Here is a 67,162-nt window from a genome sequence, read left to right as displayed (position 1 = left end):
ATATATATATATATATATATATATATATAGAGAGAGAGAGAGAGAGAGAGAGGTGAACTTATATCAACTTAAGTGGACAAGAGGCCTTTGTCCACCAAACTTTCTATCCACTCATATATATATAAAGTCTCTTTATATCTTGCATGGATCACTAGGTACACTAGTAGTCATTGGCGACAGATTTGAAATCCATCGCCAATACAAACATTGGCGACGAAAATCAACCCGTTGCTAATGTTTACATTGGCGATGGGTGTTGGCCATCGCTAATGATTTTCCGTCACCAATGACCATTAGCGACGGGAAACATTGGCGACGGACACGATCAGTCGCTAATACTTATTAGCAACGGACATGACCCATCGCCAATGTTTTCTGTCGCTAATGATTATTAGCAACGGAAAACAATAGCGACGAATTGTGTCTGTCGCCAATACTTATTGGCGACGGATCATGTCCGTCGCCAATAAGTATTGACGACGGATCGTATCCATCACCAATAAGTATTGGCGGCGGATGCGTTCTGTCGTCGATAATAATGTGCCCATCGTAAAAATTTTAATTTATTAATTAATTATCCTATTGTTAATGAGTGGCCCCTAAAAATTTTAAGAATTATTTTAATATTAGTCCCTCAAATCTATAATATTTTAAAAGTAGTTCACTAAATTATGTAAATTGCATGCTAACACATCTAGGGATGTAATTGAACCAAATAATTAACAAATAGTTTGATAATTGTTCAAATAACTTTTCAGTCATATTCGACATGGTAGTTCATTTAACACATTCAAGTTTCCTAACGATTAGAATTTGACCAGATGTATGTATATTTGATTCGTTTGTTTATTAAATATTCGTATAAAATTTATCACATGTTATTATTTGTATTATTACATATATGATGTCATATTTGTGTGTTTTTAGCTTCATCTTTGATTAGTTTAGAGAAAATGATGAGAAAAGTGAAAATAATGAGAAATGGTGAGAGATCAATGAGGAGATCATTTTTAGTTATACACGTTACGAATATGTAACCATATTGATTTTTCTTATGATATATCAGAACTTATCATAGCTTTTTTTAATTAATTAGGAGTTCTATGTTAGTTTTAAAATTTATTTTTTATTATTTATTTTTAAAATTTATTTTTTTGTATTCGAATTTGCTAACGATTAGAATTTGATCAGATGTGTATACGATTTATTTGTCTATTAAATATTCATTTAAAATTGATCACAAGTTATTGTTTCTATTTTGCATATATGATGTCGCATTTTTAACCACTTACCATTTCTACTTAAGTTTTATATACCGATTTTAAGACTCAAATAATCTTAAATCTATTTTCTAATTAAATTTTGATTTAAATATATACACATCATATATATAGTAACTCAAATAATCTTAAATCTATTTTCTAATTAAATTTTGATTTAAATATATACACATCATATATATAGTAAAAAGGAATAATTTTTATTTATGAATGTAGGCTGTCTAAAAATTATTACAGATAGCGTATCTCCATCAAACACCAAAGATGGAAGTTATAATTTGACAGCTTCCAGAAGACTACAATTTGAAGATTTTTACGTAGATCGATAAAAGTTATAATCCGATGACCTTCACAACAACTGATAAAAGCTCTAATTCAACAGCCTTCACAATCAATATCGGGAGTTACAATCTGACGACTCTCACATTTTTAAGGAGCCAAGACGAAGATATAAGATGACGATCTTTGCAATACTCTAACAAAAGAGACTACAAATTGACGGTTTCTTCAAATAAAAACACAGGGCTCATGCCCGCGTTTCAGAGTTAAAACATAGAGGTCATCCCCAGCGTTCAAGTTCAAAACGCAGGGTTCGTGTACTCAAAACGCAGAGTTCATCTCTACGTCCTAACTCTACATTTCAGATTTACAACGTTGTGCGAACATGGCGTTTTTAGATTAAAATAGGCCCAACTCTGTGTTTCAAGTCTAAAATGCAGAGTTCGGGCCCAGAAAGCTATTTTCAGCGTTTGACTCGTTCAAAGCACAAACTGAACGGTTCCAGAAACCGTTTTCTCCCTACAATTTGAGGGATTTCTTTTCTCCCCGTGATTTGAGGGATTTTTGCCTCACTTAGAAGCAGATTAATGTGAGCGGTTATACCCCATTCATTCCCATTATTGAGAGAATTAAGAGGGCGATTATAACCCTTAATCCTCTATAAATAGCTGGGAAATCATCTTAGTTCGGATCCTTCAGCTTGGCAGCAAAGAAGAGATATTTGGCTGGCTTTTTGAGATCTTCGATATGGAGCTTTGGAGCAGTCCTTGGAGCTTTCATCCTTGGCTTATTAACCGATTTTCAATTCAAATCAACTATTTTTCAAGAGTTTAAACTCGCTCTGAGTTATCAACTCGTCAAGAGTTTCAAACTTTCCATACAAGTTCTCCTTAACGTCAATCAAGAGGAATCAACCACATTCCAATGAAACAAGACGTTCGAATCATTAACGAAAAGCAAACTCGATACGAGCATTCGAGTGAGGTATTCCATCACCACCGTGAAGAACCCAGAATTAAACAAAGGGGAATATCTCCGCCGATCTTCTTCTCTTTTGTAATCGGGAATTTAAATTGTAATCAGTTAGAGATTGAGAGGGTTGTAAACATTCTTTTTCTAAACAGTTAGAAAGAATAAATCAAATTAAATTCTTTCATTTTCTTATTACAAATTTTCCAACAAACAATGAATTTTAATAATACTTAAAAATTTATTTCTTTAGTGGAATAAATATACTTTGATATTCGATTAGTATTGGTGAGTTTTTGACTTTGACTTTGATTAGTTTAGAGAAAATGATGCAAAAAAGTAAAAATGATGAGAAAATGGTCAGATACCAATGAGAAGATTATTTTTAGTTATACATGGTACGAATATGTAACCATATTGATCTTGCTAATGATATACCAGAACTTATCATAGCCCTTTTTAATTAATTAGGAATTCTATGTTAATTTTAAAATTTATTTATTTTTATTCTTTATGCTAGTAGATTCGATGACCTCCACTACTCTTGGCTTTATTTATGGATGAACTTGAGCATGTAAACATCATTAATGAATCTGAGAGGAGCTAAATTACATTTATTCACTAAAAACCCAGATGAAAATAGTTTGGATAAAGTTCTCTTGGAGTTTTTATAAGGTTAAGAGGAGAAAGAGTCGTTGAAATTGAGTTAGAGCGAATATGATATATGTTAGAATAAAAAAGTTTTTTAATGGATACGGGTTTCCATGTTTAAAAGTTAAGAGAAATTGATAATAATAGTTAGATTTAAAGGAATATTTCTTTAAATTTAACCAATGTTAACCATGGGACCTAATTGTAAATATTGTGATGATTTGAGGATGTAATAGAAATTTTCATGATTTGAGTGAGTAATTTTGAAATATTGAAGATGTGAGAGAATAATTTGGAAATATTAAAGACTTGAGGGACTAATATTGAAATAAACCAATCATTGATTCTGAACTTAAGGATGTAAAAGGAAAATTGATAATAATAATTTGAGGGTTGCAATAGCAATTTTTATGATTTAGAGAACTAATTTGAAAATATTAAAACTTTGAGGGGCTAAAACTAAAATATTCAAAACAGTTTCCCAAACCAATCCCTCGCAACCGCCACCCAGTTTCTCATTCTCATCCTCTCCCTCTCTTTCTTTTTTTCCTCATTCTCCAAATCTCAGCCTTAACTCCGCCACTCATAGTTCCCGAACCCGTGTGCCCTAGCCGCCGCACGCTACCGCTCGCCTTCACGTACTCCCAAACTCCCTCAGCCTCGCCTCTCCCCTTTCATCTCCAACCTCCGAAGAAAATCCCATCGAAGAAACTCTCACCCTCCCTCAGCCTCGCCTCCCCCAAACCCTCACAATCCCTCTCCCCCTTCATCTCCAACCTCAAGATCCCCTCCCAAATCTCCTCCCTCTCCCTCTCATTGAACCCTACCCTAAAAGGACCAACCCCAAGAACCTGTGTGCCCCTTCATTCCCCGCCGCCCCTCTGACCCCTCTGCCATCGTCTGGTTTTGCTCTGACCTCCGCCTCTATGACAACGAGGCCCTCTCCTCCACCTCTAGCGACTCCCTCTCCCTAGCGACGACTGACCTCCAGTACCAGCGATGACACACTCCAAGCTCTAGTGACAATTTCCAGCGTCGACACCTCCAGTTCTAGCAACGACAACCTCCAACTTCCATCGACGTCCAACGGTCCAAGCTCCTCCTCCGACAACTTCCAGTTCCAATGTCGACATCTCTATCTCTGTTGCTAAGGCTTCGTCTGTAGTAGAGAAACAAGTAATTAACTCCCCTTAACTAATTATGATGCAAATACTTAATTGTACTAGCCACAAATGCTCATTATGAGGGGGATTCGAGACCACTCTCCATATGACTGTTGCTGAATATTGATTTGTTTTTGTGAATTAATGATCACAAATGCTCAATTAAATATGTGTGTTCTTGCATAATTACGTTGATGGGGGACTGGAGAAGGGCCGATTATGAGGGGGATTAGAGTAAAGTTGGAAGTTTTTTCCTCCCTTTGGTTTCTTTATTGGTGAACTACTCTTTAACAATTGTTTTTTCATTTTGTTAGTGTTCTTCAACTTTGGAATGCCTCTATAAATCATATTTGCTCTAACTCAATTGAGTTAAATCGCAGACTCATTATTCGAATGCCTCCATCCTCAACTCCAACCATCGTCGACATCCTCCACCTCCTTGAAAGGTTTTTAGTCTTCACATATTTCTAGATTTTAGTTTTTTAATATTATAAACTTATTATGCAATTAATGCTATTGATTGATCATAACCATGCAAATGTAGTTATCCTAAACCTAAATGACCTATTTTTAACTCTTCTTACACAAAAATGTTACTCTAATGTCAATTATACTTAGTGTGATATATAACACAAAAATATGTTATATATCCATCATAGGTGAATAAAAAATTAGTTAACAGAAGCTGTAGATCCCCGTCCAATAATTACTATCAATTTTTTTGGAGTTATAAAATAAGATAGACAACTCAAATTTTGGTATGAAATTTAATTCTATACTGAAAATGATCGTTTACCTTATATTATAAGTAGAAATAATTGGTACGTAACTATTGGATCTATCCAGTTCGGATGGGTTAGGAATATAGTAGTGTGCACATCTAACTTTGTATACTTTGTACATTTTTATTTCTAGAAAATTTCGGTCGCACGTACTCGTTGTTCTCTGTGTACAATAAGCGTATGATCTTATGCGTTTCGGTCTATTATTTACCGATTTCAGTCTATTATCGATACGCATAATATTATCCGCACAATGTACTCAGAGGACAACGGGTAGGTGCTGCCAAAATTTTCTAAAAATAAAAAAACACAAAGTATTCAAAGTTAGATGTAAGTACTACTTGTGACGCCCCTAGGTTCACATAAGGCTGCAGTCCGAGGTGAAACCAGGAATGTCAAACCTGCCATGCACCACACCGTGTAATAACATGTTTCACCATCACAATCACTATCTTTCTAGTGGAGTCAACAACAGATGTAGGTACAAGGCAAGTAAAAGGTTTTATAGCAGAAACTTGGTACAATGATAGAACATCAATTTAACACATCTCATCAACACAATAAACTGAAATGCATAGACAAGTCTGAAGTGAAAAGAAATGACAATCTGGAGATCTCACATGCCTCAAAATACATAATGACTGATACAGGAAAATAAGGCACACAGCCTTTACAACTCTAGAGCATATACCTCTCTAGCCTAAAATATCTCAAGTGGAGAAAGAAAATAAAATACATCTAATGAGAGGATCAAAAGACACTAGCAAGGGTCATCCTCAACCTGCGGCCCTCCGGGCTCCTGGCTCGTTACCTGAAAGGGGGGAGGGACAACGAGCGTCAAAGCGCTAGCGAGCAGCATCACAACCAACCCCAAGGGATAGGGCTCGTTGTATATGAAAATACAGTTAATACAATGTAATATAAATTATTTATACAAACATTAACGGGTCTTAGTACTTAGGGAAATACAACACGAGCATAGGTACGTCGAGCGAAATAATCCAAACAAGGAAACCCTCATGTATATACCTTGTATCTCAAATTGTAGATCCCTAAGTACAAAACCCGAAGCTAGTTACAAGAAAAATAAGGAAAAGGAAAACATGCCCATCTCTACCAATAACATGTAAGTGAAACAAGGCTACAATAGGTGCCATGATCTACCTAGGTAGCTATCATGTCCCGGCCAAATACAATGTGTCGTATATCCAACTTTATTGAATAACGTGCTCAAGGTTTAGCAAAAATCTAATACATGATTGAAATGGATTATAGTCCAACACGAGGACTTCTATGGATTATAGTCCAACACGAGGACTGCGTACCAAAAAGTATACATGTCTATATTCCCATACATACTCTGTTGTACTGACTTAAACTCGTGTCCAAAGTATCATCTCACATGAACAGGTGAATTCATAATCACCGTATGCATAAATACTTATATACACCCAACATGTAATTTAAACAGAAGCATGAACGAAACAGAAAGAAAATACTATGATGAGTCGACTCGTACTCAAATATGAGTCGACTCAACAGAACACATTTGATATCAGAAAAGGACTCTGTGAGTCGACTCATGACAGTCATGGGTCGACTCATGGCTTATGGGTCGATTCATATACTGACGAGTCGACCCAGCAGAAACAATATGCAACACAACAAGACTTCGTGAGTCGACTCATGACAGTCATGAGTCGACTCAACCTGATGAGTCGACTCGTGATGAGTCGTGAGTCGACCTACGGGCTGAAATCTGCATATAATACAAGTTAAATTCACCAACACGATTCTTCCCTCTAATTCACTAATCTACATCTTTATAACCATCAATTCTAGACTATGATACAGAGATAAATTCACATATAGCATAAGGAACATTTACTTATGTGTTAAATCTAACAATTTACCCCTAAACATGAAAAAGGGCATTTGATCAAAAAGGAAGCTCATGTTTTTATTTCTTAGAAATATTTCCAGATCTGGGTTTTTCTTCAAAAATTCGTGGGTGGGGATTTAAAATCTGAAACACATTATTTCTAGCATCTACCCTAACAAGAACATTGTTTTATACTTGAAAATAAGTCTTGGGCTCAATAAAACTCATGGAAAACCATTGTAAACTATTAAAAACGTGGGAGAGGGGTTTGGCGAGATGTTACTCGCCTGAGAAATGATGAAGAACAGATCCCTTCTCTGAAATCCTCACAAAGCCGCTGAGAAAGCCTTCGAAACGCCCCAAAATCTCCAAGAACACCTAGGGTTTTAGAGAGGAGAGAGGGGGACTAGGGTTTCTGGGGAAACTGATGGAAATGAGGTGATTTCGGGTAGGGGAGTATATATATAAGTGGATAAAACCCGACCCGAAACCCAACAAACCCGAACTGAGAAAACTGGAAAATCCTCAATGAGTCGACTCATCACAGTCATGGGTCGACTCATGACTTCCTGGGTCGACTCGTAACATAATGAGTCGACTCAGCAGAAACAAAAGGCAACAGGACTCGATTTCGTGAGTCGACTCATGAAAATCATGGGTCGACTCATGGACTAAAAACTGCATATGATGGTTCTGCTGCATATAATGAAATTTGCACACTCAAACCCATTACTGATGCACATAAACATGATCAAAATCTACGGGGTCTTACACTACTATATTCTTAATGTGATAGAAGCCTTCCTATGACAGCCGAGAAAGTTTTAGACTAACCTATTGTTTGTTCAAATGTAGACAATGAAGTTTATTACGTAGAGAGTGTTTAGTCCAATTTAGTACAATAATTTAGTACAAACTATCAATCTTAAAACATTTTATGAGATATTAAGATAATTAATAAGTATACTTAATATACAGATGAGACAAGTTCCTGACGAGTTGTGGATTGATATTTCTATTATGAAAAGAAGAGCGGGAGGTGACACTCGATATCGTGAAAGATGAGAATCTTTCCTTAAGTATACGTATGCAAATCCGAGGAAGTTAGAGAATGATTTACTATTTTGCTCATGTAGCTTTTGCAAAAATAGCGGTTTGGTGGATAGAGTTACTATATGAAAATACTTAGAAATATAAGGATTGGATGAAAAGTACAAATATTGGAGATTTCACAGAGAAGACGACAATATTGAACCAGCTGATGGAAATATAAACCTAAGAATAGACGATACACATGCAATGTTCAATGATATTGTCATAGTTATAGAAGTTGCAGAAGTTCCCGAGGTTCTTGACGTTCCCGAAGATATAGAAGCTGTCGAAAATGTTGAAGATGTGTGTGATACTAATAGATTTAAAAGTTTAATGAAGTTATTAGAAGATAACGAGAAGGATCTGTATGCCGGTTGCTCAGAGTATAGTAGATTGTCATTTATTCTTTAACTGATGTGTATTAAGACCCTCAGCGGAATGGCAGATAAATATTTTCAAATACTTCTTAATTTACTACACAAGATAATTTTGGATGGAGAGAATAGCATACCAGAAAAGTGTTATGATACAAATAAGATCATTGGCGCTCTCGGTTTAGATTACACTAAACTCCATGTCTGTCCTAATAATTGTATCCTGTATTGTAAGGATAAAGAGAAGCTTGAGGAATGTCCAAAGTGTGGAGTGTCTCGTTGGAGAAAGAATACACGCACTTCAACATGAAAGGCAGATGAGTCAATTAAGCAGCCGAAGAAAATTCCAGTGAAGGTGCTCCGACATTTTCCCTTGGTCCCGCGTTTACAGAGGTTGTATATGACAAAAGACACAGCTAAAAACATACGGTGGCATAAGGAAGGACGCGTAGTTGATGGTAAACTCAGGCATCTAGCAGATGCAGATGCATGGGAGCATGTGAATCAATCTTTTCCTTAGTTTTCCACAGAGTGTAGGAATGTTAGACTCGATCTATCTAGTGACAGATTCAACCCGTTTGGCATTATGAGTTTAGGTTGGTCCACTTGGCTAATTGTGTTAATACCTTATAATTTGCCACCTAGACTTTGTATGAAGCAATTGTATATGATCCTTTCATTGCTGATACCAGGCAAACACTCACCCGGTAATGACATAGATGTGTTCATGGAACCGTTAATTGATGGGATAAGGTGGTCCAAACATATGATGCATTTTCCCATCAAACGTTTAATCTCCGTGCTATTCTTATGTGGACCATTAATGATTTTCCAGGTTATGCTAATCTTTTCGATTGGTCTACGAAAGGAACATTTGCTTGTCTCGTATGTGGTCAAAACTTTGAAGGCTTTTATTTACAACACAGTCGAAATATGTATTATTGGTTTTACAGAAGATGGTTACGAAAATGAATAAATACAGAGGTAAAAAGTGGGTGAATAAGTTTGATGGCCAATAAGAGAAAAGAGGGGAGCCGCATGTAATGACTGGAGATGAAATTGTAGAATTATTTGAGGGATATCCTAAAATTAAGTTTGGAAAGAGCCGATATACAAGAGAGGATATTCTAGCTCCAAGATGCATTTCCATTATGAAGAGAGCACCAAAATGAAAGAGAAAAGTGTACATCACGGATGAGATACATGACAAGGAATTGCCAAAAGGATGGAAAAAACTTAGTATACTTTTTTAGCTACCATACTGGCAAAAGCTCAAAATTTGGCATAACCTAGATGTAAAACATATTGAAAAAAATATATGTGATAACCTGTTGTCCACACTCTTACAAGATGGTAAGAAATCAAAGGACGATTTACGGGCTCAGTGAGACTTGAATGCATTGAATATCCGACATGATCTGCAAGCATGAGAAGTCACTGTCAACAAATTTGAGTTGACCTCATCTCGTATTACAATGACAAAGGTTGAGATGCAAAAATTCTGTGAGGTGCTCAAATCGGTAAAATAGATAGATGGTTACTGTTCTAATATTTCAAATAATGTTCAGGTGAAAGAGTGAAAATTTTTGAGAATTAAGACTCATGATTATCACATCCTTCTTCACCAATTGCTTCCCGTGGCACTTCGTAACAATATGGCTGATGATGAAGTAGCAAAGGTTATAATTGAATTCTGTGGATTTTTTAGAAAGTTATGCTCAAAAGTTATCAATGTTACAGAATTTAAGGCACTAAAAGGAGAAATGAATGAAACCCTCTGCAAAATGGAGTTATTCTTCCTCCCTTATTTTTTACTATTATGGTCCATCTTACACATCATCTTGTAGATGAGGTATTACTCGGAGGTCTAGTTAACTATCGTTGGATGTATCCTATGGAGAGGTTAGTTAAAATTCAATTAAGTCACTTTACCTAATATGTAATTATTTTATCTTAATAACTAATAGTTATTACTATTTTTTTAGGTATTTAGGTTTCTTAAAGCGCATAATACACAATCGAGCTCATCCGGAGGGTTCGATTGCTGACCATTATGCTGCAAATGAATGCATTTCTTTTGCCTCTCGATATATGCGAGGTGGAGATGCAAATAATAATACACAAATTAGTAAAAGATATGACACTTTTTATGGAAGTACCAAGATGAACAAGGATTACTCCAGATTAGACTTAGAACAAGCTCATGCATTCGTCTTGCACAATCTGGAAATCTTTGAAAATTATCGAAAGTAAGTATATTAACTTTAATAAAAGTGATAATTTTTTAATTTATATAATTATTAATCTCTTATGTTGTATCAATTGTTAATATTTGGAGGAGTTGCAGTTAGAAATAACTGGGCCTTCAGCACGGAATCAAATTACCAAAATACATGGAAATTTTTTTTTAAATGGGTTGCAGCTAAATTAAGTTTTGTGAAATTTAATCTTAATTAACTTTGAGAAAAATTTAGAATAACTTCTTAACGATCGTTTGTTATTATGTTTAACATTAGGTAGAGAGACAAATATTTATTGGTTTACCAATATCAGAAGAGATAAGAATTCACGCACACGGGCCACACTACACAGGTAAATAATGTAGCGGATATCGTGTGAATGTGTTTTTATTTCAAAAGTTAGGGATTGAGGAGGAGAGAGTTACCCAAAATAGTAGGGTCATGGTTGTCTTCTCTCAAGAATGTTATGCAAGCTCGACAGATCAGAATCCAATACTTAATGATGTAATTTATTATGGCCAACTAGAAGATATCTTGGAGATATTCTATGCATATGGTATAAAAGACGTATGTAGTTATGTGATGTTTAAGGTTCGATGGTGTCATGCTGAAATAACAAGAGATGCATATGGCTTTAATCTTGTAAATCTCGACAAGGAGATTTACCCCGATTTGAAGTTCATGTTTGCAAAGTAGGCTACTCAGTGCTTTTATGTCAAAGATCCTAGGCAGCCGAAGGTTTGGATCGCATTGTATAAGGAACCGAGAACTCTTGTTGAACTTTCTCTTGATGAAAACATAGACGGTTCTGATGATCCAAATGAGACTGAAGGAGAAGTTTTTCCTAATTACTCATACCCGTAAAATGTCAATTTTAATATGTATACTCCGCAAAATCGGCTTGATATCCGTAATGTAGGAGATTGAATGTCTAAATTTTAATACTTGTAAAATTTAAAGTATTAACTTTTTTTTAATGAATATTTTTTATTTTATCAATGCAATTTTCAACATTCACTTATTTTGCTTCCATAAATTGAATAATCATTTAAGTTGTAGATGAGCCGAAGGATAAAGCGCATAGGGGAAGTTTCCCATAATCAAGTAGGTTCATCATGAGGTATAAATATTAATTTTTTCAAATAAATTATGTTTGTGATATAAATATGCATATTTCGTATTTATAATTTTATTTTTTATGTGTAGGAATGTCCTCACGACCTTTTTGTAGTCCATTATCTGTACATAGATCCTCACCCGTTGAAGGTATTAATTTATTTAATTTTATTAAGTTAATTGAGAAACTTATTTACCTATATCATTTTTATTACTTTCATAGATATTGCGGGGACAGATACATATGCATCTCCTATGAGTCCACCTATGAGTCAACCTCATCATCGGGATTTATCGCCTAATCTAGGTATTAATTTTAAAGTCCATGAATATTTTATGTTCCATATAAATATTTATTTCACATTTTATATTATAAACAATACACATAATGGATCCGATGATGACGAGATCCAACACGAGTCTTTGGCGGGGTCTTCTCAGTCGGAGGTTGAATGTCTCTGTCCATGGACTAAAACAGTAAATTCCATCACCTTACCAGAAAAATCTATCACATTGCAAAAGAAATGCGATAGGAACTATAAAAGGAGGAGGGATGACATATTAAAGAAGGATCGTATAATAAAGCAGACATTAGAAAAGGCGATGTCAAATCAATTGAGGGAAATTGGTAAGAATATCATGTAAACTATTGAGATTTAGTCGTTATTTAATTATTGAAGTTTATAAAAAAAATTCCTCTCTTTGTCTTTGTATGGAACAAGGACTACGAGAAGGCCGGTAGGCATGGTAGTGATCTGCAAATGAAGATACCTCCTAAAGGTTATCGAGCCATTTTGGGCTGGATAGGCAACATTCCAGTTGGAGATTACGCTGTCAGATTTAATAATTTGATCGGTTGTTTAATCAGGGACCCACACCATATTAACATCACTCATAACTTTGATGAACAGCAATGGAATGGAATAAAGAAGATATGGGAGAGGCTCATGGTAATTGTTCATTATATTGTTTTTTTAATAAATATTTAATTAATTTTTAATAGTGCATGTTTTTTTCACACCTAATTTGTAGAATCACTATTGCCTTAAGGACAACCCGGACTCTTGGGATTACGTAATGAGTAGAGCAAGAAAGATACTTTGGAGGTGGAGGAGTAGACTTGAGAGTTTATACTTTACGGATATAACCATTGATTAGAAACGGATTCATCAGTTTGATAAGAGGGTTCATCCTTATAATTGGATAACTCTCATTATCGAGTGGGAGGATGAGAAGAATGTTAGTTATTTTTAATTCATTATATTACCACTGCATATACTAACAAATTACTTTATTTTGAAGGATAAATATTCGATAGCATCAGCTAATCGCAGTGCAAAGCTATATGATCACTTTCTGGGAGCTACTCCCTACGCTTGGTTTGAGCATAAATATTTGTGTGAAAATCCGGTTAGATTAAAATATTAAAACTCAACTCGTGTTACTAGTTTCATACTTTATTAGAACTAGCTTAAATTTTGATTATTCACAGGACGCCTTGACTATGCCACCAACTCTTCTTGCTAGAAGAGCATATACACCACCCGTGGGCTATGATAAGGAGGAAAAGATGATAAAAATTAAGTATATTCATGTAAGTATAAACTTAATTTTATATTTACACACATATATTTCTAATTAGAATTCCTAATTTATTTATTTCTACTGCTATATGTTATTCATGAGGCACTTAAAGCTTCACAAAACTTTGTCTTGTCCCAGTTTCAGAGCATAGAGAACACTCCTACCGATTCTAATCACATGACTAGAGAGCAATGGAGGAAAATTGTTGATGGAGTTTATGGCTCTAGACCAATCAAGAAAGGGAGGGTGCATTTATCAAGTACAAAAGTTAGGACATTCTCCACTAGCAGGAATATACAAAGCAACTCGTCTGTGACCTCAAAGCAACCATGTGAGACATCGTACACCGTGGGTAAAATTGGGCGGTATTTAATGGATAATGTTCAACCCTCCATGTTTATTCAATTTATTCCCATTATTACGCGTGACCTAAGGGGTGCACAATCGACTTGGGATGTTGTACAACGCCTCAGTGATTGTCCGTCGTTGAAGAGGATTCTTCCCGAGTTGATATACTTAGTTATCTTTAAGTTGGCGTTTGACGAGCATGAAGGTCATGGTGGAGGAGAGGTATATATTGTGACGCCCTAGGTTTCACGCAAGGCTACAGTCCAAGGCATACCCGGATTGTCAAACCTTTCAAGCACCAAATACCATGCTACGACCTGTTTCACCATCACAGTCACTATCTCTCTAGTGGAAACAACAAATAGTTGAAAGTACCGACAGGTAAATAAAAGAAATAGAATAAGCCAAGCATACACAGAAGCAATAAGAGAATACTCATCAATGAGCCTAACTGAAATAGAATAGAAATATCTCTGAGTCTGAAATAAACCTCAAATACAATGAGTTAAATAAAGTATCACTACGGCTCTAAGCCTCTACAAAATGTAATACAAATCTAGAGTCTAAACATAATCAACTAACTGTGGAGTTCTGAATAACTACTAAAATAGTAAATAGCTAGATGGAATCTCTGAAAAAGTCCCATCAGCCTGCGACTCTCCGTGTGCTGGACTCGCTACCTAAAAAGGGGGGAAAACAATGAGCGTCAAAGCGCTATAGCGAGAACATCTCCACCTCTCCCTAGGGGAAGAGGTAGGAGTGTATAGAAAATATAGAGAGTACATAAATATAGAATCATTCATATACATCTAACTAGATATTAGTATTTAGGAATCCACAACACGAGAGTTAGTACGTCGAGCGAAATAATCCAAACAAGGAAACCCTCATGTATATACCATGTCTCAAATTGTGACTCCCTAAATACTAATTCCAAACTCTATGAACCTCATGTATATACCATGTCTCAAATTGTGACTCCCTAAATACTAATTCCAAACTCTATGAATGATAAATAACAAACAAAAATATAATACTCTAAACCTCAAACCTGTAGAACAAATATCTCATCCTGATCTACACTCGGGTAGACGATTTTGACATAAAAGGAACTCATCCAAACAAAAACTAACCACATACCATGTCGTGTAAGACACGGTCTCAGAGAAAGCACCCTACTTACGATTATTCAATATGGAAGCAAAATTATACTTTATATTACTTACAAATGTGCATCTCTTATATATATTAGCGATACTCTTGTAATACTATTACTCAATCTCTCTGTGGCAATAGGTTTTATCTCCCTATCTCGGAAACATGATATGACGATACTTTTGTAATACTCTTACTCAATCGCTATGCGGAAATAGGTTTCATCTCCCTATCCCGGAAACATAATATGATGATACTTTTATAATACTTTTACTCAATCGCCCTGAGGAAATAGGTTTCATCTTCCTATCCCGGAAACATAATATTTGTATACTTTTCATATTTAGTATGTTAACACAACATATTTTAACCATATGTGTACATATCTCGGTGTACGTGTCCATATCTGGTGTTTACTAACATCTCAGATGTTAAACAACTTATAAACAGCGTATCATAACAGTGCAAGGTTGAGAGACTTGCTCGAAAACTCAACAGACGATTTTAAACATGCACAGGCCAAAAATACACTTGGCGGTCGACCGCAATTACACGGACCGCGACGGGTTCCAGGGCCTACGCAGGCCTCTGTCCTGCACGTGGTCGATCGCCACTAGGGCGCGGTCGACCGTGAACCGAAATTCTAGATTCTCAATATGGTTGTATGTGTTGTGTTCACGCCGTGTTTAGGTAATTCAAACATGATTAAAACGATATGAATCTTGTATGGAAACATGAAAACAGCAGTTAAAAACTTCTGGGAGCAACACAATGTATATAACATGATAAATTACATGAAATTTATATTTGAAACCCTAATCATACACATGAACTTGACACAAAGCACAAATCATCTTTCATCAGATTAAAAAACATTTAAATCATGTCCAGATCTTAAATATCTTCTGTAAATTTGTTCTTAAACCTTTTTACATGGAAAGACCTAGTCTTTATACATATAATACAAAAGAATTGACTTTTATTCATAAACTAGTCAATTTGGCTCTAATAAATATGTTAAAAACCCTTTAAAACGTTTTAAAAACTAGGAGGGGGATTAGCAGAGATGAACTCGCCTAAAACTTGTAGTAAAACGTTTAGGATGCTAAGCCAAAGCAGATCTCCAATTCAAAAGCCAAAAATCACCCGAAAATCCACTTGAAAGCCTCCAATATTCTTCAAGAATCAAAATAGCGTTTATAGGGGTTTGGTGGCTGTTAGGGTTCTTAGAGAAACTGAGAAATTCATGAAAATTTAATATATAAACTAGAAAAAATGAATATGGGCTTTAGAAATCCGAAACCAACTCAAAATAAGAGAAAAACTTTCTGCAGGTCTCGCGGTCGACCGTGACGGTCAACCGGACTGGGAATTTCTAGTTCTCATGATTTTGACTGTTGTGCATGTTTCGACTCTTTTCTTCCTCATGAAAGAACTTGCTTATACTCAAAACACATGGTATACTATTCACATACCATTTAACTGTATTTATCAAAATAAATATCCATATATCATGATCAATCATATATATATATATATATATATATCACAAATTTTTGGGGTTTTACATATATAACGTAACACATATGTATTTATTATGATTTTTTTGGTGTATATATATATCTTATGTGGAGTGATAATCTTTTCAGGTTAGAGGAGGTACTCCCGTAGGAAGCAGCAATACAATGTGATGTTTTAATGCAGACGACGCTGATAACAGGGATGCCGATAACGACGATGACGAGGGGTGAGTGAGACTTATTCTTATATTTATCTAGTTTTAGATTTGTTAAGACATATTATGACTTTTAATTTTACCTATATGTAATATACTTGTGGTTTTATTGCGTTGTGAATGAATATTGTTTGAATATTATGGTTGTAATTATAATGTGGAATGAGAGATGTATTGTGATTATATGATGAGTATTGTTCGATATTGTGGATTGATGGATGATGATGGATGAGTATTCATTTGGAATGTGAATGTATATCATGGTTGATTTTATGATATATTGTTAAATATTGTCATTGGATTGATATCGATACAGGCTATATGTGTATTCTCGTATGGGAGACTACCAGAAAATTTAAATTTTTTTGGCGTAAATATGTACATTGGCGATGGTATCCTGTCGCCAATGCACATTGGCGACGGGGAAATCAGTCACCAATGTTTAAAACGTTAGCGACGGATTGCCCCGTCGCCAATGTGTATTGGCGATGGGAACCGCTCATCGCCAAAGAAAAACTGTCACCAATAATTGTTCGCTGCCAATGAGCATTGAGGACGAAGAAACCCGTCGCTAATACTTATTGGTGACGGATTTACTGGTGACGGGTCCATTTTCGTCACCAATATGTATTGGTGACGAAACTTGGGGCATTGGTGACGGATTTTCCACATTGGCGACGGGGAAATCAGTCACCAATGTTTAAAACGTTAGCGACGGATTGCCCCGTCGCCAATGTGTATTGGCGATGGGAACTGCTCATCGCCAAAGAAAATCTGTCACCAATAATTGTTCGCTGCTAATGAGCATTGAGGACGAAGAAACCCGTCGCTAATACTTATTGGTGACGGATTTACTGGTGACGGATCCATTTTCGTCACCAATATGTATTGGTGACGAAACTTGGGGCATTGGTGACGGATTTTCCCGTCACCAATGCCCTGTTTTCTACTAGTGATATCATCAATGGATAGAAAGTTTGATGGATGGTCCACTTAAGTTAACATAAGAATTTTATATATATATATATATGGTTTTCATGATAGGAATAAGAGAGAAAAGGCTATAAACCTTCACAAAACTATCATTTCCTGCTCCGATCAAGTTCGTGCTTTATGCGATAGCTGCGGGGTGATATGCAGAGGCTTCTTGCCAGTTGCATGGTTTGGTCGCCCTCCGACCATTGATCAAGAAAGACATGACGATCTTACAAAAAAGATCCGAATCAGTAACCTTAAACTTATTGTTTATGTTCATAGATGCATGTTAGTATTTTTTTCGTTGTGCATTGTTTATGTAGTAGAACAGCCCTGTTGTAGGCGTGTAGTTATTTGGATCATACATAAACTTTACAATGTATATTTTTCTTTTTTTTCTTTTTTATTTTTTTCGGTGGATAGACTTTTACTATAGGAACTATGGTTCTACTCCCTCTTTTATATGGATTTTTGAAAAATTTTCTTTTTTATTTATTTCTTTTTTGCTTTTATGTTAATGAGTTGTTCTTGAATGGAGGGCTGAAGAGTCACGAGCTTTTTCATTTGTGAGGTACAAGACACATGAAGATTTGATGGTCAATTTTGATTTTATTATTATTATTTTGTGTTTTTCCTTGATATTTATTTCAGTTAGGTTTTGGAATGTAAATTGTCAATTTATCTATAGTAAGGGTGCATTCGGTCCGGATATAACTCAGATAGGATGCTTATCATATCCATATCCGCTTACCCATCTTGAATACGGATACAGATATGAATATATCTCGATAAGGAAAATTCATATCAATATCCGCTAAAATCGGATATCGTTACGGATATTGATGCGGATATATAAGTAAATATGTAAGCGGATATAAAATGGATATGAGAAAACTAAATAATATTGAGGAAAATATAGTTCATGTGATACAAAAGAGGCCGTTAATATGTTCATTGTAACTAAAAAGCTAAGATTAGACATCTAGATCATCAATATTAACCACAAATCCATAATTTAAGAATTGAAACTATCGTAAGAGTATGACTAATATATATTCGGATATTTCGGATACGGATACATATATTTCACTACAAAACCATAGCCGTAACTATATCCTATCGGTTATAAATTTGAGTAACAATATATGTATTCTAATGGATACAATTATGGATATTTCCTCAGATACAGATACAGTTTAGCACTCCTAATCTATACTATATAGTGAAGAGAACACCTAGAATCCACATAGCACAAATTTAGAGATTTGACTCTTGATATTCCATGTAACTAATTAGTAAATTATTAGATATTACTATTTTCCTCCTCTTTCAAATCCTTTACATACTCTTCCACCTCCTTTCCATATGTTTTGCACTCATGTTTACAAACGTTACATATTTTGGCGGCACCCGCAATTAATACAATTATCTATAATCATTAATTATAGCTTGACAACTATTTTTCATTCAAACTAGGGGTGCTAAACTCTATCCGTATTCGAAGAAATATTCGTAACTGTATCCATCGGGATACAGATATAGTTACTCAAATCTATAATCGATAGGATATGGTTACGGATATAGTTTTGTAGTGAAATATCTGTATATGTATCCAAAATATCTGAATATAGATTAGTCATACTCTTACAATAGTTTTGATTCTTAAATTATGGAGTTGTGGTTAATTTTGATGATCAAGTTGTCTAGTATTAGCTTTTTAGTTATAATAAACATATTAATGACCTCTTTTGTATCACATGAGCTATATTTTTTCAATACTATCCAGTTTTTTCATATTCTTTTGTATCTGCATGCATATTCGCTTATATATTCGCATCTATATCCGTAACTGCATCCGGTTTTAGCGAGTATGAATATAAATTTTCCTTACCGAGGTATATGTGTATTTATATTTGTATCCATACGAGATGGGTACGTGGATATGGATATGATAAGCAACTTATCCGAGCCGTATTCAGACCGAATGCACCCCTGATTCAAACCCTTAATATACCCCTCCCAGTTTATTTTTATTTGCAACAAATTATAAGATGTTATACTAGTCAACTCAGATCATGACAAGAATCATTTGCTCCTTCTTTAACTATTATTTTGCTATTTCGTAAAAAACAACACTAGAAAATACAATATGCTCATGGATGGAAATTATTTCAAATAAACTCTACAAGGTATTTTTCTGGTTTTTTATATATAGATGAACTTATATATATATATATATATATATATAAAGTCTCTTCATATCTTGCATGGATCCCTAGGTATCATCAATGGATAAAAGTTTAGTGAATGATCCACTTAAGTTGACATAAGAACTTCTCTATATATGTATCATACTCCTTTTAAAAGCACGAGTTCGAGAAAATCTTTCAGTGGACAAAAATACCTTTAAAATTCAAATACTAATCCATTAAGTAAAAATAAGTTAATAAATTGATGAATTCTTATTGGATATACATAGTATAAAGATAGGGATATAGTTTAAATTGAAATGTAAACCTTAATGAAATTATTAAATGCCAACTTGACAAATGTATACAAGATGAAGGGCGTACATGCAAAAAACCAAACAAATCAACGAGACAAATAATGTCGACTCTAAATGTCGAACCTAGGAATAGCGCAGACATACAAATGTACATAATATGGATGAGATATTACAAAATCTATCAAACAAATTAAAGAGATAAGAGTTGTTCTCAAAATTATAAAAAAGAAAAATTAAAATAAATGACTGCGATCTAAGGACACAACATGGCGATCTCTCACCGACTAAACTTCAAGTAGTTCTTGGTACTGCATAATTAGTTTCAAAGTTTAATTATACTATTATTATTTAAATAGAACTCTATTTATAATTGTTATTTTCTCACATGCAAAATCATGCCAATATATATAAGCTAAAAAATTATAATAATTTTCATAGCACTTTCATCTCCTTTTATAGATATATGCCTTTGTTATTTTCTTCTTATTAAATTAGATTAGATTATTTTAAAGTAATTAATTATATTACCTATTTAATCTTTTTTATATTAAGAAATAACAATAATTTTCATAACACTTTCATCTATTTTCTTCTTATTAGATTAGATTATTTTAAAGTAATTAATTAAATCGTATGTTTGACCTTTTTTATATCAAAAATTATAATAATTTTCATAATACTTTCACCTCCTTCAACAGGTATGTGCCTTTGTTATTTTCTTCTTATTAGATTAGAATATTTAAAATTTATGAATTATGAAATTGTAATAATTTTTACATCACTTTTATCTATTTTCTTCTTATTAGATTAGATTATATTATTTTAAAGCAATTAATTATATTGTATATTTGATTGTTTTTTAGATCACAAAGTTTAATTATACTATTATTATTTAAATAGACACTATTTGTATAAAAGTCAAAAAAAACCTCACACGTATTTTAGATCTCAATGCCGATTGTAATACTTACATATTAGTGTTTGTTAAAATAAATTTTATGCATGGGCTTAACTTATACGATCCTATTTTAATCAGATTAGATAAAAAAATTTTCACCCAAACTCTTCCACAAAGCCAAAAGAGAATATTAATGATATAGCTATATATATCCATAGGACTACATATATCTTGAAAATGAACGAAGCAAACCATACAAACAAAAACTATATTAATTACCCCCACACACTCACTGTTTTCAAAACCACCCTTCTCCATCTTCATCTATAATATATCCACATACCCAAATTAACCTGTTGGAGTTTCTCCCTAATCAACTATAGCATTGATCGATGCTCCTTTTTTCTTTGTACTTAAATTGTATAATATTCATTATAATGAGGACTCATCCGGATTTTCTGCCTGCCTTGAACATCCAATAAAAAATAATATGCTAGGCCTTATAGTTAGTTAATAATGAGATCCTGTCATTATAAATAAATTAAGTAAAGATTAATAATTCATAAGAATGTACTACGTTCTCTTAGCTATCACTGCAAAAACTTGTTGGCTATTTATTCCTGACCACAAGAGATTTTCAAAATTAATTTTGACGGTTGCTTGTATTAAAAAAGTTCTGTTAGGGGGCTCATACAGTCTATTTTATAATTTAAGATTGTCAACACATTTTGTCTCTAATGCATATCAATTATGAGTAATAATATAATTTAATTAATCTAAGTATATCCTAATATATTTCTGGACTCTTATCTTGTCTTTTGCTCTTTATTACATACCAAACTAATATCACGATTGATATAGACGATGAAGACACTATTGTAGAATTGCCCAAGAAAAATATAAAGGCGGAGAATGATTGATCTCGGCTTAATTAAATATGAAAAAAAGAAGGAACAAATAATAATAATTTTTAAATATTTTATAGTAGAACTTGATTTTTTGAGTAAAATTAGGAATCTTCATAAAGGATTTTGATGCAAAATTTTTAATATGCTTATGTGAATAATTTTGTCATATAAAATTATATTAGAGTCTCCAGTAATATTTAGTATTTATTTTTTATTTTAAGTCTATCAATAATTAAGATGTCTTGCTATCTTGTGAAAAGTATGTACTCTGTGCTGAGCTTATATAAATCATCTTAATATTAAGTATTTGGTTATGTTTTATTAACACATCAACAATACATTATTATATTTTTTTTCAAACTTAACACTACATTTAATGACTAAGATAAACAAATTAGAGATCGATGATTTGATTTGATAAACAAGTATATTACATGAAGTTTAATATATACAAATTTAAAAAATAATGTTGTGCATGCAAGTATATAAAAGTATATTGATCCCAGTTTTACACACAAATCTGTTTCATAAAATTTTAAAAAATGTTTAAATAAAATTTATGTCACATGTAATAATCCATGTATAAAAGTTAACTCAAGATGAATCTGACTTATTTTATAGAAAGAAAATAAATTAAAAAATAATTTTAATATTTAACTACGTGCAGTGCACGTGCATAAAAACTAGTTTTGTGTGTAGAAAAACTTATGTCAACTTAAGTGGACCATCCACCAAAGTTTCTATCCATTGATCATACCTAGAGATCCGTGCATCATATGATGAGATTTTTCATCAATAGATAGAAACTTTGGTGGATGATCCACTTAAGTTGACATAAGTTTCTCTCTCTCTCTCTCTCTCTCTCTCTCTCTCTCTCTCTCTCTCTCTCTCTCTTTATATATATATATATATGAGTAATGTTTTCCTAAGGTGACACATTAGATTCCCAACTAAGGATGCGGCCTAAAATCACATCATTCTCTTTTTTTTGCGATCCGCTCTGTTAAACTTGATCTACATGTTCTTAAATCCAAATTTATAAAGTAAAATTACTGATTGCACTGAAGCTTTTTTCCTCCGACGAGATAAGCTTTTTTCCTCCGACGAGATTATACCTAATTTATGAAATTTGATAATATATGCATTTTATATAGATCAATTACAATTTTTGTGAGAAATGGAAAACTTGGGCACTAAAGCTAATGAAGTAAACTTGGACGACGATGATTTGATATATACTCCTCAAGTATCAGATGAGTTGAGGCCAAAAAAGGGGCAGGAATTTGACACAATAGATGATGTTGTGACATTCTACAATGCTTATGCTAAAGTAGCTGGGTTTAGTGTAAGGTCTTGGACTACTCAGAAAGAGCCGGAAAGTTATGAAATAAGAAGGAAGAAGTATGTTTGTTTTAAACAAGGAAAATCTCTAAAAATCACGGATGTTGGAAAGAAAAGACGTCGAGGAAGCTTAGCTGAGGATTGTACTGCCAAAATTGCAGTTTTAAAATCAAACTCCGGAAAATACATTGTTACTGTTTTTAATGAGGAGCACAGCCACCCACTATCAACACCATCAAAGGTTCATCTTTTAAGGCCCCATTGTAACGTTTCAGCCGTAACAAAGTCTCTAACTAAACAGTTATCCATGGTGAATATACCTCAGCATCAACAATTCAGATTTCTTGGAGTACAATCTGGAGGTATAGAAAATATTGGGTGCACTCAAAGAGATTTGTATAATCATGCAAGGGATATCCGTGCTGATTTGAAGGGGCACGATGGAGAAATGTTTTATGAGTATTTAAAATTGGAACAAGAAAAGAATCTCTCATTTACTTTTCAAATTGAGGCCGATGAGGAACAAAAGATTACTCGTTGTTTTTGGTCCGATGCAAGATCAAGGCAGGCTTATAATTTTTTCGGTGATGTTGTAATCTTTGATACTACTTATAACACTAATCTCTATAGCCTTATATTTGCACCAATAATAGGGGTTAACAATCATGGTCAAACAATTGTTTTTGCTTGTGGATTTTTGAATCATGAGAGCATTGATGATTTTGTATGGTTATTTAATCAATTTTTGGAAAGTATGTCTGGTGGTGCCCCGAAGATGATTATTACCGATCAAGACACAACTATGACTAAGGCATTCCCTCTTGTTCTTCCAAATACTTTTCACAGGTATTATAGTTTGTATATATTATTGAAAATGTTTATATACATAGCCTTTCTTTTTAACACTTTATTTAATTCTTTTGACAGGTATTGTAGTTGGCATATATTAATGAAGTTTTCTGAGAAAATTGATGCGGTGAAGTATAGTATTTATAAAAGTGAGTTCTCGGCTTGCATTTGGAAATCAGAGACTTCTGAAGAATTTATTTACAATGGGAAAGTCTGATTAAGAAAAGTGGTTAGAAGGAAACAAGTGGTTGCAAGACCAATATGAACTTCGGTCAAGATGGATTCCTGCATATGTTAATCATATTTTCTCAGCAGACATGTCAAGTAGTCAACGAGCAGAAAGTGGACATGCATTCTTCAAGAAATTTATTTCGAAGAATAATTCATTGGTTAATTTTATGATACAGTTTGGCAGGGAATTAGTGTGCCAACGACATGAGGAGTTGATGGCCGATCATAAAGATGTAATTGAGAAACCTAAACTTAGAATAAATCATGACTTTTTAGAGCAAATGGTTGATATTTACACGAATGAGATCTATTACAAGTTTGAGGCTGAAGTGTGTGACAACTTTAACTATAAGTTGCAGTTTGTTAGGGCAACCGACAATCAGAGTGTGTATCAAATTCAAAGAAAGAAGCTCGCAACAAGCAAAGTCCGCGAAATTGTTTACGACAAGGACTTGGATTTGGTTTCTTGTAGTTGTAAAAAGTTCGAAAGCGCCGGAATTCCATGTACACACATTATATCATATTTGATGAAAATTGATGCTGAAATATTGCCCGATAAATACATCTTAAAGAGGTGGACTAAGTCTGCAAAATCGGGGACAGTGTATGATGATAAAGGCATGCAGATAAGCCCTGACAATTCTTATCTTTTAACGCGGAGTCAATTTATCCAATCATCTTTGGAATTAGTTGACAAGTCCCTTGTATGTGAAGAAACGAGGAAGATGTTTACCGATGGAGTGCGTATCATTAATGAGCAAATCAACCAATTTCTTAGTAGCCACATGGTTAGTGGCCGCACGGTTGCAAAGAGATTCACCGAGAAAACTAATCAAATGAGTAGTAATTTAATGGATGATGGTACTAGTGTGCAGGATTCTTGTACTTTTCAAAATAGTTTCAATGAACCCGATCAAGTGCGAGCAAAAGGGTGCGGCAAAAGGTTGAAGGGAGGAAAAGAGAAAGCAATAGCTAGAGCAAAAAAGCAAAAAATAAAAAAGATAGATGTTGCCACGGGTGTGGTAAAGTAGGCCAATCACATGATAAGCGAAATTGTCCGGCACTCACAAATCCGTAAGTAGTAATTCTATTATTATTTATGTTGTCTTATTCATCACCTTCTATTATCCCCCTTGATGTATATATATATATATATATATATATTTTCGTTATAATGTAGGTCTTCTACATGCGGTGATACAAATTGGCAAGAGGGTAATGGGTCATCAAGTGAAGATGAGGATGATGTGCTCCTATGAAGACGTATATGGCTTTACACACGAAAAACAGTTTCAAGGCATCCGTTGTTTAATAAAAATATCCGTTTATAGATAAGAATTTACATTTGCTTGATATTTATTATTACCGTTTCTTGCTAGTATTTACTAGACTAATATAACCGTGATGACGACCATCAATAAAAAAAATAGCCACATATGAATTGTTCCTGTATGTGTACTATAGCAAAGGCTGCAGGTTGATAATTAAGATGATGATCTATAATTTCCTTTGCTAGCATATAACTCCTTCATTGATACTTACCCTACTGATGCAGTGACATCCTTGTGTTCAGTTTGGCAGAGTTCATGTTTACAATAACTACACCAGAAATTGGGGCATATACGCAGTTTGTGCGAGTGTTGAATCACAATGTGGATTTACTGGCAAATGTATCTGTTTGATGTTTATATGACGTATATGGCTTTACAACTTTGGGTCTTTCGTGTTTAGAAAGCGATATATTTGCACATTTAACTTAGTAGTTGTTATGTATTGTAATGGGTACTGAGCACATTTAACTTATGTGTTGGACTTGTGTAGCTGGGAGCGATGTATATTGTAACTTAGTGTGTTGGGTAATGAGTGGGACTTGTACGTGGATTCACTGATTGTTGGATGATTGCCTATTATGTTCACCTATTATGTTCTCCCCCTGCTATATTTGATGCTGCTATAGTTTTAGTGATTGTTGGATGATTGCCTATTATGTTCGCCTATTATGTTATCCCCCTGCTACATCGTCGGAGATTGTAAGATTTGAGACAGTTAAAACACTCTTTTGGTTATAAAACAGTTTCTATTGAATGACATGCTTGAATCTGTATCTCCTGCATATATCAATCAAAATACTAGTCTAATCTATCGATCACAACTAAGGCAAATTATTACTTCCATTTCATTTACTAATTTGTGATGATTTGTGCCTTCTGTCATAATTATCAGCATACAAAAATAATGAATTGAAAAGCAACAAGACATGATAACTCAACGAATACATATCATAAGCTACTATAAGTTGCCATAATTATCAGCTCATTTGTAAATAAGTTGCCAAATTATAAATTGGATATACCACCATAATACAAATACAACACCATAATCCAAACTCTAATCCTCGAAAAAGGATTTCATGACAAACGAGCATCATAAGCTACTATAAGATTCATTTGTAAATGTTCTGCTCTTTCCTCTACATCTCATTTCTGTAAAAACACAATAGCTGATTAAAAATCAATTTAACATGAGCTAAACAAAAAGTTTATCCAACCAATGCAAGCTCAGCCACAAATTACATCACATGTTTTTTGCAATGGAGAAACCAACAAATACCGCAACGATACATACTAGAAATACTAATATTGTAAACAATGAACCTAATACAAAAGCATAGATAGAGAAAATAAAAGTTTCCGTAAGTTTTTCCTTGTTAACATTCAGATTATGGCTCACTGGATATCTTTGTTCTTAAGCATAAACAGATGTTTGGACAGGCCTCGTGCTGGATGCTGAATCACGAGCGAGTGTGTGCTTCTCTCATTCAATCAAAGCCTCTTCGTATGTTGCATACCCTTTGTAGGAGGCATTTGGGAACTTATCTACCTGAGATTTACATTCCTCCCAATTATTAAAAATATCACATCGTCAACCTCTCTTCACAACATAAAAACTTTTTCTAGCCATGGATAACCTGAAAATACCCCAAATTGGAGGGTAAACAAAATTTTTATATTTGTTGAAGGCAATGTATATGAAGTGCAGGGGGTATAGATTAGTACTCTTGAATTTTGATATTCATAAATCATATCGAAGATCAGGTCGTCTGCTAAAGTTGATATTTTAGTAACATGACACAATCTTCAATTTGATATTTATTTTCAAGAGTTAATTTCACATACATCCATATAGTATCATTCTTTCGCACTTGGTACCCCTATAATTTTATTGTTGCGTACAGACTCTAGAGGGGTCCATATAGTATCATTCTTTCGCACTTGGTACCCCTATAATTTTATTGTTGCGTACAGACTCTAGAGGGGGTTTTTTTAAAGTCTCGTACCGCTGGTTAAATTTTGATAGCATTGCTCCAAGACGAAAATAACAGCATGGTGATTCCTTTGTACCAAGTGGGGTCTTAGCCTAAGAAAATTTACATCTGCTTGGATAAAATTCATGGGCAAGCAGCGTCCAAATAATGATTCAAGAGACTAGTAAAAATCCTAAACTATTATCAATTTCTAGCTATTCCAAACTATTCTCTGAGCTATTACTTTTTTTTATAAAGAGCAATTTCCAGCTAAACTCTAAAAATTATAGACTAAATAATCCAGCGATTGGTACATATGGAAGAAAATTCACATAAGCAACACATAATGCTAAAATCGTTCCATCTATAAAGTAAGATCCTCAGATTAGGTGATAAGCATATGCATCAATATATTCCAAAAACAATTACATATAAATTGTGCTATTTTTCAGCACGATGACCAACAATTACATATAAATTTGACTACAAACGATTAGAAATTCAATTTAGAAACTGAAAGATAGAGCTGCCTACATGTCACCTAATTGAAAAGCCTATTCTTAATTAGTTTTCCGTTTCTCCGATATTTTATTTCTACCAAAAACAAGAATACATTGGCATTTGAAAAACCACTAGCTTAGCTATTGTCTACCACTATTTGTCGAAAATAGGTAAACAAATTTGGGGCTTGATGGTTACCTGAGTTGGGGGATCTCAAGATCGAGCTCGAGGGAGTTGGGGATAGTCGGTCACGGTCAGCGAAGTTGGACTTAATCGTTGTCGGCGTCGGATGAGTTGGGGAAGTCGGCGATCTCAGACGTCGTAGTCGTGGCGGAGGAGGCGGTCTCAAACTTTGTAGTCGTGGTGGTGAGGCGGATCTGGGGAGCTCCGGTTGGAGATGGGTGATTTGGGAGATCGTCGGCGTTGGAGATGGCGGATTGGAGATGGAGGGGGAGGTTCGATTGGAGATGGAGGAGGGATTGGGGATTTTTTGGGAGAGAGAGAGAGAGAGATCTTGGGTCATGAAATTGGTTTAAGAGAGAAGCTTTCGGTGACATTTTGCAAAAAAGCCCCCTCTTTCAAACCCCACGGCCAGGGGTGTGCAACGGTCGGTTCGGTTCGGTTTTTACCAAATTTTGAACAACCGAACCGAACCGCTTATATTCGGTTTTTACCAAATTTTGAACAACCGAACCGAACCGCTTATAAATCAAAACCGAACCGAACTGTTGTAAGTCGGTTCGGTGCGGTTCGGTTCGGTTTGATCGATTCTAACTTCATCAAACTTCTTATCAAACAACAAACTGTTTTAAAGAAAAAAAGATATCAACAAAGTAGGAGATTATGAAGCATTAAACACTGATATAATGATATTGTTTTCAACCCATAATGATTCAGAAAATGAGTTTAGGGTTTGATTCTTTGACTCTTTTAGGACGGGTCTGGTAGGGTTTGAGATCAGAATGGGTAGTATTGCACTATATTCGGTCGGTTCGGGTCGGTTCGGGTTGAAAAGTTTTCAAACCGACCCGAACCACCCCACTCATAAAACCGATTTTTTCGGGTCGGTTCGGGTCGGTTCGGTCGGTTTTTTCGGTTTGGACCGAACCATGCTCAGCCTTACCCACGACGGTCACGAGATCGCCTCAATCAACGGTGTTTTTTTGCGAAAAAACCCAAAATCGCTGGCACAGTACGGTCACGAGAAGAGAGATTGTCGGAGGATTTTTACAAAAAAAAACCCCAAATCGATGAAACATCCTCAGTGCGTACGCATTGATGCGTATAGGAAATGGAATTACTCAAGTGAGGAAGTTCAGAAGAAGATGGCAGGATTGCTCAATTCCATTACCACGAACCCAATTACATCTGCTTGATGAAACGAATGGGTTATAACTTTAACGAGAAAAAAAGGGTTAAACTTTGGGAAAGGAAGGCGAACGCCCGTTCGTATGTGTCTCACTCCCGAAGGAAAACCTCCTGACTATTATCAGAAGGTTGGAAGAGGTGTGGGTTATGTCACAACCCCTTCCCAAATAAAACTGGTGACTGTCTGTGTCAAGACCATTCATCTGGGACGTCATCATGGGAATCCGACATCAGCGTTGGAGTCTTCTTTAAAAGTTTGACCGTGAATATGGTTTCAACTAGTCGCCCAGATGAAGACATGGGGAGTGATGAAGAATTGATCGAATCAATCAACGACCCTTGGATCAGGCACCTTAACATCTTGTGGGATATGCGTTTTGAACAACGTGAGCCGCCCAGCGAAGATAAGGTGATCCAAGTCAACATGGGAGATGAATCTGAACCCAGACCTATCTTTATAAGCGAAAGCTTATCACCATCCAAGAAAGAAGATCTTATATCTCTCATTCGAGACTATATAGACGTCTTTGCTTGTAGTTATCAAGACATGTCTGGCCTTGACCCAAAAGTGGCTATGCACTGGCTTAACATTGATCCGGATGCAAAACCAGGTAAATAACAACAACGATAGTTTTGCCCAGAGATCATGGAAGCAATTGAGTCAGAAGTCAAAAAGCTAATAGACTCAGGCTTTGTTAGGGAGGAACAACACCCTTATTGGGTTGCCAACATTGTTCTCGTGCCCAAGAAAAACGATAAGGTCCGGATATGTATTGACTTTCATGATCTGAACACGGCATGCCTAAAATACGAGTTTCCGCTTCCCATCACTAATGTCATGATCGACAACACTTGCGGATATGAGAGGATGTCTTTCATGGATGGATTCTTCGGGTACAACCAGATCAAGATGTATCCTGAAGACAAAAAGTATACTACTTTTAGAACGCCACTGGGGGTGTATTACTACACAATGATGCCCTTTGGATTAAAAAATACAGGTGCAACCTACCAACATGCAATGAATGCAATCTTTCACGAACATTTACGTAAGGAGATTGAATGTTACGTTGATAACATAGCAGTGAAAATCCGACACAAAGAAGATCATCTTACAGACTTAAAAACAATGTTCGACATCATGTGAGCACATCAGCTAAAGATGAATCCGACAAAATCTTTTATTAGGGTCTCTAGTGGAAAATTCCTAGGATTTATAGTTACGTCCAAAGGAATTTCTCTTGACCCAGAAAAAGTGTGTGTCATTCAAGACATGCCACCTCCGAAGAATCTCAAAGAGCTCCGAGGATTGCAAGACAGATTGGCTTACATCCGGAGATTCATCTCCAACCTCTCGGGATGATGTCAATCTTTCTCTAAGCTCATGAAGAAAGGAGTATCCTTCATTTGGGATGGAGACTGCCAAAAAGCATTTGAGAAGATTAAGAGATACCTCACTCAACCACCAGTCTTTGCGGCCTCGATATCGGGAAAATCGTTCTTGTTATATGTGAGAGCCATGGATCATTCCCTAGGAGCTTTGTTAGCCCAGAACAATGACCAAGGACAGGAGCAAGCAATCTACTACCTAAGTAGGACCATGATGGGAGCTGAACATCGGTATAATCCGGTAAGAAAAAGAATATCTTATCTTGGTATTCACTATCCAAAGATACGACATTTCCTAGTTGGACAAATAATTCATGTCATTTCTAAGGTAAATCCTTTGAGGGTGCTTATGACAAAACCATCCTCTCTAAATTGTCGACTAGCAAAATGGGCAATTCTCCTGTCATAGTATGACATGCAATTCATGCCCCAAAAGAATGTTAAAGGTCCAGCTCTAACGGATTTTTTAGCCGATCATCCACTACCAGGATCATCTAAGTTGTATGAAGACTTGCCTGATGAAGTAGCTGAAGCTTGTGCGACCCAGGAAGGTGTACAAGTGTGAAAATTATTCTTTGATGGTGCATCCAGATAAAACCCGCATGGATCGATTACCGCCGTAGTAGGGGTGGTACTCGTCTCCCCAAATGGTCATGTAATTCCAAGAGGATTTTCCCTGATCGAACCTTGAACCAATAATGTAGCTAAGTATAACGCTCTACTATTAGGGATGCAATTCGTCGAAGAGCTTAACATTTGACATCTCGAGGCTTACGGTGACTCTCAACTCATTGTAAATCAAGTCCGAGGAGAATATGAAGTGCGCAATGAAGACCTGCTCCCATACTACTTCGCGGTACTAGAACAAGCTCGGAAGTTCAAAGGTTTCTTCATTGGATATATTCCACATGCTCGGAACACCTATGCAGATGTCTTAGCCTCACTGGCAACCTCATTAGCATTACCACCAGGGGCTGAAATAATAATTCCTATCGCGGGACGCAAGTTGTATTACCCCAAGATTTCCTTAGATAGACAATCCGACAAGACGACGACAGGAGAAGTCTGCACAACCTCAATGGAGCTTGAACCTAAGGATTGATGATTCTCGTATGTCGATTATATACTATACGGAATTTTGCCCAATAATCCCAAGGAAGCAGCGCTATCAAACGAAAAGCCCTCCGATTTTATTACGACGCGGTTTCTCAAACCTTGTATCGTAAATCGCACGATGGACTCTTACTTCGTTGCCTTTCTAGGAAGGAAGCGGAAGAGGCTCTCAAGGAAGCTCGCGATGGGATGTGTGGAGCTCATCAACCCGGGGCTAAGTTGGGAGACCGTCTCTGACGAATTGGTTATTATTGGCCAAAGATGTTTACAGACGCAGTTGACTATATTAGACGTTATCACGCGTGTTAGATCTATGGAGACTTCATTCATCAAGCCCCAGGGAATTTACATCCGACATCTACGCCCTGGCCATTCAAGATGTAGGGAATGGATATCGTGGGACCAATCTCTCCTTCGACTTCCAAAGGATATTGGTTCATTTTGGCCGTAACCGATTACTTCTCCAAATGGGGCAGAAGCAGTCCCGTTAAAAGAAGTCAAGACTTCGAATGTGATCAAATTCATCAAGCATCACGTCATCTACCACTTCGGAGTCCCGAGACAAATAGTCCATGATAATGGAACACAATTTGTCAGCTATGGATTTTAGAGATTTTGTGATAAGTTTGGAATCCAAAGTGTTATATCTACGGTATATTATCCGCCAGCAAATGGCCTCGTAGAAGCTTTTAACAAGACAATTGTGTAGCTTCTTAGAAAATTCATTTCCAAGAGCCGACGCGATTGGGAGGAAAGACTTGGCGAATGTCTGTGGGCCTATCGCACGACGGTGAAGACCCCTACAAAAGCCACTCTATTCTCTTTGGTATATGGCTACGAAGCTACATTGCCATTGGAAATCCAAATCTCTTCCCTGAGAGTTGTCATCGCGACCGGAATAACGGAGGATGAGAAACATCGATTACGCCTTCAGGAACTGGAAGCCTTAGATGACAAGCGACTCCAAGCTCAGCAGCAGATCGAGTTATATCAAGCTCGAATTTCTAAAGCTTACAACAAAAAGGTTAAAGAACAGATGTTCAAGAAAGGCGATTCGGTCTTAGCCGTCAAACGACTCATGGTTATGACACACAAGACCGAAGGGAAGTTCATTTCCAAGTGGGAAGGGCCGTTCGTAATAGAATCAGTCTATTCGTCTCATCGATCATGTGACGCCCCTGGGTTCACACGAGGCTGCAGTCCTCGGTGAAACCAAGAATGTCAAACCTGCCCTGCACCACACCGTGCAATAACATGTTTCACCATCACAATTAACATCTCTCTAGTAGAGTCAACAACAGGTGTAGGTACAAAAGCAAGTAAAGGATAATACAAGAGATACTGATGAAATGAAAGAGATCAAAATGATATTTCATCATCCAACATATAGAAATACAAAGTCAATGTTTAAAAGGAATAAACTGGAGTTCTTACAAGTCTCAAGTACAACAAGTCTGAGTAAAGGAAATAAGGCACACAGCCTTTACAACATCTAGAATAAAGTCCTCAAATGTCTAAACAAAGTCTATAGTGGAGCTCCATAAATAAATATAACTAAAAAGACAACAGAAGCTAAAGTGCATCGTCATCAACCTGCGACTCTCCGGGCTTCTGGCTCGTTACCTGAAAGGGGGAGGGACAACGAGCGTCAAAGCGCTAGCGAGCAACATCACAACCAACCCCAAGGGAAAGGGCTCGTTGTATACAGAAAATATAGTTATTACATAATAGTAAAAAAAAATCATTACTCCTAGCAAATAATGGATTTTAGTATTTAGGAAATTACAACACGAGCATAGGTACGTCGAGCGAAATAATCCAAACAAGGAAACCCTCATGTATATACCTTTTATCTCAAATTGTAAATCGCTAATTACCAAATCCGAAGTCTACTACATGAATAATAAACTAAAAGAAACAGCCCATCTCAATACTTAATCAAAAGTCACGCCGAAACCATATAAGTGTCAAAGGTCAATATCACATAAGTGTCGTGTCCAGTCTAGGTAGCTATCATTGTCCAAATCTCATGAAATCATGTCATGTCCGGATTTAGATAAGTGTCATACTTATAGCTTAACAAATGTCCAGCGCGTGGTCTAATATGAAAGTGAACGTCCAACCCGTGGACTGAATATAACCGTTGTCCAACGCATGGACCGGATGTGACCGTTGTCCAAAGCATGGACCGGATGTGACCGTTGTCCAACGCAGGAACCGGATGTGACCGTTGTCCAATGCATGGACCGGATGGTAATGCATATCCAGCACGAGGATTAAATAACAATGCATGTCCAACACGAGGACTAAGTAAAATGAATGTCCAACACGAGGACTGAATGGAATGAGCGTCCAACACGAGGACTAAAAAGTAATACATGTCCAACATGAGGACTGGGTACAGTAAATGTCCAACACGAGGACTGAAATGAATGAGTGTCCAACACGAGGACTAAAAAGTAAATCATGTAGACTGTAAGTGTCGATGATATATTACATACACAAAAGATACACATAGACTCATGTCACACATGCCTCGAAGTGCGGATCGGTACTTGTGTCAAAAGTCAACTCACATGTCCAGATAAAATTACTAACATTGTAACTAGTGCCAGATAAGTGAGACGAACGCTCGAACACACCAAAATATATAACAAAACAAAATTGGCCAAAACTATACGCAGAGCAGAAACAAACCGTTCGGCAGAAACAACCAGCGGTCGACCGCCGCTCCCACCGCGGTCGACCGCGCAGAGGGCAGATAGACTCTGCCCTTCGGTGCGCACATCGGTCGACCGCCGCGTCTGACGCGGTCGACCGCAAAGTAGACAAAAACCCAGATTTGGGTTTCTGTCAGCTTCGAAACACATACAAACTTGATGATTTCTATACTATTGTAAATCTAACATTTATACAAAGTCATAGAACAGAATACAACGAATTTAAACATTTAAAATCTATCATCAAGATCCCTAAACATATATAAACATGGTTTAAATATTGTATATTCAATAAAAACTGAAATTTACTCTTTTAAAACCATTTTCAGATCAGATCTCTTTAACCAAAATCATTGGTGAGCATTTGAAAACTAAATTACTTGATCCTTACATCTCATATCATAAAGATCCATCTATCTACACAAAATAATGATTTAGGCTCAAGAAAACTTATTAAAATCGTTAGAAAAACTCATAAAAACAAGGGTGAGAGATTGGGCGAGATGTTACTCGCCTGAGGGGGTTGATGAACACCCAAAAACGAGCTGAAACTGACCCTCCTTCGCTGAACACCGATGAATCTCATAAAACCCCACCGAAAATCCTTCGAAATGCCCAAAAATTGCCAAAATCCGAGCTAGGGTTTGAGAGGAGAGAGAGAAGGGGGGCTGAGGCTATTAGGGTTTGAAAGAGGGTTCTGAGAGCTTCAAAACGAGTATATATAAGTAGGGTAACAACCGAGTTTGGTATAAACAAAACCAACCCGAAACAGAACTGGAACTGGGTCTGTACGCTGAGCGGTCGACCGCAGCGACCACGGCGGTCGACTGCTCAGAGTTCTGGGCCATGCTCAGACTGGGGTTCGGTAAAAAGGTTGTAACTTTCTCATACGATCTCGGAATGAGGTGATTTAAGATTCGTTGGAAAGCTGTTGAAGATACCTACAACTTTGGTCTTATACCCTTTTCCAGATTCTAACTCAAACAGTATGAAAAATATAAAAACTCTCAACTGGTCAAAATTCTCAGATTATCACTATTTGCCTTTGTGCATGTTTTGTGTATTTACACTCATATATTCACAAACATATATTGAATTGATCTCAAATCAATTCCTATCATACTCAAACCTCAAGATACATTATTTTTATCATATAATATATTTATAATTATTTATCACACTATATTTAATTTTTCGGGGTTTTACAGATCAAAAAGGCGACAGGCTCATGATGCCAATTAACGAAAAGTTTCTCAAGAAATACTTCCTGTAGGCCATGAAGCCCTCTTTTCTCTCAATCTTCAACCAAGTCGGGCTGGGGGTTGCCTATTCGGAATTTGTTTCAATAGGGAATAGTCGTTTAGTTTTCCTACTTTGTATATCGTTAAGTTAACAGTATACCTCTGACGATTGAAATTTTCTGGAATTATTCTAAGTAGTAATAAAGAGAGTTTCGAACTTATGCTAAGATAACATTACACCTATGACACTTTCAATATTTTCATTGTCACAAATCAAAAATGAGGAAAAGGCAATGAAAAGTATTATGATATCATTTTCATTCAATATTGTTAATCTAATATAGAGTGTCAATACTTGGTATGAAAATGATACAAAAATTCCTATCCCCAGCTAAAAACAATATAAGACTTAAGTGTTAGGGTTCATCAATCTGAATCATCTGAGCTTAGACTTAACCGCAGACAGCTTCTTCTCATGAGCTGCTCGGACATGTTCGGCAATCTCCCTCCTAAGCTCTTCTTCAAAAGGCGCTGCAGTAGCAATCTCTTTCTGAATTCCCTCAGAAGCTTAGAGTGCGCTACAGAAATTCTTAAAGACTTCGTTACTTTGAAGCTGGAGCCCTTTTATGACGTCTATATCTTGAGCTAACTGAACCTTCTTCTGGGCTAGCTCAGTCTCTATACGAATAACGGCTTCTTCGGTGTCACGAACACCAATAGTAAGACTACTCATATCAGTGTGTATCTGAGTGTGCTGCTCCCGTAAGTTCGTCATGTGGGCCTCTTTCTCAGATAAGCTCTTGTGAAGAGCCTCTTGATGGCGCACCTTCGAGGCTTGGGCCGCAGAAAAAGCTTGCTCTACTTCAGATTCCAAATCGGTGCGCCGCCAATCCAAAAAGGTCCTTAATTCCACTTTCATGAGGATAGTGCTCTCTCTACAACATTTAGTCCACCGCACGTCACCCAAGCCCCTGATACTGGCTAGGCAGCTGTGCAAGAGAGGTTCGAAATCCTCAAAAGCAACATGTCCAAGGCTAACAACATTGATTGTCAATTTCATCGTATTTTCTAGCTGTTTGAGGAGTTTCTTAGGATTTCTAAACTTGGAGGAGGGGCGGTCGGGTAAATTAAACCCACAAATTCGATAGGAGCAGATCCAAAAACAACTTCAGAAGTAAACCCTTCTAGCGAATCTTGTCTTGTGGTCACCCCCTCAATAGGTCCTATCAAAGGAGCAGACTCTGAGCCCCCGACAATTAACTTCCCTTCAGCTTCCATATCCTCAGGAACAGAAGGAGTTTATTGAAGCACTTTTCCTCCTTTATCATCTGGGAGCACAACAGGTGCAGACTTCATCGCGTCTCCCATGAGCTTCGCCTTCTTGGAGTTTTTGGTTACAATGGGCCTCCTTTTTTGAACCCTCCTATCATATTCGCCCTCCTCCGCAGCGGTAAGGGCCTTCTTCCAAGACGATCTTAGTGAGCAAGGTTTAAGAGTGGGTTCTTCTTCAAAGATTTCTTCGGTCGCTTTCTCTTCGCAAGACTTGGCAGTTAGTGGCTCTTCTTGGATCTCTCTAGCTCTGGTTGCCTCTCGTTCACAAGATAAATATTCGTCCATCCCCAGCAGACGAGTCCTTGTAAAATCCTTTCTAGACTCATAAAGCTCTCGGATTTTGTTTATACAGAAAGTGTACATGTTATACTCCGGAATCTGAGAAGCTTTAGAAAACTAGTCACAGAAATCGAAACAGCAGAGCAGCTGGGTGACAAACTAGGCAAGGTGAATTATGCATGGGTCCCTCTAGCAGAGAAGAAATACCAAGCGCGAGCCCTCTCATACCAATGTATAAAGCTGGCCTTGGTTCCTTTATATATCTGTGTGTGGGGTGAACGACGACTAGTCCGTTCTTCACCCTCACAGATGGATAGAGGAATAAGGTCTTGTACCTCTTAGTTAGAGAGAGCATAGCTTCTGTTGATAATACACTTCGTGTTCTGGATTGTTTGTTTTATATTATGAATGAATAGGGAGAGTTTCCGTTGTTTTTCTTTTGTGCGTGTGTGTGGGGGGTGGGAGTAAAGAAATCATGTGTTCTTGTCTGGTTGGATCTTAGGCTCTTTCTTCTTCTGTGAACCTTTTGATAAAACATTTTAGACCGTGCTACATGGTACCCCTTAGAATCTTCACAGTATTAGCTGGAAAGTATTTGTAGGAGATTCATGAAAGTCACTACAAAAGACAAAAGAAATTTGGAAGAAAATATAATATTCTTAACATGCATTGTGGTGGGGGAGCATGACCATGTTCAAGCTTTCTTTGTTATTACAGGTAGCACAAACTTTTAGAATTTTCCAAATCACCGTGTCAACCACTGGATATTATTTAGTAGTATGTCTTGTGACACCCCCATTTTAGTCCCACGTGGATTAGTGTGAAGAAGTGTTAATGACTTAAATAGAGAAAGCTCAATGCCCAAGAACAACTAGTGCTAGCATTTTGACAGTGAACTTTAGCCAACATCGAGTTGCTCTTTGCGGGTCCAGCATGATCTGATCCATGAAACGTAAAGCGCATATAACCTCCATAATCTGTTTCCTTCCCTCAACCTTTTTTTGTTAGCACTTGTCACCTCTAAACTGACTCTCCCTCTCTTGAATTGAGGGGCGATGGGCGTTGCTAATAAAAAGAGTTGAGAGATGATAACCGCTACTGATGGCATAAGATCGTGAGCGGGGTTTATCTGGCATTAACCTCCAATGAAGCAAATATATCATCAGATCATATGGGCAGTTTCATCTGCTATGGGAGCACTTAAAGAAGACCTCAAAACCAATGTATACATCACATAAACAGGGCTTTATCATTGGACTTCTGTGTTTTTGTTCTCACGATCGTCTCCTCGATGACCATATCCTATTTGTTTATTCATTTTTGAGGTCATCAACGGCGTCATTTTTCACTTCACCACACGTATGTTTCGGATTTAGACATGGATATGACATCAACAACTCGAATAATGGAGCATCATGCTCAATGCTGTCTTCGCAAATTTGCATGAGCTTACAAGAAAACCTTGCTGATCATGCATCACAAGTTCACAAAGTCAACAAGCGAGCAAAATACGACGACAGCAATCAACGCCAAAAATGTTTATAAATTTGACTAAATTAACCAGCAAAGGATACAATAAGTTAAGACAACACTCTTTACTCCCTACAAACTTTGGGACGCAACACCTGAATCTCAATCAACTACTGTTAACAATCAGATTCTTGAGAACCAAAACTGTGCCGTATGACATATTAAATTATACTCTTAGAAAATGAATGATTGAATTAATGATTAAATGTTACAAATTGACTTAAGACTATCAACCTTTGGGCTGATTCATAGTAATACAAAATTAGGAAACTACAAAAAAATTCCGGGAACATAAATTAGCTACTGCTGCCATTGCTGCTCACCCTTATTTGAGCTGTGCCTGGCTGTCTTGAAACTTCATCTAGCTTATCATAAATATATTGGGCAGTAGGACGATCAGTTGGCTCACTTGAGGTACACTCGTAAAATAAATCTATCAAGAGCTTCAACGTTTCAGCATCAGCATCAGATTCAGCATCTGGTTCGTCAAACAAAGCTAGTGACTCCAGTTCAGGTGTAAGCCTCGGACGTCGTTTCATCTATTGATGGTGAGCTAGTCAGTTTATGAATGCATAAAAAACCTGAATCACTGTGCACTATAAACCAACACTCTGGCTAACAAGTCTTATATGTTGATATTGATAATCTGATGTCTTAATGGTTGCACATGTAAGATTAAACTACACAAAGCAATACTACACATTTCCAATTTACCTTTGTTTCCCACAACTTGGTATCTTATCAATAGCTTTCGCGGTTCCTACATATTTAAGGAAAAATCGCGAATGCAGGACATTGACATAAAATACTGAGAACAAAGCCTCATCAGTGGGTAAGTTATAGATCGATTTTAAACGTAACCCCTATGTTTTTTATTTGTTCCAAATCAGCCCTCAACTTTGCATTCTATCTCCTTTCTTAGAACATAACCATGAAACATCGAAGGGGCAAGGGTACTGTTGTCACATTCTAAGGCTTTTTGGAATAATCGCGAAAGCAGGACATTGACATAAAATAACTGAGAACAAAGCCTCATCAGTGCGCAAGTTATAGACCGATTTTAAACGTAACCCCTATGCTTTTATTTGTTCCAAATCAGCCCTCAACTTTGCATTCTATCTCCTTTCTTAGACCATAACCATGAAACATCAAAGGGACAAGGGTACTGTTGTCACATTCTAAGGCATTTTGGAGGTACGTGAATAGATTAGTTATATTTCACTTCAATTGACGATTGTACCCTCATCAGAATCAATAACGGACTTTTTTTTTCAAATGTTCAAGGCCATGGTCTTAGAAATTAGACTTTGTTCTCATACTCTAGTCTCTAGCATGCCCTCACAATTTGAGGATCACTTCACCAGTAAGATTCAAACATTGATTGCCCTAATACCATGTCAAAGGTCTCTACACTACACCAAAACTCCAAAGTTGTAGTGAGAAGGTTGAGGGTTATAATTTTACACTTTAACAAGAAAGATGGAACACACATACATTTACTTGTCAAATTCATGTACTGAGAAACATCGATGAACTTTGACCGCTAAATAATTACAAAAAGAAAACAAAATGTGTTGTACATACTATCTTGGACAGGACTCACCTGCAGAAGGTTGTATATCTCATCATCAGAGAGCCCGCTGTAAGGAATTTGAAGAGTGAGCAGTTCATATAGAAGACAGCCATAGGACCAGATATCCACTTCCTGCACCCCAAGCAAATAACATTAGAACACAATTAGAGAAACTGCCCATGAAGTATCTGCTTCAACCGAAACAAAAGGTGAATAGACCCAAACAGACAGCACGCACGTAAAGTGTCTTGTATATAATAGTGCCAATGAAATCAAGAACTATCTCATCTATGTTGCAGTTATAACATACATTTTATTGGAAAAAATATAAAATGGTATTGCTTTCGAATTATGTAATAATTTGTCGAACAATAGTGTACTCGCTAGATACATCAATACAATGTAATACAGATAATTGAATCATGTCACAAATCATTCACTAATTATTCAGAAACCTTCCTCCATAATCATATCAACAAATCCATGCGCAAATACAAGCAGAAAAAAATTAAGTAATAAAATTACTAGTAAACAACAGCATAAACGCTTAAAGTGGGGAAAGAACACAAATTCCATTTAACCAACCATAAAATGAGATACAAATAGCAATAGTTTTCCTGACAATCATCCAAAATCAAGGTTTTAAATGTCGGATATCAAGTTCATATCGGACGGCTAAAATTTATGTCGGATAGCAGAAATCAGGGATACGTCGGTGGACATGAAAAAATTATCGGATTGCCATATCGGATGGTGTGCATATGTGTAATATAATATCATAAATGAAATCTAAACATAATAAATTCTACTGTCTAAACATATTAAAAAGTAAATAACTTATGATGCTTAGGGTTAATGTTGAAGATGTGAGAAAAGAGACGCCCGATGTTGGCGGTTAAGGAGAGGGAAGATCGCCCGATACTGATGTCGAAGGAACGGCTCAGAAAAAAGACCGATGAGTTGTTAAAGAAGAGAGAGGAGGAACGACGGAAATGACTTCGGTCTTTTTATCCTCTAATTGATCGAGATTTGTCTTTGGAAACAATATTAAGTCAATCAGAAATTTAAACCCAAACTTGATTAGATAAACATAACCAAAAAAATCAGCCAACTTTTCAGACTGAAAAATCAGCTAACATAGCTATCCAGCCGACATAACCAACATAATCCCCGATATATCCGACATGAACCATGAAAACGCAATACGCATTGAAAAGTATCATATCATGTCGGTTGGCCCCTAAGTCCGCCATACGCATTGAAAAACATCATATCATGTCAGCTGACATGACGGCCGACATTTAAAACACTACCCAAAATATGAAGAATAACTTTCAGATATGAATTGAAAAGGTAGTTTCACATACTCAATAACTAGCCATTAGTCGTTTCACGCCATGTCCCACAGTTCTCATATTTAGCTCCGTCAAACCAATACAGTACACCCACACCAAGTCGGATAGTCATCAAAGTTAACACTTAACAGCCAGATATAACTTGGTTAATTCTTTAGTGGAGCTATCATGTCTTTTCTATGGCCATTACCCGATCCTAACTTAGAGATGATGAGCATAATGCACAGCAATAAATAACTTAAAACTGAGTTTTGCAGATAAATATATACTCGTCTGGAAAGAGGGGGAAAACACGAAAAAAGAAAAAGAAATGCCACTTTATAAGGAAAAAAACTCATCAAAAACTGCAGTAGAACATTAAGGTCAAATAAGCTCCTGAAAGAATCTACATTAAACATAAGAATGAAAACTATTAATTAAAGACTATCCAAGAAGGACGACTTACCAGACCATAGTGATTCTTTTGATGCATAGCCTGCAGTACCTCTGGAGCCATCCATCGTGGAGTTCCTACGCAAACATCCGGTGGATGAATTCCAATATGTGCATTACAACAAGTGTGCATAAAAGATTGGAGCGGCACAGATCTATCAAAATCAGCAAGCTTGATAACTGGAGTCCCATCACTTCTCTTGCGGTCTAGGTCGATTAAAATATTTTCACTTTTTATATCCCTATGAATAATGTTCTTGGAGTGCAGCTCAACCAACGCACACGCAACATCTCTAGCAATAAAAAGAGCTATGTCAACTGGTGCATTCTTTTCTCCCCTTTCCAATAACTTCAAAATTTTTATTAAGGAAAAAACACTTGATTAGAACACAGGAAGGAGCATACCAACAAATTACCTTCACGGATCCGCCTTTTATGTACTCCATAACAATTAAAGACTGCAATAACCTATTTTCTTTAACCCCTTCTACTGAAGGAGCCCACTTGTACGAAAGCTGATGACCATATATTTCAACAATAGAACTGTGTTTCCTCAAAGCGCCAAGCATTCTAACCTCTCCCAAGAATGAGTATTCAAAATTTCTTATCTCCTCCAATGACGCCCTGCAAGATTCCAAGTTGCGAACCTGGATAACTCCATTAGTCAGCATCATTAGCATGTCACAAGGATTACAGAGCAATAGTAAGATAAAAGCAAAGAAGTAATGAATTGCATAATAAATGAAAACAAACCGCCTCGTACTGGATAACTGTAACTCCACAGCATACTCAAGTTTAAAGAATTTCTTCACATAATATTAGAAATCAATGCTTCTGCAAAATGATATATTTAGGCATGAACATGTACCTTTACTGCAGCATCAATTGTACCGAACTTGCAATGAAATACAGACTGTGATTTTGCTTTCTCAATCTCACGGGACAAGGACGGAAAAGAAAAGGAACACCCGAAATAAGAAGAATTTTCAGCAGGTGAGGGAAGCTGGACCCGGCAAAGAGGGAAGTATCTGAAACAAAACATGATTGGTCAATGTAAAACTGAGAACATGCACACACAGAGATAAACATCAGTGACCAAAATATATAGAACAAAATTAGGTTTTGTGTGTGTGTATATACCCATCAAATCTTCCATATTAACAAATTTACCATCCAAATGCAGAAATATCCCCCCAATTCTTTCTTATTTGGTTTTTCTACCCCTCAATTTAACAATGTTGGTTTTAAAATGGGGCAATATCAAAAAATTTCTAATAACTTTCAATATGCTTGCAACATTTTCCCATTTGAAACCTAATATTTTGAAGTAGGAGTGGTAGAAAAACTCAATGTGAGAGAATTGAGGGGTAATCTTGCAAATATCAAGATGAAGGGTAGCTTTGCAAATATGGAAGATTTGAGGAATATATATGGGGGAAAAACCAAAAAAATTATACACTGTTAAAAGAAAAAACTGACCTGCAGTAGTACTCTGGATCAGTTTCTTCTCTTATATCTGCTGGATGGCATGCGTCAACAATCATCCTCACAAATGAATTGCCTTTCTTGACATGAATGGCATTCCAGGCATGTGGCATGTAATCTAGGAATCCCCTCACAAGTTCGCAGGGAATCGGAGGGTCTGCTCGATCACACAGATACTTCAACATTTCAAAAAGTTAATTAGCGAATTGATATATTGAAATCAACTTCACATGTAAATATAAGCGAGTAAGATATGGAAGTTTACCTTCATAAGAACAGCTCTGTGCCTACAAACGCCAAAACGCAAGGTTCCTATGGGTACAACAATGGAATTGCGTCTAGCCTTAATTAACCGCAGAGAATTATCACACAACTCTTCAAAGTTAAAATTTGTTCCCATACCAAATCCCTGCTTATCAATATCTCCTTTACCATGTACATTTCCTGCCCAACACGTACAGATAAATGGTTGCTGCTTATTTGAACCAACCATGGTCCTCCGTAATTTAATGATTGTGGAACTCCTATCACTTCCTCCAAAACAATCCGATACAAACATAGCAAGAATTGATGCCCTCTGCAAGTTATCAACTTCATGATCCTTATTCTCCCTTGAACATGACCTCCTAAAGCTGGATAAAAGCATTTGGGCAGAAGAGGCAATTGCATCCAACTCTTCATCCCTATGTCTGAAACGAAAGAAACCACAAAAAGGTTAGCAGTCAGTGCCAAAGATGAATCTAATAACCATATAAGAACTAGACATATTATCAAATTTAGTTAGTTTATCCTAGGTAAAAGATTAAACAGTTCCATAGACATGTACGTACCTATCCAAAAGAATAACTTCACGTGAATCAAGGCAAAGACTTCGCTCATATTCATCCAACGACATAAAGAGGCGATCACGTCCAGCATCATAGAAACCATCTGGTAGATAATCATCAATGCTACAGAAAGAATCTGTACTATATTTGCATGATGCATATGAGTAATCATCGAAAGCCCTCCGGAACTTGCTTGGTTTAGGGTTATCAAGATCCTTATCAGAATGCCTTTTGGATTTTACAATACGTTTATCTGTGTCAGAAGAAGAATTATCATCAGACACAGTTAGTTCATTCTGAGGACAAGGCAGGAGACAGCTAGACACACTCTCATCTTCATAGTCATTTTCTGTGTTCAAGAAGTTAGATTCAGTTATACAAGAGCTATTATCTCCATAACTTATGTTGGTTAATCCAATATTTCCATTATCATCAAGACTGGGGACAACTCGTGCAGAAACATCAACAACACCGTTAGCACCGTGTGAAAACTTATCTTCTGCAGGATGGTCGACCAGTCTTTCTTCATAATTAAGATGTAACTTGGACCGTCCATTTCCTAATATGGTATATTTATGAGAATCATTTTCGTCGTCCATCTTCACAACCATAATATCACAACGATCATCTACTCTCCACTTAGAAATATCTCCTTCATTTCCGCCTAATTTACAGCATATCCATGATGGAATGTCAAAGGAGAAGTGGAGCTTATTGTCCTAGAAAGAAAGAAAAATTGAGCAAGGAGTCAATGCAAGTTAGAAGAGATCACAACAGGAAAAGCTTAGTTGATATTTCTATTAAATAACTCAATAACTTAAACTGCTCAAAATCTAGTAATACTTAGCACTAACGATGACGAGCAATAAAAAGGTAAACCTGATCTCAGATGTAAGGAAGGCAGACTAGAATACATCATAGTTTGAATCCATTACCACTATCTCAAACCAGACCTAGTGACTGCAGTAACAACCAGAGACAAGTATGCATGATTTCTAAACAAAGATCGCAAAGATAATGTAAAGAATTTAATTTGAACAGTATGTGGGATAAAAGAGCAGGTTGGAGAATTGGTTCGCTTTTATGTGAACGACATTGTGCGAAGAGGGGGCAAAAAGTGACATGATCAAAAGCTATACAAAAAACTACATGAGCTGCTCTCCAGATATCTGTAAAGCCACAATGTTTCTGAGCGCGAGCAAACATCTTAAATTATAAGCAAACATCATAATGAATATGCCCAAGGCAGAAAATCAAGAACAATGACTAGATGAGCAAACACCAGAAAGTTTTAATTAATGTTACCAACAAAAAAGAAGAAGCAATCACTCCACAGCCTTTCAAGTTAGCAAAGTAGGATATAGTGAACATAAGAAACTGGCAGGTAAAAAGTCCCATTTACAAGAGCGATAACTGTGTATGTCTGACTTGGATCACTTTAAACTCTGTTCCTTAAGAGTGCGTCCACATGACAAATATGGGAGCAATGTTTTAAGGTTCCTGCTAGTTTTGCATCAGAATTTGCAGTTTGAGGGTGCAACAAAGGGAGTAGTAATTGAACCTAAATCAATAAACTGCAAATTTTAAGTTTGATTAGAAATTTTAAGATTTACAATCCTATGACCTTCTCTAATACAGTGCATTGGCACTCACTTTTCTGGCACTTCATTTTGCAAACAAACAGCTAAGACAACTTTTGATGTTCAAATTTATCCATATAAATTAAGAATCCTATAATTTTTAATTAAAATGAGAGCGCAATCTACTATTTTAGTTCAACAAACTATTGCAGGAACAAAACTAAGTAGAAATAAGAAAATGGATGAAGGGTAAGTTTATTATGGAATACCTGAAGGTTCAGATACTGTAGAGTACGCATAGAAGCCAGTTCAAGCTGTGATAATGAAGTCAGCCTATTATTTGAGAGATCCAACTTTTCCAGCCTTCCCAATGAGGAGATTCCTGAAGGCAGATCGACCAATTTATTATTTGTAACTCTAAGTAATTTGAGATGATGCAATTCACATATATCATTGGATAAATCCTTCATCTTATTGAAAGAAAGTTCAAGCTCCTCAAGTTTTTTAAGACAGCCAACTTCTGGAGGAAGGCATCTGCAGATCAAAAACAGGATCCATCATTTGATAAAACCTTATATCATAACTTTCCTAATAAGTAAATCTATATATCCAACTGCATAGTGATTAGAAAAAGAAAATTCTGTAATAAATTCGCAAACATTATAGTCCAACTCCAATCCCATGTCAAATGTACCATTTCAATTGCAAGTTGTGTGTGGACAAACAATGCAAATAAGGTAATCTTAACAAGTAACAGTTACAAAATTTCTAAACCATAGAGCCATGTAGTTAGCATCTAACTTAAATATAATTTATATATGACCTGATGATATTAGATTTGGTGATAAGTGATTGAGTACTATTGCCACAATTAAGAACAGAATTAGGAAGAATGGTATAAATGGTATAGAACTGAAAGGGTAAACAATAATTTCAACACATGGACTAAACAATTGCATCAATTTCTAGACAAAAAAATGCATGCAACGTATAGGCTTCAATGTTTCTCTAGGCTAAAATCAATTATTGTTTCTAGATACCAGGCTAGAGTCCTTTAGTTTTAATGTTCCATAAAAAAAACTAATGATTCAAAAAGAAAAGAACACAAATAAAAATATGAACTTTACAACTGAAATGATAACAACACCTTTGCATGTAGACCAAAAACGCGTATGTTGTATATGGACTTCAATAATTCTCTAGTTAACTACACTTTCCCATAGCAATGCTAAAGTCCATCTGTACTAGCACTCGACAAAATTAATGATTAAAAAAGCAGAAAACACAAGTAAAGCTGCAAAATTTACCACCAAATGAATAAGCTTTAATTGCATTTTAAGACCCTAAATTTCATTGATCTTAACATTGGAAACCACCCCAAAGGTTCACTCTTGCAACTTTTATACCTTACATTACATCAATATAAAATTTTTCACCCCAAAACCCTTAAAAACGGGATATTATATGGGAAAATTTGAACTTCAGCTTATCAAAGTTAAAAATCAATAAATTTTAGGGTATGATTACATTGCAATTAGCCAAAAGATAACAACAATAGATAAAAATCACGATAAGAATAATACCTAAGCGAGAAATGACATATGGAAAGCTTGGTCAACCACCGAAAACTCACACTCTCCCCCAACACAGAGAGAGCCCTAGGTCTCCTTGGAACCCTAAAAAGGTTCAGTTCCATCAAGCACCAAAGCTTCTTACTTGAAACCTTTGACAGGCCCCTTGTCAAGAATTTAACCTGCAAACCCTCGAGCTCTATGAAATTCTCAGCCTCCGGCGGGAAAATGTACGTATTATTACGGTAAAGATAGGGTCCTGGGATCGAAATTTCCCAAACATTGCTTGAAACATCGAAGGTTGAATCTTGGTGATCCCTGGATCTCGTCAGCTCGTCCCCGCCCTTAGAATCGACGGTGGCGGCTGTATCCATGGATCTTTGGAACCCAAGATTTTGTAATTGGGGGCTAGGGTTTTTGAAATTCTAGGGTTAGGATTTCAAAAACCCTAGAGAGAGAGGGATTTGATTGTATTTAATTTAAATACAAAAAGTGGAAGTAGAGGGAAAATTAGGGTGAAATCGAAATAAATAATGGACTGTTCTGAGAGGGGGGAAATCGGACCGAGAGCTCGCAGTTTTTTTAGGGCGGCGTCCAGGCGCGTTTGTAATTTTACTTGTAGACCCTACTTATTCGTAATTTACAGGATAGCTGGTTATCGTTAGACAACTCTTTACCGGGTCAATTGCACATAAACCCCTATAGTATCCACGCGCCCCACGCGCCCCCACCCACAACACAAAAAAAACTCATGCACGCACCAAAATTAAAAAATGTTTTGACTTTTCCACGCTGGGTGAAACTTTGCCACTTATTACTCATAAAGTAAAATTAGTGAGTCTATCAGAACGAACGAGTCAAAAAAGGTCACCAGAGGAGTTTATCGATCGAGATGATATTATAGGGTCGAGTAAATTCAAAATAATGACATTAAGGACATCTATGTGTAATTAACCAAGATTATATATTGTTAACAATTATTTACATTCTACTAGTTTCTTGAGCTCTTGTATGTTGTAATTACACGTACGGGTGACTCTGAGATTTATGTATGAACAAATTTTCACTGTAGCCCTTTTTCACTTTTTATTAGCAAAATCGACTGTAGCCCGTTTTATTTAGTGAAATTGACCCGGTTTCTCGCCACGTCAGCGTCGTGGCGAGAAAGCGGGTCGATTATTTTTTAATCGTCTTCGTAAACAGTCGGGGTTGGCAACCCCGACTGTTTAGTCCATCCCTCGCTAAGAGCTTAACTAAATGGTCGGGGTTGGGAACCCCGACCAATTCGTAATAGACCTATTTCGAATTGGTCAATGTTCCCAACCCCGACCATTTAGCAGAGCCCAGCAACGCTGGGCTCAACCAGGGACGAAATGGTCGGGGTTGGCAACCCCGACCAATTCGAAGCCCATTTCGGCTAAGGCAAAAAGTAGTCGGGGTTGGGAAACCCGACTACTTATTCTGGGCCCATATAAAAGCCACCGAACCACCGAACCCTATCTCCCTTTATCCATTTCGTTTCTCCGCCTCCCTCTTCTCTCTTCCGTCCCCGTTCTCACGAAACCAAGCCTCAGATCTGAGGTTTCTTCGGCCGAAATTCAAATCAAAGGTTATCTAAACTGATTTAGGTAATTTCTTCTACTCCTCTCCTCTTTTAACATGTAGAAATCTAGGATTTTTTCTTAAAAATAAATTTCTAGGGTTTTCATTCATAAATGAATTTTGTGGGTTTTATCACTGAAATTCGTTTGTATGATGATTGTTATTAATGTAATTAACTTTTAGGGCATAGAATGTTCAATTGTTCAATTTTAGGGTTTAGGATTTACAATTTGGGAATTAGGGTTTTTGGTTGAAATTATATGAGATTATTTGCATATTAATTTAATTTTTTATATTTAAATGATATAATTTTCTTTTGAATAGGTTGAGCAATATGATTTTTATTGCTTGTTCTTATGGTGGACAAATTAATTATGGGTTGAATAATATGCCAATGTACGTCGGAGGGGTAACGACGCCATTAATGATCTTGGAATCATATAGTTACTACGACTTGGTTATGGAATTACACCGAGTTACGGAAATTGACCCACGAGAATACCGACTGAAAATTATATGCAATTGGCCCATAGCTATTGATAGAACATCCGCAGTGGAGATCTCGAACGATTATCATATGAGTATTATGTTTAAATTGGGCATGTCACAACAAACGGTAGAATTGTTTATTAAAAAGTTGCCACATAATTCGTGTCAAATATTCAAACCTCCAGGAGAATTCTCACGCATGTTAGATATGGGAGTTCATTCCGATGGGTTTCTTTCTTCTTCTAATGAAATGGAGCGGGCTCAATTCAGTGGAACGTCAAATGTCATGAATAACGAAGTCTCTTATGGAAATATGGGGAGGTTAAGTGGGGCAACAATTGAAGAGGATGAAATAAGCAATGACTCGGGAGGAGAAGAACAATATAGTGCACCAGTTGATAGCATGCAATTTGTTACCCAAGAGGTCGAAGATAATCCGGAATAGCCTGATGAGGCTTACGTTAATAATGACTATGTTGAGTACGAAGAACCACCCCCCGACGAGTTTGAAGATGATGAGTGGATTCGTTCTTCCACAGTAAAAGATATGTGCATCGGTGAAAGTTCAATTCGTAGAGGAGATGATGACGCCCCTTTAAAGTTGGTGATTTATTCGAGACTAAGGACCAGTTGGTTGATGCTATTTGTGAATACTCTTTCGAAAAGAATTTTAAGTTCAAGCAAGTTAAAAGCAATCGCAATACTCTTTCGAAAAGAATTTTAAGTTCAAGCAAGTTAAAAGCAATCGCACAAGTTATGATGCAATATGTTTTATGAACACACAAAGAACAGGTCTGACCGAGGGAAATGAAGCTGATTACTCATGTCCTTGGAAGTTATATGCATTTGCAGGAAAGAAATACAATTTTCAATTTAGGATCAGTGAATATTGCGGTGTTCACACATGTGTCAATCCAATATTAGAGCAAGATCACAGTGGTACATCTGCCTCTTACATAGCGTGGTTGATTATGCCAAAATTAAGGAAGAAGCTTGATCTAACGCCCGATAATATAATTGAGAAAGTGCTTGATACCAAGTTCATTAAAATCTCGTATATTAAAGCATGGAATGCAAGGAGAATTGCGATGACAAAAATATTTGGTGATTGGGACAAGTCTTACGCGACACTAGCTCAATATCTTGATGCGATCAAAAGAAGTAATCCTGGATCTGAATACAAACTCATAACCAAAGAGATCGATCCGGGAGTTCATCAATTCACCTCTGTTTTTTGGGTATTTGGGCCTTCGATTGAGGGGTTTAAATTTTGTCGGCCTATTCTTAGCATTGATGGCACACACTTATACGGTAAATACAAGGGTGTACTGCTTGTTGCTACAGGAGTTGATGCAGATGGTGGCTTATTTCCTTTGGCCTTCGCCGTTGTGGAGGTCGAGAACAGTGAAAATTGGGAGTGGTTTTTTTCTTGCATTCAATTATATATTTTTAATGTGTTGCCTCCTAGAAAAATTACTTTCATATCTGATAGGATGAAAGGTATTCCAAAAGCATTGTGGAGGAGATTTGGCTCTCATCACCATCATCGCTATTGCTTACGACACATTAGAGCTAACTTCAAAAAGAGCTTTAGTCAGATTCATTTACAAAACCTTCTGTGGCAAGCGGGTTGTACGCCGGAAACATATGTGTATGATCGGATACGGGATCAAATCAAGGCAACATCTCAAGCTGCACATGATTGGATTGAGAGAAGTCTGGGCAATGATTACGTCGACCGGTGGGCACTAAGTAAAGATGGAGGGAATCGGTTCTGCATGATGACAACCAATTGTTCTGAAAGCTTCAATGGGGTACTTAAGGGGGCTCGGGCAATGCCCATACAAGCGTTGGTTGCGAGGACATTTTATAGGCTCAATTACTATTTTGTCAAGCGACGAGAGGATGGAGCAATGTGGGCCTCGTTCTTGACACCAAAAAATGAGGCGATTTTAGAAGCTCGAGTTAAGCAAGCGAGAGGTACGAAGATTGTTAGATTTGTTGTAGATGAATGGGAGGTTACAGACAAACATGGTCACAATTACACCGTTAATTTGGGAGGTGCACATTGCACATGCACCTGTAACATACCAGAATTGCAAAAATTGCCTTGTCCACATGTCATAGCGGTTATGTCCAAGCAATCGGGGGGTGCAAATATTTCGTATTACACATACGCTTCTGAGTGGTATCAATCAAGCAACTATAGAGAGGCATATAAGCAGTGTTTCCACCCCGTACATGATAGTCGTTATTGGCCACACTATAACGGGCCGCATGTGGTGCCTCCAAGCTATAAGAGACAAGTCGGACGCCCACGATTAGTATGCTTAAAAGGTACTATGGATGAAGGCCGGGAAGGAGCTCCGAAAAAAAATAGATGTGGATATTGCAGACAAGCCGGGCATAGAAGATCTCATTGCCCGACCAATCCAAATAGATAGCAATTAATGGGTACAATTTTATACATTTGTAATTTCATTCTAACTCATTTATAGATCAATGCTTATAAAAAACTCAAACAATGCTTATAAATCAATGCTTATAGTAAAATCAATTTTTTTCTAACTCAATTATAGATCAATTAATGGATCATCGTTATATGTGCAGATATTTTAGTTATGGAGGTGGGTCCATTGACACATGATGTTCTTTATGACCAAGAGCGCCACCGATCTGTGAAGATAGACGCTGGGGAGGTAAAGTACAGTTTTATTATTTTTAATTATATATAAATTTCAATGTAGTTGATTGTTACTGAACATTTGCACTGTTTACTACATGCAGGCCCCGAGTATTACTGTTGTCGATCATACCCGTGCACACTCTAGCTGGGAGTTGACGGATCCACAGATACAATATTATGTGCGTCAAGCCGGCTTTTTTGAGTGTTCACAACTTAAATGGGTAAGACTTGATTGGGCACTTTTGACGGCATTGGTTGAACGATGGAGGCCCGAGACAAATACTTTCCACCTGCGCCAAGGAGAGGCGACGATTACCTTGCAGGATGTTGGGGTTATACTTGGCCTCAGAGTAGATAGTGATGCAGTGACGGGCAATGATTACTTCAACTATGTCAGGGCGTGTGAAGAATTGTTAGGTCACTGTCCTATAATGAAGGGGGGAAAGATCAAGCTCGAATGGTTAAGGAATAACTTTATGAATGTACCGATCGATGCGACTGATGAGATCATTAAGAGTTATGCCCGTGCATATATTTTACATATGATCGGTACTATTCTGTTTCCGGATTCCACTAAGGATTCCGTGCACGTGAGATGGTTACCGCTTCTTGGGGGAGTGTGTTAGCCTACTTGTATAGAGAGATGACGAAAATAGCACTCGTACAAAACAAAGAATTGAAGGGCTGCCTCACTTTGCTGCAGATATGGTCATGGGAGCGATTGCATTTGGGAACATTTGATTTGAGGGAGGCACACGCTCTCGATGGCCATATTCCGTTAGGCTACAGGTATTATTAAGATGCATGTAATTTCAGTGCTTTATTTCAATATATACTAACCCGTTGTATATAAAATAGATGGAATGTGTCCAGATCTTGGCAAACCTCTCCAAAGGGGCATGAAAACTTTTACAGAAATGAGCTTGATCAGATGGAGGATGAAGAAGTATAAAAATTATAATATCTAAATATATTCAATTATGCGACCAATTATTACCGATATCTAAATATATTCAATCAATATATCATAATATCTTCTTTATAGGTCAAATGGATGCCCTACGAGCTAGTGTTGGAGTCACTACCGGATATTTGCCAGGAATGTGAGGATGTATGACGTGCTCGCATCCCACTTATATGCTTTGAGATTGTCGAAATGCACGTGCCTGACCGTGTGCTTCGACAATTTGGACTACGGCAACATATTCCAGCGCCTGTGGAGAGAATAGAGAGAGATCCAAGAAAAGGTGCACATCGTGCTAATTGGGAAATAATTTGCCAAAATTACATCCATAGGTGGGATTTAAGGGAGGAACAGGTAGTGATGGAGAGGGCTGATGCACCTGACCTCGGTGTGTACCTGTGATGGTATTGGGGGATTACTCGTCGGTGGATATTTCAGGAAAACAAAGCCCCGAAGGAGTACAAACTGAGAGGTCCAATCGAGAGAGAGTTGGTAAGTGTATAAGAAAAATATACAATTATTTTCTAAGTTTTCTTTTCTCACCATCCACTAATAATTTTCTTTCGGTTTTTATTTTATAGGTACAAGAGCTCGAAGAGCTTTCTACTATGGCACATGACGCATTGTGCACAACTACCGAGCAGGAGCCGAGGAACATGTTCCTTCGAATGATAAAAAAGATACGGTCGGCTCTTCAGAGGACGCGTCATGCAAGTCGTGATGGACGGGAGGAGCGACCAATTGAGTACGGGCGGCGACGTCGACGAGGACACACGGGGGCGGGATCAAGCTGTGCGCATGATGAAGCTGGCGGCTCACAGCAGACTCAGGCCGGATGTTCACAGGCGGTTCGAGTCGACGCGGATGTTATGCACTCCTAACTTCACACACAACCAGACGAGGAACTTATCCGAGCTCACGTCGAAGGTGAACGAGGAAGGGGGAGAGGAAGAAGAGGGAGAGGGAGAGGGAGAGAGAGAGGAAGAGGGAGGGGAAAGGGCGTTGTTGATATTTGTTAAGTTTCGATGGACTTGATAGGATGTTTGCGTTTGAGTTGCAATTTGGACTTGATATATTGTTTGTGTTACAATGGATTTGATATAATGTTAAGTTTGCGAATATGAATTATACGTATTATATTTGTGTTTGTGATTGCATTGTGGATTGATAACAGGAGTATGATTGCATTTTAGCATGTGTTATTTGTGATTATATTTTGTACTACAGGAAGTATTATTTTCTAGGTGAATGTGGGCTGGAATGGGGTCTGAAAAATGGTCGGGGTTGGGAACCCCGACCATTTTGTGCACCCACACTGGCCCTGCGTCTGGGCTCTGCTAAATGGTCGGGGTTGGCAACCCCGACCATTTCGTCCCTGGCGCTTCTTGGGCTCTGCTAAATGATCGGGGTTGCCAACCCCGACCATTTCGTCCCTGGTTGAACCCAGCGTTGCTGGGCTCTGCTAAATGGTCGGGGTTGGGAACCCCGACCAATTCAAAATAGGTCTATTACGAATTGGTCGGGGGTCCCAACCCCGACCATTTAGTTAAGCTCTTAGCGGGGGATGGACTAAACAGTCGGGGTTGCCAACCCCGACTGTTTACGAAGACGATTAAAAAATAATCGACCCGCTTTCTCGCCACGGCGCTGACGTGGTAAGAAACCGAGTCGATTTCACTAAATAAAACAGGCTACAGTCGATTTCGCTAATAAAAAGTGAAAAAGGGGCTACAGTAAAAATTTGTTCATTTATGTATCTGTAGTTAGGCATTGATGAACCTTAAATTATTGACTAAGATTACAAAGATAACCTTGGCCTTAGAGTACGTTCACGAGAATGACCTGTTTGATCTCATTTAATAACCTCGAGTGTAGATGCACAAATTCCAGAATCACTTATGTAATTACACCATACCACATGTACTAGGATATAATAATCCTATTATAAAATGGAGCTAGTGTATTCCTGAATGAACTTAAATAGAGTACTGACATGCAATGAAGCAACTAGGGAACTAGGGGTCCCCCTCTTCCGTGTACAAAAATAAAGCTTATGGTGTCATTTGCATTGGTTTCGTTTGCTAAGGGGTTAAGAGAGGTGAATTAACGAGAAGGATTAACTTTGTTGATGACAGTTATCAAACAGGGGGTTTTCGAGTGGTTTAGAAGAGTGTTAGGATCCTCAAGCTTCTTGGAGTGGCTAGTTCGGGTGCCTGCAACCCCATCCTGCACATGAACAATTATACTGAAATGTTTTCTAGAAGGGAAATTTGCTTCTAGCCTCCAATTTCCTTACAAGTATCCCCATAAGACTTTTTTAACGCTCCCAAAACCCCCAAAAGCAAAGTCATAATTCCCTGAGCCCCCAAAACACAAAACCCAAGAGTTCAAAACATGTAAAAATCATAATATCCTCTCTCTCTCTCTCTCTCTCTCTCTCTCTCTCTCTCTCACTCATGATGTTACTGTGATGATTTGAATTGGGTTTTGAGGGAAAATTTTTAGTTCCCTCCAAATTTTTCCAACGAAGTCGACCTATACGGTAAAACTTTTTCGGCGTTGTTCATGAGGCGAAGAAAAGGCGGGAACTCCAGTGACTCCCGATGTAATTTTTGAAGATAATACAGGAAAAATGACAGAAAATAGGTTTAGACTTCCAGCAATCGACTGCGAGTGGCGCGACGGTCGACCGCAAACATGCACGCAAGCTGGAAAAGTCTCTGGACTTTTCGCGGTCAACCGCTAGTGACGCGACGGTCAACCGGACAAACCTTGTAGTGATATTAAGTTTCTGTCGTTGGATCCGGTCGACCGCACGTGGCTCTGCGGCCGACTGCGAGTTGGGCTGGGCCTGGACTTTGGTTTCCTGTTCACTTTGGGATTGTGTTTTGATATATAATCAAATACGTTTTTTCTAGGGTTTCTAACAGAGATTTTAGATTGTACTGAGCATATTGAGAGGGAGAACTTGTGAGCAAGTTGAGAGATTTGATATTGAGAGGGAGAACTTGTGAGCAAGTTGAGAGATTTGGTTTAGGGTTTATTTGAGTGATTTTGTGAGATTGTAACCTGTGAGCAAGTTGAGAGATTTGGTTTAGGGTTTATTTGAGTGATTTTGTGAGATTGTAACCCTTTGTACACTCCTTGATTTAGTGGAAACTCCTCATCCTCTCTCCGTGGACGTAGGCAAATTGCTGAACCATGTATATCTCTATGTTTGGTTTGATTTATCGTATTTGGATTGAATTGTGCTCATGTGTGGTTGGTTTTCTTCTCTCGTATTCACAGATTCGTTCGGTGTGCGAGCACGCTTCCGCATAGGCGCGCAACAATTGGTATCAGAGCTCAGATTTGAGATCTAGGAATTTAGCATTAGGTGGAGAAAGATTCGTCATGAAAGCTTGGTTCTTAGAGTTCTACACTTCGGTGGAGATAGTGTTTGGAGTTGTCGTTAAAGATTTCGCTTTCCTCGTGTGGTTAGGAGATCTATTTGGAATCCGTTTTAGGGTTCAGTTGGGCAACTTCTAAATTCTATAAGGTTTGAATCTTTCTTTACAATTTAGAGTTTGTGATTATGGGTGAAGAAGTTAGTGAAAGCAGCAAGATGACGGGTACAGTTCAAGTTGGGTTTCAGAATACTAAGATTAGTGTGGTGAAGTATGAAGGCAAGATCAATTTTGGTTTGTGGATGAGCGATGTTCAGGATACGCTCAATGCTCAGAATTTGGAGGAGACCATCATGGTCCATGAGAGGCCACCAAAATATGAAGAGACGATATGGGAAAAAATAAATAGGAACGCTTGTGGGGTGATCAAGTCTTGTTTGGAACAGCAGCTAAAATATGATGTGATTGGAGTGACGTCTGCAATGAAGATGTGGGGAATTCTCAACAATAAGTATCTTACGAAGAGTGTTGAGAATAGATTGCACTTGATGCGCAGGTTATTCAGATTTTAGATGTCCTGATGCACCTCACTAGCAGTTTATATGAACAACTACACTAAGTTATTATCGGACTTGGCCAATGTTGATGAGAAGATATCGGATGAGTACAAGGCTATTATTCTTTTGGGATCCTTACCGGATGAGAAGTATGCTACATTTGTGCTTACTTTGTTAAACGGGAGATCTTCTATCACTTATAGTGAAGTAACTAACGCTTTGACGAATTATGATTTGAGGAGAAAGGACAAGAAGACTTCCTGCGCTAGTACTTCAGGAGAGGCTTTGTCGATGAGAGGTAGAAGCTCATATCCGAGAGGTGACAATAGAGGCAGGTCAAAGTCAATAGGCCATCACTAGCTAAAAAAGTACCAATATGCATTCTGCAAGGAGCAGGGATATTGGAAGAGAGACTGTCCAAAAATCAATGAGAATGAGAATAGCAAGAAAAAGGGCCCGAATGCCAATGAGGTGAATGTTGTGAAAGGTGATGATTCCGATGATTCGAGCTTTTCTCTATTGATTACTTCGGAGATGAACCACTTGGATGCATCAGATTGGATGCTTGATTCTGGCGCTACTTATCATGTGACTCCTAGGTGATATTGGTTTTCATCATTTGAGAGACTCGATGTGGGTGTTATTGTCATGAAAAATAATTAATCCTGTGGCATTTATGGGATAGGTACCGTGAGGATTCAGATGCATAATAGAATAGTCCGTGAATTAAAGGAGGTAAGATTTGTTCCTCAGTTAAAGAAGAATCTTATCTCAGTTGGAGCTTTGGAGGTAAAAGGATTGTAGACGGTAAAAAATACCTCTGATAAGCCTACAGGAAATTCGCCCACAAGAAGTCGCCTGCTTAAGCCGCATGGTCGTCAAACGTGCTTGGTTCCAAATTCGCCTGAATAATCGACTCGCCTGCACGAGTTGAGATCAGTTGGAATAACGGAAGTTCGCCTTTCACGCAACTCGCCTGCCCGAGTCCAAAGTCGAATCCGCCTGCAAATCTCAAGGCCGCCCGCACCCGCTACCCCACGTGCTAAGATGGGCCTTCCCATCTCTCTCTCTCGACCCAAAGGGAGAGGGCATAGTACCCCAAGGCTGTCAAGCGGCCGCTCACAGTACGTACAGTGCGAAGGACTGGACAGGTGTTAAGTCGACCTGAGCATTCATAAATGCGACTCACCTCGGCTGTCTGAGTCAGGAGACGGATCCGCCAGCATTCGGCGAACTGCCCAAACCCACTCGAGTGCCAGGAACACGCTTTCCCGCCTCTCTTGGCCTGAAGAGAGAAGACACGGTACTCCAGGCCCGCCGAATAGCCGCCTACAGTACAAGTGAGCAGACAGGTGTCAAAACAGCCTGCGCCCTCATAAATGCGGCTCGCTGGGTGGTTGGTCAGACCCACGCAAGCATCTGACAGCCATTGTCACGCATACGAGGAGGGGCTTTCCCACTCCTACGTAGCGTGATGCAGAACGCAGCTCTTCGAATGACCACTGACGGTACGAATGAACAGCAAGACATCTCTGGACAATGTATGGTCACATCCCATAATTCAAGGAGTAGTCAAGCTGTCCTTCTTCCATTTAAAAGCCCCTTCCAACACACTGCGAAGGAGGTCGAAAAACTTGGAGAAAGAGTTGAGACCCAGCTGTTCGCATAATCCTTGCATTACAGCACCACTGCCTAGTTCCGAGCTCCGATCGCCGGCGAACTAAGCAGACTCGAACTCTTTCGACTCGAGCTTCTACTGCGTACTGAAGCTCTCCAGCAACCCCGATCGAACGGTCCAAGGGAAGCAGACTCGACCCGAGCATCGAGCGAAGCGTCCTATAGCCACCTAAAGTCCCCACACAAAACAAAGAGGGCATTCCCTCTGCTTCTGTTGTAAACATTTGATTATTAGTTTGTAATAAGCTTTCTTATTAATACAAACGAAACTCCCTGTTTTTGGGAAATCAAATTTTCACCAAACAAAAGATGGCGACCACAGTGGGAGCAGCTGTTTCATCGAATGAAATGGTGGTGGCTCAGTTTGATGAGGTTGCTGTCGGGACGACTGTGGAGTCCCTGGAAATTGAGTTCGACCAGAGAGCGCGTCCAAAAATCTCCTGTACACTCACCCGAGCGACTCTTCTGAAGCTGGGGGTTGTCACCAATCGCCCACAGAAGACGTTAGGGAATACTTAACTCGCAAACGCACTATGCAATAGGCGAATCCTCAGTGCCACTGTGAGAGACTCATCCACACGGTCCTCGCCGACTGCCAATGCGTCGGAACGGCGAAACCATACAGGCCCGAGAAACACTAGACGGGAAGGCAAACTGCCTGACGTCGGAAGGCCCTCCAAATCAGGAGCGCCAACCGAGGACGGCAGAGCCATCCGCTCAGGAGGACTTCGCTTCTTAGGTCATATCCCTGATGCGAATAAACCACACCGAGCGAACGAGCCTACCCGAGTAGGCGAATCCTCGAAGGCTGGCGAGCCTCGCCATAACCACTTGGCGGATAAACGTAAAGGTAGAGAGGTAGGCGACTCCTCGCGAACCCGCTCTTCCAAACGAAGGGTTGAAACCCGCCTACGTACTGGAGTTCACTCAAACGTGAAGACTCGCCAGTCAAGGCGAGATCGCCCAACTCCAGCACCAAAGCATTCCACCCAACGCGCACCAGAGAGCGCATCCAAAAATCTCTCATGCGCTCACCCGAGCGACTCTTCTGAAGCTGGGGGTTGTCACCAACCGCCCACAGAAGACCTTAGGGAATACTTAACTCGCAAACGCACTATACAGGAGGCGAATCCTCAGTGCCACTGCGAGAGACTCATCCACACGGTCCTCGCCGATTGTCGGTGCGTTGGAACGGCGAAACCTTCGGTGTTTGAGAGACTGTCACAATAGTCCTCTCGACCAAGGCCCTCCCGTCAAAGGCGTCGTCACCAAAAAAGACGCGCTGCTGACGACATAGAGCTCTCATCCGCCACGGTTAACATGACGGATAAGGGTAAGGCGGTACTCTCCGACTCGCCAGACTCGGACTCCGTCCTGAGACCTAACACTCGGTTCGCTCAACGCCGGCAAGACGGCATATTCTAGCGAACACGAAGTCGTAAGGGGGTAAGTATTGGGTTTGATTACTCCACCCTAGTACCTCACTCCTGCGGCGAAGACGAGGAACATTCGGCCGCGGCTACATCTCAGACCTCGCGCTCAAGCCAAGACGCGCAAGCGAGAGCGCACATGACCGAACTCAACCACAAGCAGACAATGGCTCAAAAGCTGGAGGAACAACAGGCGACCATCGACTCTCTAAGGGAGATGATGGAGCAACTGCTGAACAAGAAGAAGAAGAAGAAAAGGACCCAACGTCCCTTACCCCGGCAAGCTAGGGATAAGGAGTGGGTACCTCCTCACCGTCCAGCGGCTGAGTCGGAGGATAATCAGCACTCCGATTACTCCTCCAAAACGTCAATAGGAACGTCGCACACTGGGGATAGCACCCGGGACAAAAGATTCGACGAGTTCCAGGACCAGCTCAACGCGCTGAAACTTCAGCAAAACATGAACAAGCTAGGGGTGTACGCCCCTACCCTATCGAATCGGACACGGTCCTATACCCAGCGAAGTTCAAGCCCATCAGCTTGGTGCAGTTTGATGGCAAGGGGTCACCCTCGCAGCACATCTACTACTTCATGGCGCAGACCGGATTCCTTACGGGGAATGACGCCATTCTCACTCGACTATTTATAGGTACCCTCAAGGGGGTGGCCTTTGAATGGTTCCGCAAACTAGAACCCGGCTCTATCAAGGCATGGGCCGACGTTGAAAAGCTCTTCCTCGCCCGCTTCTTCGACGTCGACACAGAAGTGTCAATGGCCACGCTCCTTGCTGAGAAGCAGCGGAAGTCGGAGTCGGTCAACGACTTCGTGAAGAGATTTCAAAATCGATCAGTCCACTGTCAGGACCAAGTCTCCGAGTCGACACTGATTGAGATGTGCCACAACAACCTGTCAATCCATATCCTGTCCAAGATAGGGGCAGTAGAGACCCGGACGTGGAAGGAGCTTGTTCGCCAAGGCGAGCAAGTCGAAAACATGATCAAGAGGCTGGAGGCCGAAGAGCCGCAGTCCAAGCAGGGAGCAGCAGAGCCAGCTGCGCCAAAGAATCCTCCTCAGTTGAGGGGAAAGGAAATCATGGCAGTCGATTCCGCCCCAGCGCCGAAGGCTGCTCAAAAGCCCAAACCCAGGCAATTTGAACCACGCCCCCAGCGGCAATATGATTTCAAAGAAGACCAAGTGGTGGCGACATTCGACACTCTACTCAAGAGTGGGCGGATTAAGTTGCCAGAGGCCGCCAAGCCTGAGGAGGCAGACAAAACCGGTGACCCAAGTTACTGTGCATATCATAGATTCCTTGGCCACCACACAACCAAGTGCTACGTCCTCAAGGACAAGCTACAGGCCCTCTACGACGCGGGGGTCTTGAAGAAAGAGAAAGTCCAAAAGCAAGTGACAGCGAACATGGTCACTTTGAGCTTTGGGACGGGTCTCCCGGAGGTTCAAGCTCCAGCGGGGATAATTCCTATCCCCAAGGCGGTCTTAAAGATCACTAATGACGATCTTCACAACCAGCGGGAAAAGGGTTTGGTCCCACAGACTCTGCCATCGGGGCAGGTGATGTGGGTCCACCCAGACCTCCTCAATGATGAGCAATGGACTACACAGCCTTCCAGGGGGGCCAAAGGAAAGCACTGCAACACAGTCTCCGCCATCCTAGATAGAGATGACGCGGCGATGGCTGCCCTGACAGACTCTGAAGAAGATACCAACGTCTTCGCCACGAGAGCAGGGAAAGAATTCACGAAAGAATATCCCGCAAGGGCAGAGAATTCAGCAGGGCCTCCCGCGAGGCCAGTCGCAATGACCCCTCCCAATCCAGACGGGCCAAGTTCAAGCCGCCAGCCTTACCGGTTCAACGTGCTCGCGCAACTAAAAAGCATCCCCGCGCGAATCACCATGTACGACCTCCTCCGGTTATCCAGACCTACCCAGGAGGCCCTACAAGAGGCGTTGGCCGACGCAGAGGCATTCTCGACCCATTTCTCAAAAGAAACAGGGGCCGAACAGGACTGTGCGACTTGCAGCCAAGTCTCCGAGAGGCGGATCCCCTGCATCACCTTCACTCCTGAGGACATGCTCATCAAGAGCACATCCCATGACCGGCCGCTTTACTTCACAGGATACGTCGAGTCTTCGAAAGTAGATCGGATTCAGGTTGATCCAGGGTCTGCGCTGAGCATCGTGCCCCTGAAGTTAATTAAACATTTGGGGATACCGTCAAAGCGTCTAGCCTCGACCACGACCACCATCTTCGGCTTTAACGCCACGGGGACTCGGCCGCTCGGCAAAATCCACCTAAAATGTCGGATAGGCGACATGAAGACGGAGGTGACGTGCTATGTCATCGACGCCGAACCCTCCTACAACATACTCTTGGGACGTCCGTGGATTCATGGTAATCGGATAGTTCCGTCCACAATACACCAGTGCTTGAAGTACGTAGACGACTACAAGCGAGTAAGGACAGTAGTGGCCGACAAGTAGCCCTTTAAGGGCGTCGAGAACTACTTCGCGGATTCTCTGCTGTACCAGGACCCCGACGAGCCACCAGCAGAAGAACTGGAGAGTGGCAACGAGGCGGACAGCGAGCCGGAGTACGGCGACAGCTTAGTTCTGAATGACTTCGAGTCAATTGTAATTGGTTACGAGAGTCATCATGTAACCAACGCTGTTCAGGCGGAAAAACTTATCATGAATAAGAAATCCGACTTTGCTTATTTGTCGTCTTGCTCTACGTCCGAGGATGACACACCTAATAACTTATGGTCGACACTTTACAGTGAGTCTTCCCTATACCTGCCAGTGTGCTCGTCGTACGTCACCAAGGTGCAACCGATCAAGTCATCGCAAGCTGTGTTTGTTGTGCCGGCACGGAATAGGTATCGAAAAGACATTATCTTCGGCCGAATCGATCATCCCCTACGCACGCTATGGGACGAATCTGAGGACGAAGACCCAGCGCCCTAGTTTTCGCAATACAGTCGAGTTGCGAAACGCATGATGAGCGACATGGGGTACGACCTCACTAGTTTGGAGAGCCTAAATTACGGCCGAGGGCGTAGAACGGTCATCCGACCCGCCTACGTACCCAAAGGGAAGCCCTCGAATTACTTCAACAGGACTCGGAGAGGCTTAGGCTACTCCTCCTCGTCGGATTTGTGTTTTTACGTCAACGAGGACTCCGACTATACATGTTCGGGGGACCAATCATCGACGACCTCGGCTTGGGACTCAGACGTCAGCGTAAGGGATCTGTTCGATAGCCTTACAGTCAATATGGCCACAGTAGACCCCGCCGAAATGGCAGAGGACGAACAACTCCCACTTTATGACGAGACATGGGATCGCCATGTTAACGCCCAGTGGAACAGTCGTTTCGAGCAACGCGAACCTCTAACCGAAGACGAAGTCCTCCAGGTGAACATGGGTACCGAGGCGAATCCCAGGCAGTCTGCCTCCACAAGAAAAAGAGGACCTCATTGCCCTCATACGGGAATACATCGACGTCTTCGCCTGGAACTACGAGGACATGCCTGGTCTGGATCCGCGGGTCGCCACGCATCGCCTCAACATCAGCCCTGACGCCAAACCAATCAAACAACAGCAGAGGCGTTTTCGCCCCCAAATCATGGAGGCGATCGAAGCTGAGGTCAAGAAACTGATCGAATCTGGTTTCATCAGAGAGGAACAACACCCCGACTGGGTGGTGAACATTGTTCCGGTCTTGAAGAAGAATGGGAAGATCCGCATCTGCATCGACTTTAGGAACCTCAACGCCGCGTGCCCTAAGGACGAATTTCCTCTACTACGCACGCTATGGGACGAATCTGAGGACGAAGACCCAGCGCCCCAGTTTTCGCAATACAGTCGAGTTGTGAAACGTATGATGAGCGACATGGGGTATGACCTCACTCGCTTGGAGGGCCTAAATTACGGCCGAGGGCGCAGAACGGTCATCCGACCCGTCTACGTACCCAAAGGGAACTTTCGGACTCAAGAACGCTGGCGCAACCTACCAGCGCACCATGAGCATGATCTTTCGAGATCATCTGCAAAAGACGGTCGAGTGTTACGTCGATGACTTGGTCGTGAAGAGTCGCCATAAGGAGGACCACCTCCAAGATTTGAAGGCGATGTTCGAACTCATGAGGACCCATCAACTCAAGATGAACAGACGAAGTCCTCCAGGTGAACATGGGTACTGAGGCGAATCCCAAACCCATATTCATCAGCGGCAGTCTACCTCCTCAGGAAAAAGAGGATCTCATCGCCCTCATATGGGAATACATTAACGTCTTCGCCTGGAATTACGTGGACATGCCTGGTCTGGATCCGCGGGTCGCCACGCATCGCCTCAACATCAGCCCTGACGCCAAACCAATCAAACAACAGCAGAGGCGGTTTCGCCCCCAAATCATGGAGGCGATCGAAGCTGAAGTAAAGAAGCTGATCGAATCCGGTTTCATTAGAGAGGAGCAACACCCCGACTGGGTGGCGAATATTGTTCCAGTCTTGAAGAAGAACGGTAAGATCTGCATCTGCATCGACTTTAGGAACCTCAACGCCGCATGCCCTAAAGACGAATTTCCTCTGCCCATCACGGATGTCATCATTGACAACACTTGCGGATTCGAGAGGATGTCCTTCATGGACGGCTTCTCGGGGTACAATCAAATCAAAATGCACCCCGAGGACAAGAAGCACACTGCATTCAGAACTCCCATGGGGGTGTACTGCTACACCGTCATGCCTTTCAGACTCAAGAATGCTGGCGCAACCTACCAGCGCGCCATGAGCATGATCTTTCGAGATCATTTGCGAAAGACGATCGAATGCTATGTGGACGACCTGGTCGTGAAGAGTCGCCATAAGGAGAACCACCTCCAAGACTTGAAGGCGATGTTCGAACTCATGAGGACTCATCAGCTCAAGATGACTCCTACTAAGTCATTCTTGGAGATGTCTAGCGATAAATTCCTTAGTTTCGTCGTCACGACGAAAGGGATCCGGATTGATCCAGACAAGGTGCGAGCCATTCAAGAGCTCCAGCCACCCCGAAATCTTAAAGAGCTGAGAGGCCTTCAAGGACGACTGGCTTATATCCGAAGATTCATCTCGAATCTCTCGGGCAAGTGCCAACCCTTCTCTAAGCTGATGAAGAAAGGAACTTCCTTCGTCTGGGACGAGCCATGCCAAAAGGCCTTTGAAGAGATCAAAGCGTATCTCTTAAATCTGCCTGTCCTTACAGCGCCAATCTCAGGGAGACCATTCCTCGTATATATACGGGCCATGGAACACTCTCTAGGCACCCTCTTGGCTCAAAACGACGATGCAGGCCACGAGCAAGGCATCTACTACCTAAGCAGAACCTTGCAGGGCGCCAAACAACGGTACCCAATGGTCGAGAAGGAATGCTTAGCCTTGGTGTTCGCCATCCAAAAGATGTGACACTACTTGGTTGGCCAAACCATCCATGTCATCTCCCGGATGAACCCCATTCGGGTCTTCATGACACAACCTGCAGCGTTAAACTGGCGCCTGGCCAGGTGGGCGCTTCTGCTCTCTCAATACGACATCCACTTCATGCCGTAGAAATCAGTCAAGGGACAAGCCATCTGCGATCTCATGGCTAGTCACCCGCTGGGGGTGAAGACCGATCTATTCAAAGATCTGCCAGATGAACCTCCCGAAGCCAATGTGACTTCGTCACCAGAGGTGTGGCAGATGTTCTTCGACGTCGCGTCTCGCGCAGGCGTGAGCGGCTCTATTTCTGCAGGAGTGGGGGTGGTCCTCACCTCTCCGCATGGTCACGTGTTACCCCGGGCCTTTTCCTTGACGGAACCGTGCACCAATAACGTAGCTGAGTACAACGCGTTGCTCATAGGGCTCGAGTTGGCCAAAGAGTTAGGGATCAAGCATCTGGAGGCTTACGACGACTCCCAACTCATCGTTAAACAAATGACTGGTGAGTATGAAGTCAGGAATGACGATCTCGTCCCACTCCACAAAGCGACTGTCAGACTAGTGGAGTTATTCGAGAGTTTCCGCATTGAGCACGTGCTCCGTTCAAAGAACACCCATGCGGATGCTCTCGCATCCTTGGCGGCTAACTTAGCCCAACCTTTGGGAACGACCCAACGAGTCGCTGTCGCCAGCCGAAAACTTTTTTGACTAAGAGACGTCCCAGAGGCGAACGCCACTCATCAAACGCCAGATCAGCCTGATCAAGAAGACTGGCATCTCCCGATCATCGACTATGTCCTATACGGCATATTGCCTGAAGACAAGCTGACTTCCACTAGCAAGCGTGACTGGAACGAAAAGCTAGGCGAGAGCCTGTGGGCATATCGCACGACGGTTCACACACCGACTGGCACCACACCCTACTCATTGGT

The 67,162-nt window shown here is 39.2% G+C and overlaps 2 protein-coding genes and 3 long non-coding RNA genes across 5 annotated transcripts; 3 read left to right on the top strand and 2 right to left on the bottom strand.

The window, feature by feature from the left end:
• Window positions 12,058-12,627, top strand: LOC109822216. The gene is made up of 3 exons (XR_002242057.1): window positions 12,058-12,135; window positions 12,328-12,456; window positions 12,551-12,627. It is a non-coding gene; the product is annotated as an uncharacterized LOC109822216 (long non-coding RNA).
• Window positions 13,139-16,813, top strand: LOC109822215. The gene is made up of 3 exons (XR_002242056.1): window positions 13,139-13,238; window positions 13,321-13,422; window positions 16,565-16,813. It is a non-coding gene; the product is annotated as an uncharacterized LOC109822215 (long non-coding RNA).
• LOC109821336 (protein FAR1-RELATED SEQUENCE 5-like) lies at window positions 23,115-24,344 on the top strand. Its single transcript, XM_020387525.1, has 2 exons — window positions 23,115-24,124; window positions 24,206-24,344. The coding sequence occupies exons 1-2, from the start codon at window positions 23,115-23,117 to the stop codon at window positions 24,342-24,344; spliced, it is 1,149 nt and encodes a 382-aa protein (XP_020243114.1).
• Window positions 26,783-28,684, bottom strand: LOC109822951. Its single transcript, XR_002242320.1, has 2 exons — window positions 28,362-28,684; window positions 26,783-27,326 (listed from the first exon to the last, which is right to left on the bottom strand). It is a non-coding gene; the product is annotated as an uncharacterized LOC109822951 (long non-coding RNA).
• On the bottom strand, window positions 39,238-48,533 carry LOC109819663. The gene is made up of 10 exons (XM_020385471.1): window positions 47,971-48,533; window positions 46,657-46,921; window positions 44,811-45,526; window positions 44,246-44,669; window positions 43,975-44,156; window positions 43,364-43,523; window positions 42,897-43,142; window positions 42,509-42,844; window positions 40,739-40,840; window positions 39,238-39,674 (listed from the first exon to the last, which is right to left on the bottom strand). Exons 1-10 carry the CDS (start codon window positions 48,330-48,332, stop codon window positions 39,432-39,434), a joined length of 3,036 nt encoding a protein of 1,011 aa, XP_020241060.1. The 5' UTR covers window positions 48,333-48,533; the 3' UTR covers window positions 39,238-39,431.

The sequence above is a fragment of the Asparagus officinalis genome, chromosome 8, assembly GCF_001876935.1.
Source record: "Asparagus officinalis chromosome 8, Aspof.V1, whole genome shotgun sequence".
Classification (NCBI taxonomy): domain Eukaryota; kingdom Viridiplantae; phylum Streptophyta; class Magnoliopsida; order Asparagales; family Asparagaceae; genus Asparagus; species Asparagus officinalis.
Note: the sequence above shows the minus strand (reverse complement) of the source record. Positions and strands in the feature narration are given on the sequence as shown.

Bases quoted from the DNA above. Each gene is read 5' to 3' on its own strand.
- LOC109821336 (XM_020387525.1), top strand. From the start codon at position 23,115: ATGGAAAACTTGGGCACTAAAGCTAATGAAGTAAACTTGGACGACGAT. The intron at 24,125-24,205 runs GTATTATAGTTT...TTCTTTTGACAG, and splicing joins CTTCCAAATACTTTTCACAG to GTATTGTAGTTGGCATATAT.
- LOC109819663 (XM_020385471.1), bottom strand. From the start codon at position 48,332: ATGGATACAGCCGCCACCGTCGATTCTAAGGGCGGGGACGAGCTGACG. The intron at 46,922-47,970 runs GTATTATTCTTA...TTTGATCTGCAG, and splicing joins ATATGTCATTTCTCGCTTAG to ATGCCTTCCTCCAGAAGTTG. The intron at 43,524-43,974 runs GTCAGTTTTTTC...GTTTTGTTTCAG, and splicing joins GATCCAGAGTACTACTGCAG to ATACTTCCCTCTTTGCCGGG.